Source organism: Erinaceus europaeus, chromosome 10, assembly GCF_950295315.1.
Source record: "Erinaceus europaeus chromosome 10, mEriEur2.1, whole genome shotgun sequence".
NCBI classification, from domain to species: domain Eukaryota; kingdom Metazoa; phylum Chordata; class Mammalia; order Eulipotyphla; family Erinaceidae; genus Erinaceus; species Erinaceus europaeus.
In genome coordinates, this window is record NC_080171.1 from 81,581,316 (window position 1) to 81,653,404 (window position 72,089).

Genomic DNA, 72,089 nt, shown 5'->3' on the forward strand with positions numbered 1-72,089 from the left:
CAAACTATCACTATTTGCTGAATACATGCTATTATACCTAGACAACACCAAAGACTCCACCATAAAACTTCTGGAAACAGTCAATAGATTCAGTAAAGTAGCAGGATACAAAATCTATAAACATAAATATGTAGTAAAAGGGAAATGACAGACTCAATGACATTTACAACAGAACCTAAAAGTTAAAGTATCTTGGAGTGTGTTAAAACTATGGTGGTTATCTTTGGGAAGTGGGAAGGAGGGGATACAGAACTTTGGAGGTGGGTATGGTGTGGAACTATATATTGTAATCTTATAATCTTGTAACATACTATTAATAACAAATAAAAAATTATTTAATAAAGTGAAATATCTTGCAGAGACTCTCACAAAGGAGGTGAAGGACTTTTGCAGAGAAAACTACAGGGAATTATTAAAAGAAATAGAGAAGCACCCACTAAAGTGGAAGAACATTCCTTGTTTGTGTATTAAAGAATAAACATAGTAGGGCACCAAAGTAAAAACCCTGGGTGGAGGGTGAGGGTGGATGTTCAGCTTCATGGGAGGGGGGGATTGGATGGGATACAGTCTTTTGGTGGTGGGAATGGTATTTATGTACACTTCTATTAATTTGTAGTCATATAAATCACTAAGTTATTTGAGAGGGGAAAAACTGATAGAATGTCTCAAACTTTTTAAAGCACAGACTGAGTCTTTTTATTAACATAGGCTGAGTCTTTGATATGTTGACTCTCTTAAAAGCTTAGTCCAGGGAGAACAAAAGCAACCAGTGGCATAGCTATATGCAAATAATATCAAAGGACATAAAATATGGTAATGGTGTATATGATACAGCAAATCCTAACAAAGGAATTTTTCAAAGTTAACCCAATTGCCAAGCAATGTCATTATTCCAATAACTATCTATTGTCTTCTTATACCCTAAGACAACAGGAATCTCCCGCTTCCTCTATAGAGCCTATGTTTCTCCCAATCCTGGAACCTCTAGGGTGGGGCTCACTTCCCTGCATGCTTCTCTCAATTCAGGCCAAATGATATTGCATCCACCAATTCCAACCTAATCAATGCAACAAGTACCATCTCAGCATGCTTCACCTCAGACTGTGTACAAAGACATCAGGCATGGAATGCCAACCTTTCACCCTCATCACTCGGGTAAGACCTCTCCTTTCATGGTATTCTCTAATTTCATTCCAGGAGGTTCACTTCCTAACAGAGTCCCAAAACCTAGATATAGGTCGGGTCCCGTAAGATACAGCATGTATCCATAAATTAGGGCAAAATATATACCTGAAAGCAAAAATACACCATAGTCTGTAGTGAGTCAGTGTCAAGTTCATAATGAAATAGTGTCCACTTAGACTTAGATACCCTCCTTACCTACCTCCTACTACAGTTCTCTCACTCAAAAGCTAACCTTAGCAGATAAGGACTGCAAAAGCTGAATAAAGGCAAGAAACTGGCATACTTTAACGATGACTCTTTAGTCACTATCAGGCCATTCCACCCACTGGGGCCCTAATCGGGAAGTCCTGAGATTCCCAAACAGACTTGATGGGCCTAGACCTCAAATAAATTCCTCTCTCCATTGTTACCGGTCATTTCTATCAGGAACAACAAAATAGACCCCTTTGTGGGCCCCCATAGAACCTTGATGGTAGATAATGGTAGAGAATGTCCCATCCACCAAAGGGAGGATGGACAACGTACTCTATGCTACACCTGAGGAAGATGGGTCGATACTGGGCAGCATGGAATGTTCTTACTCATGACCACAGAATGTGAGCTCAGATCTAGAGGGATGCAGAGGTCACACAGGCTCCTAAGCTAATTATGGGCCCTAGATCACATCAAATTGATGGGGATTACAGTCAATAATCTTTATATACCTTTCCCATATTAGGGAGCTACTGTCTTCCCTGATCCAGCTTTCTGGTTCTTTTTCCAGCCATGGCATCATCTCCCCAGACAATAATTAGGATCCACCTGCATATCAGATTTCAGGCTCAGGCAAAAAAAACAAAAACAAACTAGTATAGCTACAGGCCCTTTGAAATATAACTAAAATATGCCTACTAGCTATCTACAAAATGGAGGACCCCCCAACACTTCATCTGCACTATTCCAGCCTTTAGGTCCATGATTGTTCAACAATTTGTTTGGTTTTGTATGTTAACTCTCTTTTCAGCCACCAGGTTCCAGATGCTACCATGATGCCAACCAGACTTCCCTGACAGACAACCCCACCAATGTATCCTGGAGCTCCGCCTCCCCAGAACCCTTCCCCACCAGGGAAAGAGAGAGGCAGGCTGGGAGTATGGATTGACCTATCAATGCCCATGTTCAGTGGGGCAGCAATTACAGAAGCCAGACCTTCAACCTTCTTCATCCCACAATGATCTTGGGTCCATGCTCCCAGAGGGTTAAAGAATAGGAAAGCTATGTATCAGTGGAGGGGATACAGAGGTCTGGTGGTGGGAATTGTATGAAGCTGTATCCTTCTTATCCTATGAGTTTGTCAATGTTTCCTTTCTATAAATAAAAAATAAAATAAATAAACTTTATTAAAATGGCCATTCTAAAAAAAAAAAAAGGATAAGAAAGAAAAAAACTGCAAGTAAATATTATCTGAACCTAAAGAATGCAGAACTAGTGAGCACAGGCAGCTATAGATATTAAACTTGTATAAAAAAATTTATACTAAACGATTGTTCTATTCATGGTCCTTCGAAGAAAAGACCTAACTAACCATCTCTTACAGAGGGAAAGACACCACAGTACTGAAATTTCTTCCAGTATGGTGGAGGCCAGGCTTGAATTTGTCTATTTGAAACAGAGAGAGAGAGGGAGGGAAAGGGAGAAAGAGAAAGAGAAAGAGAAAGAGAAAGAGAAAGAGCTAGGGCATCACTCTGGCATATGTTGTGCTAGGAATCCAACTCAGGGCTTCATGAAAAGGCAAAGAGTTGACTAGCTGCATTTCTTTTCTTTTTAATAATTTTATTTATTTATTAATGAGAAAGATAAGATGAAAGAGAGAAAGAGCCAGACATCATTTTGGTACATTTGGGGACTGAACTCAGGACCTCATGCTTGAGAGTCCAGTGCTTTATCCACTGTGCCATCTCTTGGATCACACCTAGCTGGATTTCTTTAGCAGATGTTCAGAGAAGCCCCAGCCTGGTTGGCCAGATAGCCCAACGACAGCAGGGAGTATCTCTACTACTCCTACCAAGTGGTATATCACATGCTGAAAAATCATAGATCTTTTGTGTCTTCCCCATTCCCAAGACAGACAACTGGCTTTAGAAATAAGAATGGTACTATAGGGGGATGAGGCTGTGGTACATCTGGTTAAGTGCACACATTACAGTGCACAGGACCCAGGTTCAAGGCCCCGGTGCCCACCTGCAGGGTGAAAGCTTCATGAGTGGTAAAGGTGTCTTCTCTGTCTCTATCCCTCTCCCTTCCCCTCTCAATTTCTCTGTCTTTATCCAGTAATAAATAAATAAAAATATTTTTAAAAAGAATGATACTGTGTTTTAAAAAGAATGTACTGTGCACTGTGACTGTACAACTCTCCCTAACCTTGCATTTTTGCCTTTATAAGCCAGTTTTCCCCTCCCCTTTCTACTCCTGCTTTGGCTCTTGCCCCATAAAAGGGGAAGTGCTACCTACACAGGCATCCAAGCACTTAAAGGCCCAGCCATGTGGTCCTGCTAGCATAATTAATAAATGGTGTTATTCCTCGTACAGCCTGGTGATGCATTTCTGCTGTGGGTAAATATCCCTGCCATTATATTCATGCGTGCAAGTCCTGTACTCTAAACTGAACAACCTCCCTATCACAAGTCATATTTTATTTTCTAACCCCAATATTACTTTATTAAGAAAATGCTGAACTAGGGAAAGAGAGAGCAGACTAGGAGTATGGACCGACCAGTCAACACCCATGTTCAGCGGGTGGAAGCAATTACAGAAGCCAGACCTTCCACCTTCTACAACCCACAGTGACCCTGGGTCCATGCTCCCAGAGGGATAGAGAATGGGAAAGCTATCAGGGGAGGGGGTGGGATATGGAGATTGGGTGGTGGGAATTGTGTGAAATTGTACCCCTCCTACCCTGTGGTTTTGTTAATTAATCCTTTCTTAAATAAAAAAGAAAAAAAAAGAAAATGCTGATTTATAAGATTTTTGTTTTCACAAGGGTAAATTTCCACATTTCCTCTCAGATAGGTAGAAATACATTTTACCTTCAACTGAACCCACATCATTCATATACACACAAATACATATATACATATATATTCATTCTATGAGAAGCATACAATACTTTTATGTATTTGTTTTATCTTAATGAAAGAATGATATAGAGAAAGAGACCAGAGCACTACCCAACTCTGGTTTATGTTGATGGTGGGAGTGGAGATTAAAATTGGGACTTCAGAGCCTCATGCACAGAAGTTATCCCTATAACTATTAGCTGTCTATCCCACTCCAAACCCTCATTTTGTTTTCCATTTTAGGGATTTAAGTCCCCAGCCTTCTATTAGTAATCTTCCATCCCACCTACTGACAGTGATATTTTATACTTATTTCATAGTTGGAGATGTCAAGCTCAGTTTAGTCAAGTGATGTAAGGCATCACAGTTAAAGAACAGTTGAACCAGGGACCAGGTGGTAGCGCATGGGGTTAAGTGCACATAGTGTGAAGCACAAGGACCCCAGCTCAAGCCCCAGCTCCCCACCTGCAAGGGGGTCTCTTCACAAGTGGTCTGAAGCTGTCTTTCTTTCCCCTTCTCTCTCTTCCCCTCCCCTCTCTATTTCTTTCTGTCCTATCCAACAGCAACAGCAAAAGCAACAGCAACAATACAACAATGGGGGGTGGGGATATGGCCTTTAGGAGCAGCAGATTCGTAGTGCAGGCACCCAGCAATAAACCGGGAGGGAAAAAAAAAGAACAATTGAGTCTGAAAGATGATCCAGGTCATATGTCCAGACCAGTATTAATCCTGTGAACCATGCTGTCTCTTACAACTCCAGGGCCCTGTGACCACCCTCCATGACCCTCTCTCTGATGACTTACCTGCTCCCTCCTCCTCTTCTCTTCCAGCCTGCAGCATGTGCTCTGCACTATCTTCACCAGGCCTGGCTTCCAGACAGCTGTGGCCAAGTCCCGTGTAGTTCTTTCAATCTCTGGTTTTCCTCTTCCTCCTGATGACTTTGGATTGTTTACACTCACAGGGGACAGCCCACAAGCATTGGTTCCATCTTCACCTGTGAGTCACTCTTTTCTCTAAAAGGAGTCCAAGTCCACTTGCTGGCCTCTGATGGGTCTTGGGTGAGCCTCCTGTTGTCACCCCTCCTTGAACTTGCCCCTTAAGTGCTGACTGAACTGACAACCTTGACTCACAGCCCTACTTTGACAGGAACCAGGATATCTGAGAAGCCGTATCTGAGATGTATATCCTTCTCTATGTATTCTGAAGCCTTGTAAGAGAGAACCAAAGAACTCTTGCAAAACATTAAAAAAGAAGATATTAACTCAACCGAGAGACAAGTAGGGATGAAGTGTTTGAACATAAATATGAGGAGTCTGAATTCTTAGTCATCTGGATGTCACGGTCAAGTCTTTAATCAGAACCCAGACTTTCCTTGCTAGTGGTGGGCTTGAGCAATTAGTTAACTTCCCTGATCCATGTTTTCCTCATTTTAAAATGAGCACAATGATTTTACCTACTGTATCTGCAGATTAACTAAAACAACACATGTGGAGCCCATAACACAATGCCTGGTGTGTGGTAACAAGATGCAAAAGTTAGAACTGGTTATGATATGGTCAGTCAAATAACAACAAAAAAATGTAAGTGAAAAAAATTCAGTCTGATGTATTACTAGAGAAATTCAAATGTAAGGTACTGGCTTTTCCTATGAGAAAAATGACAAATATGAAAATAATAGTAGTTTTAAAACTGATATTTTAGGGCAGGGGAGATAAGCATAATGGCTATGCAGACTCTCATGCCTGAGGCTCCCAGGTCTCAGGTTCAACACCTTGCACCACCATAAGCCACAGCTGAGCAGTGCTCTGGTTAAAAAAATAAAAATAAAAGATACTCTTAAAAAAAAAGGTGATTGTGTGTGTGTGTGTGTGTGCATGCATGCACATATGCACACAAGCATGGGTTGAGGCAAGTGTATGCTTGGTTCCACTGTTCCTAGTGCACTTGAGAAAGAAAGAATGAGAGAAATAAAAAGAGAGAAAGAGTGGCACTACAGCACCATTCCATTATTCAGAGTTTCTCCTGGCGCCATGCATGGTGCCCCCACGTAGTTCAAGGGAAAAATCTAGGATATCTTAAGTACACAAGTATGAACTTTACCAGGTGAGCTATCTTCCAACTTTAGTTAACTTATTTATTTACTTATTTATTTAATTTATAGACAGAGAGGCAGAGAAAGAGTGAAAGAGGCATAACACTGAAGCTTCCTTTAATGTTGTAGGGGCCAGGCTCAAACCTGGGTCTCACATGTGACAAAAGCAATGAGCTATTTTGCTGGCTCTCTATTTATTTTATAAGAAAGAAAACAGAATATAGCTTATCTCTGACATAAACTCTGGTATAGGAGCTCGAACTTAGAACCTTATGTCTGCAAGTCCTGTACTCTCAGTCACTAAGGTATCTCCTCAGTCTAAAAAAAAAAAAACTAGTATTCTTTGGTATATTGCACCAAAGTAAAAGATTCTGGGGGCCGGGGTTGCTTCAGGTCCTAGAATGTGATGGCAGAAGAGGACCTAGTGGGGGTTGAATTGTTATGTGGAAAACTGAGTTATGTATATACAAATTATTGTATTTTACTGTCAACTGTAATCCATTAACCCCCCAATACAGAAATTAAATTGGGAGTCGGGCGGTAGCACAATGGGTTAAGTGCAGGTGGTGCAAAGCGCAAGAACCAGCATAAGGATCCTGGTTTAAGACCCCGACTCCTCACCTGCAGGAGAGTCACTTCACAAGCGGTGAAGCAGGTCTGCAGGTGTCTATCTTTCTCTATTCCCCTTATTATTATTTTATTTTGTAATTTTTAAGATATTTATTTATTTTCTCATTTGTTGCTCTTGTTTTTCATTGTTGTTGTATTGTTGTTGTTATTGATGTCGCCATTGTTAGATAGGACAGAAAGAAATGTAGAGAGGGCAGAGTGAAGCAGGTCTGCAGATGTCTTTCTCTCCCCCTCTCTGTCTTCCCCTTCTCGCTTTCTCTCTGTCCTAGAATAATAACAACAATAAACGGGCAACAAAAGGAGAGCAGTATTAATAATAAGAGCAGTATTGATAACAGTAATAATAACAATAAACAAGGGCAACAAAAGGAAAAACAACAAAAAAGAAGTTTCCAGGAGCAGTGGATTCTTAGTGCAGGAAACAAGCCCCAGAGATAACCTTGGAGACAACAAAGAAAAAGGACCCATCAACAAATGCACTATGAGAGATGGCTTTCTCTCCTCTCCTCTCCTCTCCCGGATCAACTAGGAATACCAAAGGAGACCACCCGGGACTGAAACAAGACAGGACTAGAATGACCACAGGAACCCAGTAAATCACCGGTGAGTACAAACACGTGTGGCTGGTGACAGAGAGGAGAGAGGAGCCTAAGGAGAGATTAAGTGACTGCTAACTGTTTAGCAGTTTATCAGTTGAGACACCACCTCCAGTCTGCTCCACCAAGAAGGGGGCAGCTTAAGGGAGGAGAGGACTCCCCAGAGACTCACCAAGTGCAACTCTGAGTCTCCATTGCTACTGCCCTCAGAATCTGGAGCAGCTGCAGGGAGGGACACCAGGGAACAGAGATCTAACCAGGAAACTCAGGAGAAGACCTATACCTCGGTGGCATAGCTGAGGGGCTGTGAAAGTCTCTTTGCATAACCACTGGAGTATCTCTGCCACACCCTGCTTTATCTCTTGGTCAGGAGTCAGTGATTAAGCTAAGAAGCCTATTGATAGTTTAAAAGCCCTCAGGCTCCCATAGCCTACAGGGAAGAAAAAAAAAAGAGGCTTTTAAACCACTGAGCTCCAACAAAGGGATTGAAACAACTGTTAATTTCCACCACTGTAAACCCTTTAATTACCTTACTTAGACACAAGTCAATCCAGGAAATAGTGATCAGTAATTTGAAAAGTACTGATAAAGGGAACTCATAACATAATATATAAAATGGTTAAAACAACAAGAAGAAATATTGGAGAATCGAACCAGGACAAGAGCCCAGCTAAAAGTCCTCCAGAGGGTGAAGCACAAAATAACGAGTTCAACATCCAAACATTAGCTAAGGAAATAATAACAGGAGTGAGTAAAGAATTTGAAAAAATTGTAATCAGAAATACAGGAACAACAAATGAGAATATGGGAGAAAATACTAATTATCTCATGGTCATTAGAGAGCTGAAAGCTGAAATCGCTGAGCTAAGAACACAACTAGCTGAACAAGCTAAAACAGTATCAGAGCAGGGCAACAAAATAGATGAACTCCAGAAAGCAGTAGAGGGCGAGAGACTAGAATAAATGAGGCTGAAGACAGAATTGGCAAGATTGAGGATGAATTAGAGACAACTAAAAAAGAAGTAAGAGATCTCAAAAAGAGACTAAGAGATGCTGAAAACAACAACAGAGTCCTATAGGATGACTTCAAAAGAAACAATATACGCATTATTGGCATACCAGAGGAAGAAAGAGAAGGAGAGGAAGAAAGCATTTTCCAGGCCATAATAGCTGAAAACTTCCCTAGTCTAGACAACATCAAAGATATAAAGATTCAAGAAGCCCAGAGGGTCCCAAACAGAATTAAGCCAGACATAAAGACAAGACACATCATACTTAGAATGGAAAGGAATAAGGATAAAGAAAGGATCCTGAAGGCTGCAAGAGAAAAACAAAGACTCACCTACAAAGGAAAACCCATAAGATTAGCAGCAGACTTCTCCATACAAACACTACAGGCCAGAAGAGAATGGCAAGATATCTATCAAGTACTCAATGAGAAAGGCTTTCAGCCAAGAATACTATATCTTGCTAGACTGTCATTCAGACTAGATGGAGGCATCAAAAACTTCTCAGACAAGCAACAGTTGAAGAAATCAACCATCACCAAGCCTGTCCTGAAAGAAGTTCTGAAAGGTCTCCTAAAAACAATCAGACCACCACAAATAGGCCATATATCAAAACACTCTAAAACTCTATAAGAATGGTGTTAAAGTATCTTCAATTTTTGATATCAATAAATGTCAATGGCATGAATTCACTTATTAAAAGACACAGAGTAGGAAGATGGATCAGAAAACACAATCCAACAATATGCTGTCTACAGAAAACCCACCTAACTCAACAAGACAAACACAGACTTAAAGTGAAAGGATGGAAAACTATCATACAAGCCAATGGCCGACAAAAAGGGCAGGAACAACTTCTCATATCTGACATGATAGACTTTAAAACAGATAAGATTAAAAAAGATAGGAATGGACACTACTTAATGCTCAAAGGATCAGTCAATCAAGAGGACTTAACAATTATTAACATCTATGCACCCAATGAGAAGCCATCTAAATACATACATCTACTGAAAGAGCTACAGCAATACATTAACAGCAACACAGTCATAGGAGGGAACTTCAACACCATAGGTTCGAAGGGGTACAACTCCACACAATTCCCACCACCCAATCTCCATATCCCATCCCCTCCCCTGATAGCTTTCCCATTCTCTATCTCCCCGGGAGCATGGACCCAGGGTTGTGGGTTGAAGAAGGTGGAAGGTCTGGCTTCTGTAATTGCTTCCCCGCTGAACATGGGCGTTGACTGGTCGGTCCATATTCCCAGTCTGCCTCTCTCTTTCCCTAGTAGGGTGGGTCTCTGGGGAAGCTGAGCTCCAGGACACATTGGTGGGGTCTTTGGTCCAGGGAAGCCTGGCCGGCATCCTGATGGCATCTGGAACCTGGTGGCTGAAAAAAGACTTAACATACAAAGCCAAACAAATTATTGAGCAATTATGGACCCAAAGGATGGAATAGTGAAGCGGAAGTGTTTGGGGGGTACTCACTGCAAACTCTAGTGTACTTCTGCTTTCAGGTATATATTTTGCACTTGTTTATGGATATGTGTGAACATATGCTCTCTCTCACAGAACCTGGTGTATATCTAGGTTTCGGGACTTTGTTAGAAAGTGATCCACCTGGGATGGAATTAGAGAATGCTATGAAAGGAAAGGTCTCACCCGAGTAATGAAGCTGAAGTGTTGTCATTCCACACCTGAAGTCTCTGGACACAGTCTGAAGTGAAGCATGTTGAGGTAGCAATCGTTGTGTTGATTAGGTTGCGATCGGCTGATGCAATATTATTTGATATGGATTGGGAGAGGCATGCGTGTTGTTAAAATTCGTAGGTTTCAGCTGGCCGGGCTAGCTTCACGGCAGGGTAACAGAGACGACCAGAGACATACGGCTGGGCAGGGCAGCTGTAATTCTTTATTCAGGAACAACGATTCATAAACTAAACCAAACTAATCACCAAACAGAACTCTGCTGTCTCTTTGCGGCGGCGCAAGCACTCTCTCTTACTCTGGAACTCAGGAACCCTCTCCCCAACTCTCGAACCCTGGAACTCTCCCACTTTTGAACCCTCTCTCGGGGTTCCTAGGGGCGGTGCCAAGCGGGCCCGCGAAAACTAACTGGACTGATCCAATTCTCTTGGCGGGGGAGAACTAGAACCCAATGTAAAGCATACAACAATTCCCCCTTTTCTTTTAACTAAATGGCTACAGTATCAAGGGTGTGGGGTGAACAGAAACCTATATCGTACAGGCATTTTTATAAAAAGAAACTGGCACAAACATGGAGAAACATGCAAGCAAGTAACAAGAACCAGTGTGCTGCTAAGGGAAGGCCTGAGGGGGCCATATCTGCCTCTGTGGGCTAAACTTTATCAGCTTAAAAAAAAACATTTCTTGCCTCTGGGGGGCGTACTTTCTTGCCTCTGGGGGGCGTACTTGCCTCGACGGGCATTTGCATGGGGGCTGGGAACGGCCTAGAGTCCCAAAGGCAGCTGGCTGCAATTTACTTACTATGAAACAAAACTTGTTATTAGCATAACCAAAGCACAATCTAATGTTCTAATAGAGAAGGAATTTGAGACTTTTACATATCAACAACGTCTTTTTAACCTTTTGTTATACCCATTCAAGATGGAGTCGTGCGCAGGAAAGGAAACCTCAGGCATGAGAATAATTAGCATAGCCATTGTGCGATCTACCATTTCTAATAGAGAAGGTAATGGAGAGTTTTACATATCAACAAGTCTATTTAACCTTTTGTTTAGATCAACTTAGTTAAAATACATAGATTGTTAACTAATTTTTACCTCAGACTTTAAATGTAAGTTAATTTTATCTTTATGAGAATTACGTTGAAAACCTTTTTCATTTAACTTTGTCTAGTAAGAATTTAGCCTTAAAGTTACTGTTTACCAAACTTTAAACATACACATAAACATGGTCATTAATACACAAGGAGAGAAACCTTTGTTACGAAGACGTCATTTTAAACACGAATTTAAATCTGTACTGTCTTAGTTGTTGGGGGGGGTGCGTTGTCCAGTGGTGGTCTCTTGGGCAGCTTCACTTCTAGGAATTGCAGGTTGCGATCTCTGCACAAATCTCTGCGTACTCCAGCTTGTCTGCCTTCAGACTGGACCGGCGGCTGGAGATCTCGTGTGCCCAGTTTCGGCAGGGAGCCCGGGGGTCCGGGAGGTCCGGGATCATTCCAGAATTTATAGCAAGAGGGCAGGCAGGCCAGTTTTGTAGAAGGTGTGGGCCTAGGTGCCCAGGGGTGGCGGCCATGATAGGCCGCCGCGGCCCTGCCCCATGGTCCTGCCATGTCTACTGCCCTGTTTGCAGTGGCCGAGCAGCGTGGAGGGATCACGCGTCCAGTGCCCTGCGCCACGCGGTGGAGAGCTGGCTCCTGTAGGCTGGCCTGCATGCTGGCATTGGGCTCTTGTGTGGTGGAATCGGGCTCTAGCGTGTTGGCATCGGGCTCCAGCGTGCTGGCATCGGGCTCCAGCGTGCTGGTGTCAGGCTCTTGGGGCTCTTGTGTGCTGGCGTCGGCCTCCTGCAGGCTGCGGGGCTGCGGGGCTGCAGACGCGGTGCGCGGGGTTGTCTGGGCGCAGCCAGCTGGCTGGCTGTTTAACCAGGTGGAAACGGCAGCTCCGTGCCTCGCCTCCCACCCGCTGGCTCTTCCCGCTGGCTGTTCTGAGTTCGCCCGAGTGAGTGGAAACCACAGAGTGGTCCAGAGATAAATGTTCCAGAAACAGCAAAACAGTCTCATGAAGAAAGAGCAGAGGCCTTTGGAGATCTCTTCACAAGCAGAAGAGAAGGCCATAGTGCATAGGTAGCCAAGTTGCCTTTACTTATCTGAGAGATGCGCAGGTCAGATCCACGTGGGCGCCATTTGTTGTTAAAATTTGGGCTGGCTCTAGCTGGCTGGGCTAGCTTCACGGGCGGGTAACAGAGATGTGGAGACAACGGCTGGGCAGGGAAGCTGTATTTCTTTATTCAGGAACAACGATTCATAAACTAAACCAAACTAATCACCAAACAGAACTCTGCTGTCTCTTTGTGGCGGCGCAAGCACTCTCTCTTACTCTGGAACTCAGGAACCCTCTCCCCAACTCTCGAACCCTGGAACTCTCCCACTTTTGAACCCTCTCTCGGGGTCCCTAGGGGCGGGGCCAAGCAGGCCCGCGAAAACTAACTGGACTGATCCAATTCTCTTGGCGGGGGAGAACTAGAACCCAATGTAAAGCATACAACACATGTGGGAAAGTGGGCCCTATCCTAAGGTTCCAGGATTGGGAGAAATATAGGCTCTATAGTGGAGATGTGAGGTTCCTGCTGTCTTAGGGTTCAAAAAGACAATGGATGGTTAATGTTATCATCACATTATTTGGTAATTGGGTTTGAAAAGTCCTTTTGTTAGGGTTTGCTATATAGTACCCAGTGTCTTGTAAATAGCTGTGCCACTGGTTGCCTCTGATCTACTTGGTCTAGGCTTTTGAGAGAGTCCGCATATCAAATACACAACATATATATTAAGAAGACTCAGTCTGTGTTTTAAAAACTTCGAGACATACAATTAATTTTCCCCTCTCATATTAATTAACTAGTGATTTATATGACTATACTTTACTAGGAGTAATAATGAGAGCAATTATGTTGCAGAGGTAACTTTTGGAAAGCCTTTGAGTAACCTAAGGGTAGCAACTGGCTGCCAGTGGAGCTGATCTTGGGACTCATGTGATGAGAGGGTTTGAATTTTCCAGCAAGCACACACATGCACAGCATAAGTATGTATGTACACACACACACACACACTTACACACACAGACACAAATACTGGGAGTGGAGAAGCACTAGAGATTGAATTTGATCAATGGAGGTCAATGTTTTAATTAGCCACACATACATATTTTTTTCCTCCAGGGTTATTGCTGGGGCTTGGTGCCTGCACCACAAATATACCACTCTTGGAGGCCATTTTTCTCATTTTTTTGCTCTTGTTGTTACCCTTGTTGTTGTCATTATTGTTATTTTTGTCATTGCTGTTGTTGTTGTTGGATAGGACAGAGAGAAATGGACAGAGAAGGGGAGACAGAGAAGGGGAGAGAAAGACAGACACCTGTAGACCTGCTTTACCACTTGTGAAGCGACCCCTTTGCCGGTGGGAAGCCTGTGCCTCCAACTGGTATCCTTGCGCTTTACACCATGTGTGCTTAACCCACTGAGCTACCTCCAAGCCTCCTCAGCCATACATATGAAAAGAAGCAACCATTAAAATAATAATTCGAGCCCCCTGCTCCCCACCTGCAGGGGGTTCGCTTCACAGGTGGTGAAGCAGGTCTGCAGGTTTCTTTCTCTTCCCCTCTCTGTCTTACCCTCCTCTCTCCATTTCTTTCTGTCCTATCCAACATCAACAACAACAATAATAACAACAGTGACATGACAATAAACAACAAGGGCAACAAAAAGGAAAAATAAATAAATAAAGATATAATAATAAAATAAAATATTTTTAAAATAATTTCTCTATTAATGAGAAAGATAGGAGGAGAAAGAAAGAACCAGACATCACTCTGGTACATGTGCTGCCGGGGATTGAACTTGGGACCTCATGCTTGAGAATCCAGTGCTTTATCTATTGCACCACCTCCCAGACCACAATAATAAAATAACAGTCCAAAGGAAAAGGTTCAGACAGCTTCTAGGTTGGTGAGAATGCAAAGGTGAAGAATGTAGTACTCCAAGAGGAAATAGAAGCTCCGAGTCAGGGGGCCGGGGGGTAGTGCAGAGGGTTAAGCCCACATGGCGCAAAGCGCAAGAACAGACATAAGGATCCCTGTTCGAGCCCCCAGCTGTAGGGGAGTGGCTTCACAGGCAGTGAAGCAGGTCTGCAGGTGTCTGTCTTTCTCTCTCCTTTCTCTGTCTTCCCCATCTCTCTCCATTTCTCTCTGTCCTATCCAACAATGAGCGACATCAACAATAACAATAATAACCACAACAAGGCTAAAACAAGGGCAACAAAAGGGGGAAAATGGCCTCCAGGAACAGTGGATTCATGGTGCAAAACTGAGCCCCAGCAATAACCCTGGAGGCAGAAGAAGGAGGAGGAGGAGGAGGAGGAGGAGAAGAAGAAGAAGAAGGAGAAGCTCTGAGTCCTTTCCTCATACCCTGTCCTATACATTTCTTCCATCTGACCTTTGCATCTATATCCTTTATAATAAACTGTTATTATAAATGTTTGTCTGATTTTTGTCAGCCATTCTAGTAAATGATAAAACCTAGGGAGGGAGTACTGGGAGCCACCAATTTGTAGTATAATGGTCAGGAGCAGAGGTGACAACATGGACTCAAATATTATTGGTTTTTAAATTAATATTTTATTTATTATTCTCAAAAGTTTTTTTCTTTATTGGGGGATTAATGGTTTACAGTCCACAGTAAAATGCAATAGTTTGTACATGCATAACATTTCCATATAACAATAGAACTCCTACTAGGTCCTCCTCTGCCATCATCTTCCAGGACCTGAACCTTCCCCCCACCCCAGAGTCTTTTACTTTGGTGTAATACACCAACTCCAGTCCAAGTTCTGCACAGTGTTTTCCTTTCTGATCTTGTTTTTCATCTTCTGTCTGTGGGTGAGATCATTCCATAGTCATCCTTTTGTTTCTGACTTATCTCACTTAACATATCTTCAAGTTCCATCCAAGATGGGGTAGATAGGTGAATTCACCATTTTTAATAGCTGAGTAGTATTCCATTGTGTATATATACCACAACTTACTCAGTCACTCATCTGTTGTTGGACATGTGGGTTGCTTCCAGGTTTTGGCTAATACAAATTGTGCTGCTATGAACATAGGTATACACTTATCTTTTGGATGGGTGTGTTGGGTTCCTTAGGATATATCCCCAGGAGAGGAATTGCAGGGTCATAGGGTAGGTCCACTTATAGCTTTGTGAGAGTTCTCCAGACTGCTCTCCATAGGAGTTAGACCAATTGACATTCTCACCAGCAGAGCAGGAGGGTTCCTTTGTCCCCACAACCTCTCCAGCATTGGTTGCTGCTATCTTTTCTGATGTATGACATTCTCGCAGGAGTGAAGTGATATCTCATTGTTGTCTTTATTTGCATTTCTCTGACAATCAATGACTTGGAGCATATTTTCATATGTTTGTTGGTCTTTTGGATCTCTTCTGTGGTGAATATTCTGTTCATATCCTCTCCCCACTTTTGGATGGGGTCATTTGTTTTCTTGTGAGTTTGGTGAGCTCTTTATATATTTTGTTTATTAGCCTCTTGTCTGATGTATGACATATAAAGATCTCCCATTCTATAAGGGGTCTCTTTGGGTGGTAGTTTCTTTTGCTGTGCAGCTTTTTAATTTGATGTAGTCCCATTGGTTTATTTTTTATTTAGTCTTTGTAATTGTATTTTTATCATTGAAGATGTCTTTAAAATTTAGACAGAAAAGAGTTCTGCCAATATTTTCCTCTAGGTATTTGACAGTTTCTGGTCTAACATCCAAGTCCTTGATCCATTTGACTTACTTTTGTGTTTGGTTAAATATAGTGATTTAGTTAGATTCTTTTGAATGTTTCAACACAATTTTTCCAACACCATTTGTTGAAGAGTCTGTTCTTTCCTCATCGAATAGTCTGGGCACCTTTGTCAAAGATTATATGTCCATAAGTGTGTGAATATTTTATTTACTTACTAATGAGAAATATAGGAAGAAAGAGAAGCACATGTTCTGCCAGAACTGAACTCTGAAACTCATGCTTGAGAGTCCAATGCTTTATCCACTGCACTACCTCCCAGTCCTGACAACAGAGACTCAAGATTGGTCTATGTTGGAGGTCAGTCTAGCAGGACCTAATTCATAGCATGCAAGATCCAGTGCTATTTTTCAGGCAGAGTCAGAATTGAGTTAAACTGTAGGGTACACAGCTCAACTGATTTTGGAGAAATGTGTGCTAGTGTGAAAAAAAAAAAAAAGCACATCAGAAATTAGTGTTAGAGGGAGTCGGGCTGTAGTGCAGCGGGTTAAGCACAGGTGACGCAAAGCACAAGGACCGGCATAAGGATCCTGGTTTGAACCCTGGCTCCCCACCTGCAGGGGAGTCGCTTCACAGGTGGTGAAGCAGGTCTGCAGGTGTCTATCTTTCTCTCCTCCTCTCTGTCGTCCCCTCCTCTCTCCATTTCTCTCTGTCCTATCCAACAACGACAACAACAATAATAACTACAACAATAAAACAACAAGGGCAACAAAAGGGAATTTTAAAAAAATTTTAATTTAATAAGAAATTAGTGTTATAATTAGACTATCCATCTGCTTTTTGAGTGACAATGTTTATCATAGCTTTATTTCAACCACAAATGATTGTCAAGAAGATAAAAGGTCAATGATAGCACATCAGTTATGTGAGAAACAATCTGTTTGCTTATTTGTAGGCAGTGCCAGGGAGGGAGCCCAGGCCCTCACGCTGACTCAATTCCAAGCTCCTAAAATGGTGTTGTAGGTGAATTATTACTGAATTGTGAGAATGATCACAACATACTATAAATGAAGAAGGGGAAACAGTTTATAAAATAGTACATTTAGGGGGTCGGGCGGTGGCGCAGTGGGTTAAGCGCATGTGGCGCAAAGCTCAGGGACCGGCGTAAGGATCCCGGTTCGAGCCCCCGGCTCCCCACCTGCAGGGGAGTCGCTTCACAGGCGGTGAAGCAGGTCTGCAGGTGTCTATCTTTCTCTCCCCTTCTCTGTCTTCCCCTCCTCTCTCCATTTCTCTCTGTCCTATCCAACAACGAATTGCGTCAACAAGGGCAATAATAATAACCACAACGAAGCTACAACAAGGGCAACAAAAGGGGGGGAAAATGGCCTCCAGGAGCGGTGGATTCATGGTGCAGGCACCGAGCCCAGCAATAACCCTGGAGGAGGAAAAAAAAAAATAGTATATTTAACGAGGTAGATTTGTAAAATAAAATTATAAGTCAAAATGTTACTGTAGTTTTGTCTGGATAACGGCTTACTGGTATTTTCATTCACACACACACATACACATACATACTTCACTTGAAAAGCTAGTCTGAGTTTTCTGCAGCCAGAAAAATCTAAAACATAAAAAAAGCAGAGGAGGCAGGTAAGTAATCCATCAGGGCATGACAAGCATTGCTATAAAAATAAGCCGTGACTTAGGTCCACCTGCATATTAGCTGTCAGGCTCAGGCAAAAACTAATAAAGTCATGGGCTCCTTGGAATATACCTAGAGTAGACCTACTAGCTTTTTCCAAAACAGAGACCTCAAATCTTCATCTATAATATTCTTGTCTCTAGGTTCATGATTAGTCAACAATTTATTCTGCTTTACATGTTAACTCTTTTTTCAGCCACCAGGTTGGCATGATGCCAACCTGACTTCCCTGGGCAGATGTCCCCACCAATGTGTCCTGGAGCCCCACCTCCCCAGACCCCTATCCCAGTAGGAAAAGAGAGAGACAGACTGGGAGTATGGATCAACTTGCCAACTCCCATGTTCAGTGGGGAAGCAATTGCAGAAGACAGACCTTCCACCTTCTGAACCCCATAATGACCCTGAGTCCATACTTCCAGAGGGATAAAGAATAGGAAAGCTATCAGGGGAGGGGATGGGATACAGGGTTCTGGTGGTGGGAATTGTGTGGAATTGCACCCCTCTCATCCTATGGTCTTGTCAGTATTTCCATTTTATAAATAAAAATTTTTTTTAAATCCACAACCCTTCTCTGGGTCACTAATTGTTGAGTGAGCAAATATACTATCCCAGTGTCTCTGGGTGGTCAAGTCTAAGGAGTTCTTTGCAAACAGTGGAAATTTTTCTGAAGATATAACCAGGAGAGACAGTGAGGTATCTCAGGAATTTGAGACTTGAACTAATTTTAGTTTCTGCTTGGGGGTGGAGGTCAGCCAGCTGGAAAAGTACCTCATGTAAGCAGTACCTAGGAACTGGCTGAGCAAAGAGTCATGCGGTTTGCTGGAGCCTGGCCAAGGCCTAAAGTGAAGGTGCAGGGGCAGGAAGAACCCATCTGGGGAGGAAGAAGGCAATGGATGATCAGTGGAGGGTGGAGATAAGGCAATGAGATGGTAGGTTTTGATAAGGTGATGCTTATCAAAGAGTGTCTAGCAAGCCCTCTCCCCACCCCTTGCCAGAGCAGGGAGCAGGGCAGATACTCCTGTGAGTAATCATGTAGTCATCATAGGGACCCTGCCTTCAGCCTATCCTCAGGCTGGGACAGTCTCAGGAGCATAAGTATTCTGGGGAATTCTTAGTAATACAGACACTCAGGTCACTCCTAAGCTCCTTTGCATTTTTTACAAGGCCCCACAAGATGCTGACAAAAATAGATGGATAGTGCACTGCTTTGCCTTGTGCAAGACCCAGGACCCAGCCAGCCAAATCATCACTGCACCAGAGGCAGCTTCAGTGCTATGGTTTCAGTCTCTCTCTCTCTGTCTCACTCTATCTGAAAAAAAAAAAAGTCTTCCCAGAGTGGTGAAACCTTAGTGATTATCAAAAATGAATGAATTAATGGTGACAAGATTACAAAGAGATTAAAAAATATATTAATGAACAGTGTATAGTAGAAAAAAAATCCAATGATATGCTCCTTGATTCATCCTGATTACATTCTTCTTCAAGTTTGTAAGCCTTCTTGAAGATCTGACGATATCCTACCAAAGGCTGGAAGGAGGCCTGGCAGTGGCACACCTAGTTGAGAGCACTGAGAGCATGTGTTACAATGCTTAAGGATCCAAGTTCAAATCCTGGTCCCCACCTGTAGAAGGGAAGCTTCATGTGTGCTGTAACAGTGCTGCAGGTGCCTGTCTTCCTCTTCTCTCTCAATTTCCCTTTCTCTATCCAATAAATGAATAAATACATTTTTTTTAAAAAATGAGTCTTTAACCAAGAAAAAAAAAAGGAATGAATTAAGAAGGATAAAGAATCCTAACCTAGGGATGTACATCCCCCTGCTTCTGCTTTATGCAGCACCTAAGCTTGTTTTATTTATTTATTTATTTAATTTACTTTTATTATCATTATTTATTGGATAGAGACAGCCAGAAATCTAGATGGAAGGGGGAGGTAGAGAAAGAGAGAGACAGGGAGACACCTGCAGCATTGCTTCACCAATTGTGAGGCTTTCCCTCAACAGGGACTTGAACCTAGGTCCTTGTGCACTGTAATGTGTGTGCTCAACCAGGTGCACCACCACCTGACCCCCTAATCTTGTTTTAGAGTGTCAGGATTGCCGGTCCTAGTTCAGGGTGCCAGTTGCCGGTCTAGCTTCGTGGGCGGAAGACAGACAACCAGGGACTCATGGCTGAGCTGGGAAGCAGTATCTCATTTATTAATTAGATATATCGCCTTTTATGCATCTCTTCACTGGAAGTGACAAGGGAAAGTAAATGACTAGGAGAGGGGGCAGAGCAAAAAAAGAGTGCAAACAGAACATAGAAAGCTTCCATCTAACCAGTGGGGATTACACCAATACCCTGCAAGCAGGGCGGGATCCAGGTAAAACAGTGATTATGTAAATAGACCACATCGTAAGTAATACAAGCAAACCTAATGTCATGATCAAAACAAAAGGTCTTATAAGCAGAATTTAGAAGCATACCAACATTTTCCCTTTTCTTTTTAACTAATGGCCAAAGCATTAGGAGTGTGGGGTGAACAGAAACCTATATTGTACAGGCATTTTCAAAAGAACTGGCAGAAGACATGGAGGAACAAGTAAGAGAGCAGCAAGAACCAGTGTGATACCAAGGGGAGGCTTGAAGGAGCGTTTCCTGCCTCAAAGGGCAGTGTCTAGCAGGCGAAAGGGCATTACTTGCTTCTGGGGGCATCTCTTGCCTCTGGGGATGTTTCATGCCTCAAAGGGCGTTTCCTGCCTCTGTGGGCAGGACCTAGTAAAGAGGGGGGGTTTCTTGCCTCTGGGGGTGAGCGTGCAGGTGAGGGGGCATGGCCTAGAGTCCCCAAGGCTGCTGGCTGCAAAGTCCATGGACTGCTGCAGTCAGTCTTTGAGAAACCCACCAGCATAAAGGGAAACTGATGTAAAGTTGTGTAAAGTGTCCAAGAGGTATACCAGTAAGTCTGATGGAAGTGTCAGTCCAAAGCAGATGACCACGGAAGAAATGCCAGGGGATAAAACACTGCACATCTATCTCTTTGGGGAAGGTCAACCACTGAAATGGTGTTTATGTACACACCTATTAAATTGTAGTAATATAAATCTCTATTTAATTAATATGAGGGGGAAAATTGATTGTATGTCTAACAAAGGGACTTTTCAAAGCTAACCCAATAACCAAATAATGTGATAACAGTAACTATCCATTGTCTTCTCGAACCCTAAGACAGCAGGAACCTCACATCTCCACTATAGAGCCTAATCTTCCCCCAGTCCTGGGACCCTACGGTAGAGCCCACTTTCCTGTATGCTTCTCCCAATTCTTATCAAATAATATTGCATCCGCTGATCGCAACCTAATCAACACGAGTGCCACCCCAGCATGCTTCACTTCACTGTGTCCAGAGACTTCAGGTGTGGAACGACAACCCTTCAGCTTCATCATTCGAGTGAGGCCTTTCCTTTCACAGTATTCTCTAATTCCACCCCAGGTGGTTCACTTCCTAACAAAGTCCCAAAACCTAGATATAGACCAGGTTCCAGGAGATTGAGCATATGTTCACAGGTATCCATAAACTAGGGCAAATATATGCCTGAAAGAAGTAGTACACTGGAGTTTTCAGTGAGTACCCCCCAACACTTTATCTCCACTATTCCATCCTTTGGGTCCATGATTCTTCAACAATTTCTTTGGCTTTGTATGTTAACTCTCTTTTCAGCCACCAGGTTCCAGATGCCATCAGGATGCCGGCCAGGCTTCCCTGGACTGAAGACCAATGCATCCTGGAGCTCAGCTTCCCCAGAGACTTACCCTTCTAGGGAAAGAGAGAGGCAGACTGGGAGTATGGATCGATCAGTCAACACCCATGTTCAGTGGGGAAGCAATTACAGGATCCCTTCACAAACCCATAGGACAAAAGTGACTACAATGCTGTGCTCCAATCCATAGGGAACTGGTTGGAGATACTTTTTGTCCATGATTTTTATCCTAGACTACTTATTCCATAGATGATAAGACCTCCTACCTGCCCAGCTCTTCTCATTCTTCGTGCCTACCTCCACCCTGCTATCTCTTTGAAAGCAGAGGGTTTTGATGGGAAGAAATGGCCTGCATGTCTACAAACCTGTGCTCCTATTCAGAATCTGCTGCATACTGTGTGAACTTTGCAAGTGACTCCTCTGCAGTACAGGAAGGAAGTGCTCTGTGCTGGGGCTGGGGGCCCCCAGGCAGCATCACAAGAAGGCATCACACCACTCCCAGAGGCAGCCTAAGCAGTCCAGGGACTGCTTGGCATTGGCACCGCACATGTCCTTCAGCCACTCCTGGAAGAGGTCTTCGTCATTCTTCAGCACCAGGAACTGGCCAAGGGCCTTGTCAAAGCCCCATTCCTCCAGTTTCTTGCCCAGGATTTCACCGATCCCAGCCAGGCTGCCCACCGGCTTCTCCCCCATGGACTCCGCCACAAAGTCTCGGTGCTTCTGGGATGTTGTCATTGTGCTCAGGCTTCACCAGCAGCTCTGCTCCACCTAATGGCTCCTCCCACCAGCCGGCTGCTCCCTCACTATCCAATTTTCAGTGGGCAAATTATATTTTTACACATACCATACAGCAATGGGAAGTAATGATATTAACAGCATGCACAATTATGATTCAGTCTCATAAACACTGAGAAAAAGATACCTGACCAAAAATTAAATTGCGTACTTGTTACACAGAAATCTACTAATAATTTAGGCCTTTACAGTAAGCCATTCCAAAACCTAAGTGTTTGAAAATAATTCATTATTTCTCATGATTATGTAAGACAGTTGAGCAGCTTTTTTTCTAATTTCCTCTCAGTTGGAAATTTGACTAGACTGGAAGGTCCCAGGTGAACTTATCTGATATTTTTTGGTGGTTCTTGGTTTTCCTTCTGTGGCTTAGGTCATCTCCCTTGCAAGGAGATCCCAGAGTAGCATTCTAGAATGGTGTCCACTCCTCTGCATTTGTTGGTCAAATCAACTCAAAAGACCAGTGCAAATTTGAGCAGAGAGGAGAAACTGACCTTACTTCTTGATAAGTCCTACTGCAAAGAGTTCTAAATTCAAGGGTGGGAGAAATGGGTGGCCACATTTCTCATCTACCATAACGACAGATTTACATAAAGCACTGATAAAACCAATTCATATTTTTGTTGTTGTTTTAATATTTATTCATTCCCTTTTGTTGCCCTTGTTTTATTGTAGTTATTATTGATGTCATCATTGTTGGATAGTACAGAGAGAAATAGAGAGAGGAGGGGAAGACAGAGAGGGGGAGAGAAACATAGACACCTACAGACCTACTTCACCACTTGTGAAGCAACTCCCCTGCAGGTGGGGACCCAGATCCTAACGCCAGTCCTTGTGCTTTGTGCCACTAACCCGCTGCGCTACTGCCGGACTCCCCAATTCGTGTTTTTACTAATTCCTTCACAGACAGAACTGGAGGGGTAGATAAAAGTTAGGAGACTGTGTTCAGTCTGTGTACTGCAATGAGCAATAAACTTAAGATGCCTGAAACTGTTTATAACTGTTTTACATAAATCACAAGTTTAAAGATAAGCAGTGGCTTAAAGAATGAAGGTCAGTTCTTTCTCAGGTCACAGTCCAGCTGGTCTGACTAATGGAGCAGCTCAGCTCATCAAGGTTACTCAGGGCCCCAAATTCCTTCTCTTTAGTTGTTCCATCATTATGTCCTCAACAGAAGTTGCTACTGGAAACCTGCATTGCAGCTAGTGAAGGGACCCGAAGGGACAATACTGAACTAACACATTAAAAACGTAGGAGTTAGATACAATACTTCCCCTCATAGTCCATTGACAAGAACTGACTTTCACATCTGTGCCTTGATGGAAATATGATCCTAGTTGGGCAGACTGTGCCAAGAAGTGCCAGTTTCAACTGGCAGTCAGTTCTGTTCTTCAATAATTACACTTACCAAAGGCATTAAAAAATGTTCAGTTTCTTTTCCTAGGTGTTAAAAATTAAAAACACCAAAAGAAATTGAGTTCTATACTTGTAATTCCCATGTCAAATTGCAAACGAAAGCCATTAATAATTATCACTCATCTTCCTTAAATAAATGGCTGGTCCTCTGTATTCAGGGAATCCACATCCATGTATTCAACCAAGCATTAATTAGGTGAGTCCTAACTAATGAGACCTATGCTGAAACATACATAGTCACTATTTCCTAAACAATATAGTGTAAAAATATTTACATTGCATTTGACATTATAAGTAATCACATTATTATCTAAAATATATAACAAGATTATAAGTATTTGATCTTATATAATTCAAAGTTTATAAGAAAAACAAAAATAAACTTTGAAAAAAGATTTTCATTTATTTTGGGTAGAGGCAGAGATTGAGAAGGGATATTAAAAAGGGGAGAGAAGAGTGGTAGTAGATAGCATAATGGTTATGCAAACAGATTCTCATGCCTGAGGTTCCAAGGTTCCAGGTTCAATCCCCAGCACCAAGGCTGAGCAGTGTACTCTGGTTAATAATAATGAGGGAGAGAGAGAGAGAGATCTATAGCATTGTTTCACCACTCATGAAGCTTCCCCTATGCAGGTGGGGACTAGAGGCTTGAACTCAGGTCCTTGCACACTGTAATAGTACACTCAACCAGGAGCACCACCACAGGGCTCCAAAAGCAAACTTACAGAGAACAGATTTGTGGTCACCAGAGGCAAGAGAAATGGGAGGGTGAAATGGGCAAAGGGGTTGAATTATGGTGATGAATGGAAAATGAATTTTTGGTGATGATCATGATGTAGTATATAAACATGCTGAACATCTGATCTATTTATTTGCCACTGGGGCATCACTCCCAGCAGTCCCCACCACCACTTCCTTTCAATTACAGGTAGAAACAGAGAGGGAAAGGGCCAGTCAAATAGCTCACTTGGTCAAATAGGCGCCTACAACCCACCACATTGAAGGAAGCTCTGGTGCTATTATCTCTTTCATTTTCTCTTTGCCTTTCTGCCTTTTTGTTGCTATCTAAAAATAAATAAATAAGTTAAAAGAAGGAGGAGGAGGGGGAGTAGGAAAAAAGGAGGAGGAGGAGGGTCAGGGGTAGATAGCATAATGGGTATGCAAACAGACTTTCATGTCTGAGGCTTCAAAGTCCCAGGTTTTATCCCCTACACCACCATATGCCAGAGCTGATCAGCGCTCTGGTAAAAAATAAATGAATAAATAAAATGGAGAAGAAGAAGAAAAGAAGAAGAAGAAGAAGAAGAAGAAGAAGAAGAAGAAGAAGAAGAAGAAGAAGAAGAAGAAGAAGAAGAAGAAGAAGACGGAGGGGGAGGGGGAGGAGGGAAGGGGAAGGGGAAGGGGAAGAGAAAAAGGGAAAAGAAACAGGAGAGCAGGAAGAGGGGTAAAAGGAGACACCACAGCACTGCTTCACCACTTCTCCTTGTGCATAGTGCTCCCTCTAGTGACTGAGGCTTAAACCTAGGGGAAGTGTGCTATATCCCAGCCCCTAGGGATTGAATTTGGGATCTCACGTCTACAAGTCCACCAGTTCACAGACTACTATACATCTGAATCTTATACAATGTTATAAACCAAAATTAATGCAACAAAAATTTAACTAAAATAAAATCATAGCAGTTGCTAAGACATGAGACAATGTTCATAGGTGATATATAAATGTTATGTATTTATTGAACTAATTTATATAAGGTCCTTGAGAATTTGCAGATTTTGGTATCAACAGGGTCCTGGAACCAATCCCAGGACAAAAATCAAGGGGCAACTAGAAGGAGGTGGTAGTGGGGGGGGGCAGCTATATATGAAAGTTGTAAATACATAAGTAAACACATAACTTTCTTTAAATTTCCAAGCATATCTTATAGACTTTTGGGGAAGAAAATCAACTATCTCTGGGGAATTCCTTTATATGATTTTTAAAATATATTTATTTATTCCCTTTTGTTGCCCTTGCTGCTTTTTATTATTGTAGTTATTATTGTTGTCGTTGTTGTTGGATAGGACAGAGAAATGGAGAGAGGAGGGAAAGACAGAGAGGGGGAGAGAAAGAAAAACACTTGCAGACCTGCTTCACCGCTTGTGAAGTGACTCCCCTGCATGTGGGGAGCCAGGGGCTCGAACCGGGATCCTTACGCCTGTCCTTGAGGCTTGCGCTACCTGTGCTTAACCCACTGCACTACTGCCCGACTCCCCTTTATATGATTTTTTAAATTAATTTTTACCAGAGACTGTTCAGTTTTGCCTTATGGTGGTGCTGGAGGGTTGAACCCGGGACCTTTGGTGCCTCAAGCATAAAGCCTTTTCCAAAACCACTCCATTATCTCCCCAACCCTCCTTTATATGATTTTAAAAGGGAAGTCTCTACAGTGTTCAATAAGCAAATAAATGCATTTTGGTAGCCTGGAAAGGTATTTTAGGTGTTGAGAACACCTCATTGGGGCATGCAAAATGAAAATACCCTACAAAATATTCGTATCTATATGTATCCTATTTAAGCTGCACAGGTAAGGAATTAAACAATTTTTTAAAGTTAAAAAAATTTTTTTTCTATTTACTTATTTTCCCTTTTGTTGCCCTTGTTGTTTATCATTGTTGTTATTGCTGTCATTATTGTTGGATAGGACAGAGAGAAATGGAGAGAGGAGTGGAAGACAGTGAGAGGGAGAGAAAGATAGACACCTGCAGACCTGCTTCACCACCTGTGAAGCGATTCCCCTGCAGGTGGGGAGCCAGGGGCTTGAACTGGGATCCTTAAGCTGGTCCTTGTGCTTTGCGCCACCTGCGCTTAACCTGCTGTGCTACGCCTGACTCCCATGTTTATTTTAACGAAAGAGAGAGACCAGAGTACTGCTCAACTCTGGCTTATAGTGGTGCTAGGGATTGAACATGGAACCTCAGAGCTTGTGAATGGTCACAGCAGAACACAGGCATAAAAGTTTTTTGCATAATTATGCTATCTTCCCAGGCCAGATAAGGAATTTTTTTACATCAAGCACATGTGCTTAAGGAAACAATTTTATTGATAAATACCTTCCTTTTAGCAAAGTCATTTCAACTCATCTTCCCTAGGACCCTCTCCCAGCATATTATTTTGATTATCTGATTTACTGCCTGTCTCCTCTCTAGAATGAAGAGAGTTATAGTATCTATAGTACATCAGTATACCCTAGGATTTTCCCTGAGATCACTGTGTTCTGCTGTGACCATTCACAAGAGTTTATATAAAACAAAATAAGAAAATATACAAATGAAGACTTTTTAGCCTTAATCTCAAAACTTCTCCATTTTCTTTGCTTTTGCAATATTTTATTTTATTTTTGCCCCCAGGGTTTTTGCTGGGCCTCGGTGCCAGCACTACAAATCCACTGCTCCTGGAGGCTATTTTTCCCATTTTGTTGCTCTTGTCGTTGCCCTTGTTGTGGTTTATTGTTATAGCTGTTGTTGTTGGATAGGACAGAGAGGAATTGAGAGAGGAGGGGAAGACAGAAAGGGGGAGAGAAAGATAGACATCTGCAAACCTGCTTCACTACTTGCTAAGCGACCCACCTGTAGGTGGGGAGCTGGGTACTCAAACGGGATCCTTATGCCATCCTTGTGCTTTGCACCATGTGTGCTTAACCCGCTGGGTTACCGCCCAGCCCCCTCTTTTGCTTTATACTTGCACAATTACACTACTCTTGGTGGTCTCCCCCTTTTAATTATGGAGGAGAGAGGCAGAGAGAGGAGAGATACCACAGAAGTGCTCCAGTGCTCATAAAGTTTCCCCAGGGCATGATGCTCCCATGTGGTGCCAGGGGCTTGAGTCTGGATCCTTTCACATTTGATTAAGTACATGCTTTACCAGGTGAACAATCTCCCAGTTCTTCCATTTTCTTCTCTATGGAATAGTCTTGATGGCTCCTATAATTCTGGGCAAAGCCCTGAGGTTGTTAGCCTTGCCATTAATAGAGAAAGCGCCAAGCACAGGTAGGGCTTAGCCACCTCCCACTCTTGTGATTTTGTGTAGAAACCAAGGTTCTTTGCTTTCTAGCTCTCACTTTAATTCTTCACATGGTGGGAAATGTATTCTTCCTGGAGCTTATTCTCAAGTCTACAGTCCAGGGTGGGGGAAATAGCATAATAGTTATGCAGACTCTCATGCCTGAGGCTCCAAAGTCCCAGGTTCAACCCCCTGCACCACCATAAGCCAGAGCTGATCAGTGCTCTGGTGTTTCTCTCTGTGTGTGTCTCTCTCTGCATATCTCTAAAAAATAAAATGAATTTCATATATATAGTCTTCAAGTCTACAGTCCATTTCTTCTGTGGAGCTGCACTATTCTTTTCTATCTCAATAATTTTGAGGCAGCCAAAACAGAATTTCTCTCCATTCCTCCACTTTCCCTTTTCCTATCTTTCACACATTTTTATCACCCCAACCATAATAATGATATCCAAATTTTGTCTTTACTAGAGACTTTGTAAACACAAGTTTATCCAGCCCAATTACAGGCAAGACAAATGCAGCATCTTAAAATGGTCTCACCAATAACACTTTGATCATCTAACCCAAGTCACCTCCTTGCCTGGTTTTATCTTCACTATATTCAGTGGTCACTTCATAGTACCGCACTCCAGACTTTTCCCATGGATTTCATGATTTCTCCAAGTTTTTGCCACAGCAAATGTGGGCCTTTACCTTGGGATCCTGAGTCTTAACAGTATTGCTACTTCCACAGGTTGCTTCCCCTCCCCTTTTCCAGAATTGCTTTTTCCTTGGGATGGCATCTTCAAGACTTCTAACTTTCACAGACTAATACCTGTCATTCTTATACCTACATCATCATTTTGAACCATAAAATTTACTTTTGAAGAGCAGTTGCAAAAGCTCACTTAACTGCATTTGGAGTTAATCTAGAGTGAGAATTTTATGCTTAGTCCATGTTTCAAAATTCTATACCTGATTTTGTACTATGTATGCTTAACCCGGTGCTCCACTGCACAATCCCTGCACCTGATTTTGAACCACTGCAATAAAAACTGACTTCTAATACTGAGATACCTTCTAAGCAGACCTAATTGAAGAATATCACCCACAATATCTCCCCACAAGATAATATGGAAAAGCACACAGTCATGCTGAGGAGGATCCATAGTTTGCTATTGTCTAAGGAATATCTCTTGGGCTCAGAATGTTGCCACTTCCTGCAGCTCCAGCCCTTGGCTGTGGTCCACTCTGAGTAAGTGAATACCTCTGTTGAAACTTGCACACAGTAAGGAGAGGATATCACCAACAGCTAGGGAAGTCAAAGGTCCTGATCCATCAAGAGACAAGGTGAAAAGGCAAGCTGAGGGAGGAAGGAGAGACCAGCAGGTTAAACCAGGACATTGTTTGAGAAAGACATATAAACAAAACATTTGCTGTAGGTATTTACCCAGCTGAGGGAGGCATCACCACATGTCGTAGAGCAATGTAAAAAAAAATCAGGAGTGTCAGTAATTGGATGAATTCCAAGATAGCAAGAGAATGGCAGATGGTCAAACAGGTTATACAATACCTAGTAGTACATTCAGATCATTGGGGTCTCACCTAGAAGGCCATTTTAGGTGTGTGTGTATGTGTGTATGTGTGTGTACAACTAGTTGTAAAGAACAAAATTTGCATTCCTGAGGCCTTAAATTAGATCCCCAGCACCAAATATGCCATAGTTGAGAAGTGTTCTGGCCTTTCTCTTATGAAAAAAAAAAATACAGTGGACTGTAAAGGATAAAATGTTACTTCCAAAAAAGGGGGGAGGGCAGAGGTAGGGAGAATCTGTCAAGGGGCAGTCTAGGGGCTTCAGCTAACCCCCTCTCCCTTTATTTGCATTTCACAGACTGCATTTGTCCTTCTTCTTCTTATTATTATTATTGTTATATTTTTTAATTGGCTAGGGCAGAAAGAAATTGAGAGGGAGGGGAGAGGTAGAGAGGGAGGGGATGGGCAGTAGTACACATGGGAAAGCATATGTTATAGTGTACAATGTGCAAGGGCCTGGGTTCAAGCTCCCAGTTCCACCTGCAGGGGGAAAGCTTCATGAGTGGTAAAGCAGTGCTGCAGGTGTCTCTCTGTTGCTCTCCCTCTCTATCTTTCTCTCTTTTTTTAAAAAAAATTATCTTTATTTATTTATTGGATAGAGACAGTCATAAATCAAGAGGAAGGGGGAGACAGAGAGGGAAAGAGACAGAAAGACACCTGCAACCCTGCTTCACCATTCGCAAAGCTTTCCCCCTGCAGGTGGGGGATGGGGGCTCGAACCTGGGTCCTTGTGCATTGCAACATGTGCACTCAACCAGATGCACCAACACCTGGCCCCTATCTCTCTCTTTAAAAAAAAATATTTATCTTCCCTGATGTAGCTTTCTGGTCCTTTTTCCAGCCATGACATCATCTCCCCAGACAATAACTTGGATCTACCTGCATATCAGATGTCAGGGTCAGGAAAAAAAAAAAAAAAAACTGGTATAGTCATGGGCCCTTTGGAATATAACTAAAATAGGCCTACTATCTACCCCCAAATCTTCATCTGAACTATTCCAGCCTTTAGGTTCATGATTAGTCAGCAATTTGTTTGTATTGATATGTTAACTCTTTTTTCAGTCACCAGGTTCTAGAAGCTAACATGATGCTAACCGGACTTCCCTGGGCAGACAACCTCACCAATGTATCCTGGAGACCTGCTTCCCCAGAGCCCCGCCCCACTAGGGAAAGAGAGAGGCAGGCTGGGAGTATGGATTGACCTGTCAACAGCGGGGAAGCAATTGCAGAAGCCAGACCTTCCACCTTCTTCACCTCATAATGACCTTGGGTCCATACTCCCAGAGGGATAAACAATAGGAAAGCTATCAGGGGAGGGAATGGGATACAGAGTTTTGATGGTGGGAACTGTGTGGAGTTGTACCTCTCTTATCCTGTGGTTTTTATCAGTGCTTCCTTTTTATAAACAAAATTTAAAAAATATTTATTGGATAGAGACAGAGAAATTAAGGAGACAGAGTGACAGAGAGATACCTGCAGCACTGCTTCACCACTCCTGGAGCTTCTGCCTTGCAGATGAAGAGTGGGGGCTTAAACACAGGTCCTTGTGCATGCTAACATGTGAGCTCAACTGGGTCCACCAGTGCTTGCCCCCCTCACAGACTACATTTTTAACAACAGTAAGACACATCCCTCTTGGGTAGGGTGGCACTTTCAGATGTTATTGTCCCTGACCACAAATCTGTGAACACTGACTCTAAAGTATCTGCTTTCCTTATTACTTAAAACAGTTACACCTGGACATGTAGAAAAGGCAGCTACAGGTGGGGGATGGCAGAGTTGCCCTTACTGTGAAAGCCTGGCTTATGTGCCTCAGACTATGACCGCCAATTAAAGTGGACATAGTTTCCTGAGGGGACATCCTACCTCCCTTACTGGGAAGCAAATTTCTGTAAAACTATTGTTAGGGGTATGGGCCAGCTTGAGGGTCTCTAAATTAATAGTTTTCCTGTTGTGGCAGAATTTTGTATCTAAGACAGAAGAGCATAGAGGATGCAATGTGCCATGTTGGATTCTGGCAAATCAGCTTTCTGATAAGAGGAAACCCAGCAATCTTTATTCATAGCATTTGCCAATATTTATTGTGTAAGTACTCTTACTATGACCCAGCACACCACTTCATAAAGGACCCTACGGAGTTGTGTTCCCTAAAACATATTTTTAAAATATTTTATTTATTTATTTGATAGAGACAGACAGAAATCAAGATAAGGAGGAGAAGATAGAGAGGGAGTGAGAAAGACATCTGCAAAGCTTTCTCCCTGCAGGTGAGGACTGAGAGTTAGAACCCAGTTCCTTGAGCACTCAACCAGGTGAGTCACCACCTGGGCCCTCCCTACAACATCTTTTTACCTCGTGCTTTGAAGGGTCATGATCTCACTATAATCTCAAACCTTTGTTGCATGTTAAAATAAGATGAAGTCTTTATGTCACTATCCTTTCTCCACCTCACCCTCAAATGGGGCTAATTTTAGACCCTGACAAATGAACATATATATAGTTATTGCCACCAGAGTTGTTCCAGGTGCTCAGTGTCGACACCACTCTACAACTCCCAGAAGCCATTCTTTTTTTTTTTTTTCCAGAGAGAGAAGTAGCAATACATAAGAGAGAAGAAACACCACAACATCTCCACACTCCCTTTTGAAGCTTCCTCCCTAAAGGTGCTCCTATGTGATGGACTGCGGCTCAAACCAGGGTCTGTTGTTCATTACGCCAGGTCTGCTGCATTGCTTGATGTTGTGGTCTATTTACATAATCACTGTTTTGCCTGAGACCTGCCCTGCCTGCAGGGTATTGGTTTAATATGCACTGGTTAGATGGAAGCTTGCTACCTTCACGATCTGCCTGCAGGGTTTTGGTTTAATCCCCACTGGCTAGATGGAAGCTTTCTATGTTCTGTTCATGCTCTTTTTTTTCTCTGCCCCCTCTCCTAGTTATTTCAAGGGTCCTCATGCCTGGTGACGTGTGCACTCTATTGATGAGCCGCCTGCTGGCCCATGAAAAGTGGATTTTAAAGTGTTAATTTTTGTTGGGGCCAGGTGGCGGCGTACCTGATTGAGTGCACGTTACAATGCGCAAGGACCCAGGTTCGAGTCCCCAGTCCCCACTTGCAGAGGGAAAGCTTCAGGAGTGGTGAAGCAGTGCTGCAGGTGTCTCTCTGTCTCTCTTCCTCTCTATCTACCCCCTTCCCTCTTGATTTCTGGCTGTCTCTATCCAATAAATAAAGAAAGATTTTAAAAAGTATTAACTGTTGTTATTTTATCCAAAAAGCCCAAGTTGAAACCTTATGAGCAATATCAGGCAGAATAATATAAGAGCCAAATACATTGAGCTCTCTGGAATGAATCTGTATAACATGGTGACAGCTTCTAGCCAGTTACTGAACAAAGACATTATCTCTTGTGTTATATTTTAATGACTGGAAAGTGCTAGGATATAGGTGACTTTATCTGTTGAGAAATGGAAAGAAAAAGTTTTAAGGAAATCTCTAGGACTTCATGTATTTTTTTTCCAAAGAACTGTACATTTCCGGATTATGTTAGTGTGGGTGATTGAACCTGAGACTTCAGAGCCTCCATAACAACTTCAGTATTTTTTTTTTTTTTTTTTGCTTCCAGGGTTGTTGCTGGGTCTCAGTGCCTATACTATGAATCCATTGCTACAACAGACCTTTTTTTTTATTATTGGATAGAACAGAGAGAAATTGAGAGAGGAGGAGGAAACAGAAAGGGAGAAAGAGAGAGACACCTGCAGACCTGCTTCACTGCTTGTGAAGTGACCCCTTCATGTAGGGAGCTGGGGACAACTTCATGTATTTTTTAGGAGGACTAACAATAGGGTTTGTTTCTAACAATATGCTTCTTACCTCCATTATCTTGGCTCCAAACCTTCACCTTGCAATCATGTGATGAGGTAGCAATTGCAGGCACCAAGGACAACACTCTTGGTAGAAAGACACAGGATGCAACGGTCTGGAAATGCCCCTTATATTCACATATTCTGTTCCGTGTTTGCCTCAGGTCCCACAACTACAAAGTAATGACATGGACCAACTCACACATCTATATTTCTCAAGCTCCATGCATACATCATGCTTTGGTACCCATCTCTCCACCCTCTCCTGATCCATTTATTCCCTCCAATATGGCTACTCAAGTAGCCCTTGTCCTTATTTTCACACTATGCATTCTCACAACAAACCATCTATCCATTCAATGACTATCCTCTTTATCTCAAACAACCCTGGTGAACAACCCTTGCCTTCCTTAGTGTTAGAGACAGTATTGAGTTGCTTTATTTTTCTAATTAATTTTTTTGTATTTATTTATTTTCCCTTTTCTTGCCCTTTCTTTTTATTGTTGTTGTAGTTATTACTGTTGTTGTTATTGATGTCGTCTTTGTTAGATAGGACAGAGAAAAATGGAGAGAGGAGGGGAGAGAGGAGGAGAGAAAGATAAGACACCTACAGACCTGCTTCACCATCTGTAAAGCAAGCCCCCTACAGGTGGGGAGCCGGGGGTTTGAACCGGTATCCTTACCCCGTTCCTTGCGCTTAGCGCCACGTGCTGCGCCTGACTCCAGAGTTCCCTTATTTTTATGATAGCTTAAGAGTGGCCTTATGTCAGCCTCCTGGCACCTATGGGTCTATATAAGTTTCTTGGTAGCACCTTCTCTTTTTGTCCTGATGCTAAAAAGCTTTTCTTTTAAACATCCTGTTCTGCAGCCTCTTTGGCTGTACCTTCTCAAAAGTATGGATGCAGACATTTTGACAGAATGCCTAGATGCTGAACCTTGGTACATGAAGACTAGCATCTACTAGACTGTCAGAAGTCAATGACATATTTTTGTATAGAAATACATAAGAGGGAGTCTGGTGGTTGCGCAGAGGGTTAAGTGCACGTGGCGCGAAGTGAGAGGACTGGCTTAAGGATCCCGATTCGAGCCCCCCCGGCTCCCTACCTGCAGGGGAGTCGCTTCACAGGCGGTGAAGCAGGTCTGCAGGTGTCTATCTTTCTCTCCCCCTCTCTGTCTTCCCCTCATCTCTACATTTCTCTCTGTACTATCTAACAAGAACGACACCAATAACTACAACAATAAAAAACAAGGGCGACAAAAGGAAAAATAAAGAAATAAATAATTTAAAAAAAAAGAAAACTACATCATGACTTTTCTAACAGCCCAACACGAGAGGCTTGTTTTGTATTTAGCACCTCCCTAACTTCACTCATTACCATCTTTTTTTCTATGACCACTTCAGAGAGTCCTAGGCTAATTATTTTTTCATTAATTATTTTAAAAATACTTATTCATTAATTTGTTTATTAGAGAGGTAGAAAGGGAAAGGAAGAGAAAGGAACATCAGTCTGGCATATATGATTCTGGGGATCAAACTTGAGACCACATGCTTACCCATTTTGCCACATTCCAGGCTACTTAAAAAAATAAGATTTTATATTTTATTATTGAGAGATTGTGAGAAGACAAAACTGTACTCTGGCATTACAGTGCCAGGGATCGAACTTAGGAACTCATGCTTGCAAGTTTACTGTGTTACCTCCTCACATATCCTGACACATATATTTGTGACCAGGGTTCTTACTGAAGTTTCAAGCCTGCATGACTCCATTGCTCCTGATGAACTTTTTTTTTAATATAGAATATGAGAGATAGCAAGACAGAAAGAGAAGAAGAGATACCAAATCACTACTCCACCACTTGTAAAGCTTCCCCTGTGCAGATATTCTGTGATGGCCAGGGTCTAAATGGTAAAGTATGCCCTCTAGCAGGCAGGCTATCTTTTGGCATATTATCATTTTAAGTATTTTATTTATTTGTTTGTTTGTTTGTTTATCTGGGCTAGACACACAAATTGAAAGGGGAGGGAGAGAGAAAAAGATACCTGTAGCACTGTTTCACTGCCTGTATAGCTTCCCCCATGCAGGTGGGAACCATGGGTTTGAACACGGGTCCTTGCATACTAAAATATGTGCACTCTACCAAGTATGCTACCACCTGGCCCTTATTATAATAATTATTTTTTTAAATGAAACATTAGTGTGGTCCAAGAGGTGGAGTGGTGGATAGAGCCCTGGAATTAAATGGAACAGCAGGGAATGAACTAAGGTCTTTTCACATCTGTGATACCAAAGTGGAACTTTTTCATTTTTTATTTAAAGAGAGACACAGGGGGCTGGTGCAGTGGTGCACCTGGTTGAGCACACATGTTACAATGCACAAGGACTCAAGTTTGAGCCCTTGGTCCCAATCTACAAGGGGAAAGTTTTGCACGTGGTGAAGCAGTGTTGCAGGTATCTCTCTGTCTTTCTTCCTCTCTACCTCTCCTACCCTCTCAATTTCTCAGTCTCTAGCCCAGATAAATATAGATAATAAGAAAATATTTTAATAAGAGAGACACTGGAGGGGGGATACAATCTAGTATTGCTCTACCATCCATGGATCTCCTCTAGTGTTATCCATAGTGTTACCAGGTAGTGCTGGGGCTAGAACCAAAGATCTCATGTAATATAAAGCATGTGCTCTACTGAGTGAGCTACCTCCATAAATGTATGCATTATATACATATATATTGTTATATGTATATAATATATATGTATATAATATATATATTATATACATATATATTCAGCTAGGATATATATATATTTACAGCTAGGATCTTATGCATATATGATTTTACTGTTGCTAGGTCAACTTTTTCACCAGAGCCCTCCAATGCCATGGCACTCCCATGTGATGCCAGGGTTTAAACCCAGGTCATACAAATGCAAGGTATACACCCTACCACATAAATTATGTTCTATTGTGTAATAAACATTTATTGAAAGAAGCATCTGGAATACTCTTGGAACAAAGCAAGCCTGAGGACTTAGGAGAGCCTACTTGAATAGGCATAAGAACAAAGTAATTGCTTTATTAACAAGTCATTTGGACCACACACAGTTTCTCACCGTGGCTTCACAGCCTTCTCCTCCAAAGCCATTGCTGCAGGAAATACACTTCTGTCCATCTTCACTGACCTCACAGTAGGTCTGAATATGATGCTTTGCAGGAAATACATGAGCTACCTGTAGCCCTCGACTGTCCCATAATCTGAAAGAAATTATATCAAAAAGTGAGTCTGATGTAAATGTGTCTGAAATACACCTAGAAAAAATCCACTAATCTAAAGGTCTTGACTCTTTGCTGCTTTGTCCAGTCAGAAATAAATGTCAGAATCTACCTAAAAACAGATGCATGAACCAGATCAGCTTCAGACCACCAAGCTGGCAGGAAATAGCCAAACTGAATGACAGCTGAGTTCTATTTTGAGATCTAGTTAATAGGAATTTAGACCTAGCATCTTGACTGTACCTGTAAATTTGTTAATTGGGTTCACGGGGATACTGCTTTCAGTGGACAAGAGTATATTTCTGTAGCTGTGGTTTAAACTTTTTTTTTTTTTTTTTTTTGTCTCCAAGGGGCTGGATGCCTGCGCTAGGAATCCACGGCTCCTGGAGGCTATTTTTTCCCTTTGGTTGCCCTTGTTGTTTATCATTGTTGTTGTTGTTGGATAGGGCAGAGACAAATCCAGAGAGATGGGAAAGACAGAGAGGGGAGAGAGAGACACCTGCAAACCTGATTCACTGCCTATGAAATGAGCCCCCTGCAGGTGGGAAGCCTGGGGCTCGAAATTGGTATCCTTGAGCTGGGTCCTTGCGTTTTGCGCCATGTGTGCTTAACTCACTGTGCAACCGCCCAGCCCCCTGTTTAAAATTTTTTTTAAAGGTATTATGACATAGGAAAGAAGTCATTATCCCAAAATAAAACTAAAGAAGGTTTACAGGCTTTGGTCAACCAAGGCCAGGGGGGTCCACAAGGTAGTTGTAACTTGTATCACTGTTACCACTTTACCTCATTCTTCCTACTTCTTTTTTTTTATTATTTTTTTTTATTTAAGAAAGGATTACTTAACAAAACCATAGGGTAGGAGGGGTACAACTCCACACAATTCCCACCGCCCAATCTCCATATCCCACCCCCTCCCCAGTAGCTTCCCCATTCTCTATCCTGCTGGGAGCATGGACTCAGGGTCATTGTGGGTTGCAGAAGGTAGAAGGTCTGGCTTCCGTAATTGCTTCCCCGCTGAACATGGGCGTTGACTGGTCGGTCCATACTCCCAGTCTGCCTCTCTCTTTCCCTAGTAGGGTGTGTCTCTGGGGAAGCTGAGCTCCAAGACACATTGGTGGGGTCTTCAATCCAGGGAAGCCTGGCTAGCATCCTGATGGCATCTGGAACCTGGTGACTGAAAAGAGAGTTAACATACAAAGCCAAACAAATTGTTGAGCAATCATGGACCCAAAGCTTGGAATAGTGGAGAGGAAGTGTTAGGGAGGGTACTCACTGCAAACTCTAGTATACTTCTGCTTTCTTACTTTGGTGCCATACTCCAAACTCAGTCAATTTCTGCTTTGTGTTTCTACTTCTTTTTTTTTTTTTTTTACATGCATAACATTCCCCAGATTCCCATTTAACAATACAACCTCCACTATTTCATTCATCATTTTTCATGGACCTGTATTCTCCCCACCCACCCACCCACCCCAGAGTCTTTTACTTTGGTGTAATACTCCAATTCCATTTCAGGTTCGACTTGTGTTTTCTTTTCTAATCTTGTTTTTCAACTTCGGCCTGAGAGTGAGATCATCCCATATTCATCCTTCTGTTTCTGGCTTATTTCACTCAACATGATTTTTTCAAGGTCCATCCAAGATCGGCTGAAAACAGTGAAGTCACCATTTTTTATAGCTGAGTAGTATTCCATTGTGTATATAGACCACAACTTGCTCAGCCACTCATCTGTTGTTGGACACCTGGGTTGCTTCCAGGTTTTGGCTATTACAAATTATGCTGCCAAGAACATATGTGTACACAGATCTTTTTGGATGTATGTGTTGGGTTCCTTAGGATATATCCCCTGGAGAGGAATTGCAGGGTCATAGGGTAGGTCCATTTCTAGCCTTCTGAGAGTTCTCCAGAATGTTCTCCACAGAGATTGGACCAATTGACATTCCCACCAGCAGTGCAGTTCCTTTGACCCCACACCCTCTCCAGCATTTGCTGCTGTTACCTTTTCTGATGTGTGACATTCTCACAGGAGTGAAGTGATATCTCATTGTAGTCTTGATTTGCATTTCTCTGACAATTAGAGACTTGGAGCATTTTTTCATGTGTTTCTCGGCCTTTTGGATCTCTTCTGTGGTGAATATTCTGTCCAAGTCCTCCCCCCATTTTTGGATGGGGTTATTTGTTGTCTTGTTGAGTCTGGCAAGCTCTTTATATATGTTGGTTATTAAACTCTTATCTGATATATGGCATGTAAAGATCTTCTCCCATTCTGTGAGGGGTCTCTTGATTTGGGTAGTGGTTTCTTTTGCTGTCAAGAAGCTTTTTAATTTGATGTAGTCCCATAGGTTTATACTTGCCTTAGTCTTCCTTGTAATTGGATTCGTTTCATTGAAAATGTCTTTAAAATTTATGCGGAAAAAAGTTCTGCCAATATTTTCCTCTAAGTATCTGATAGTTTCTGGTCTAACATCCAAGTCCTTGATCCACTTGGAATTTACTTTTGTATTTGGTGAAATACAGTGATTCAGTTTCATTCTTCTGCATGTTTCAACCCATTGTTTCCAACACCATTTGTTGAAGAGACTCTGCTTTCCCCATGTAATAGTCTGGGCCCCTTTGTCAAAGATTAGATGTCCATAGGTGTGGGGCCTCATTTCTGGGCTCTCAATTCTATTCCACTGGTCAGTGTGTCTGTTCATGTTCCAGTACCAAGCAGTTTTGATGACAATGGCTCTATAATACAGTTTGAGATCTGGAAGTGTGATGCCTCCGGTTCTGTTCTTTTTTCTCAAGATTGTTTTGGCAATTCTAGGTCTTTTCTGGTTCCAGATAAACATTTGTAGCATTTTTTCTATTCTCCTAAAAAATGTGCTTGGGATCTTGATGGGGATAGCATTAAATCTGTAGATGGCTCTGGGTAATAGATTCATTTTGATGATGTTAATTCTTCCAACCCATGAACATGTAATATCTTTCCACTTCTTTGTGTCTTTTTCAATTTCTTTGAGTAGTGACTCATAATTTTCAGTATACAAGTCTTTCACTTCTTTGGTTAGGTTTCCTCCTAGATATTTTATTGTTTTTGTTGCTATAGAAAAAGGAACTGATTTCTGGATTCCAATTTCTTCTAACTTAGTGTTTGCATAGAGGAATGCCACTGACTTTTGAATGTTAATTTTATAGCCTGACACATTACTGTATTGCCTGATGATTTCCAAAAGCTTCTTGCTGGATCCCTTAGGTTTTTCCATGTATACTATTGTGTCATCTGCAAATAAGGAGAGTTTGACTTCTTCTCTTCCAATCTGTATGCGTTTAATTCCTTGCTCCTGCCTGATTGCTATGGCAAGAACTTCCAACACTATGTTGAATAGTAATGGTGATAGTGGGCAGCCCTGTCTAGTATCTGATCTGAGTGGAAATGCTTCCAGTTTTTCACCGTTGAATATGATGTTGGCTGTAGGTTTGCTATATATAGACTCCACTATCTTCAGGAATTTTCCATCTATTCCCATTTTTTGTAGTGTTTTAATCATAAAGGGATGTTGTATTTTGTCAAAGGCTTTCTCTGCATCTATTGATATGACCATGTGGTTTTTGGTCTTGCTTTTGTTGATGTGGTGGATCACATTGATTGATTTACGTATATTAAACCAACCTTGCATGCCTGGGATAAACCCCACTTGGTCATGATGAACAATCTTTTTGATATATTGCTGTATCCGGTTGGCTAGAATTTTGTTCAATATTTTCACATCTATGTTCATCAGAGATATTGGTCTGTAGTTTTCTTTTCTTGTTGTGTCCCTGTCTGCTTTTGGTATCAGGGTGATGTTGGCTTCATAGAAGCTGGCAGGGAGTATTCCAGTGTCTTCAATCTTCTGGAAGACTTTTAAAAGTAGAGGTATTAGTTGTTCTTTGAAAGTTTTGTAGAATTCATTTGTAAAACCATCTGGTCCAGGACTTTTATTTTTGGGAAGATTTTTGATAACTGTTTCAATTTCATTAGCTGTGATGGGCCTGTTCATGTTATCCACTTCCTCTTTACTTAGTTTTGGAAGTTGGTAGGTATCTAGGAAATCATCCATTTCTTCCAGGTTCTCTAGCTTGGTGGCATATAGTTGTTCATAGAAGCCTCGCATGATATGTTGAATTTCTGCAGTGTCTGTTGTGATTTCTCCTCTTTCATTTACTATCCGATTTATTTGGGTCTTCTCCCTTTTTTGTTTTGTGAGTCTGGCTAAAGGTTTGTCGATTTTGTTTACTCTTTCGAAGAACCAACATTTACTTTCATTGATTTTTGTTTGGTTTTCCTATTCTCAATGTTATTTATTTCTGCCCTAACTTTAGTAATTTCTGTCCTTCTGGTTGCTTTAGGATTCCTTTGTTGTTCTTCTTCTAGGTCTTTGAGATGTGCAATCAGGCTGTTTATTTGTGCCTTTTCTTGTTTCCTAATGTGTGCTTGTATAGCTATGAACTTCCCTCTTAGGACTGCTTTAGCTGTGTCCCAAATATTTTGATAGCTTGTGTCTTAATTTTCATTGAACTCTCGAAACATATTGATTTCTTCCTTGATTTCCTCTTTGACCCAGAAGTTGTTAAGAAGTGTACTGTTGAGCTTCCACATTTTGGGACTGTTACTAATCTTTTGTTGATTGTTAAGTGTTAGTTTAATTCCACTGTGGTCTGAGAAGATGCTTGGGATGATTTCAATGCTCTTGAATTGGCTGATGCTGTCTTTGTGGCCTAACATATGGTCTATCCTTGAGAATGATCCATGTGGATTTGAGTAAAATGTGTATTCCAGTTTCTTGGGATGAATGACTCTGAAAATGTCCAATAGTTCTAGTTTATCTATCTCTTCATTTAGCTCCCTTATGTCTTTACTGATTTTCTTCCTGGATGATCTGTCAAGTTGAGATAGTGGGGTGTTGAAGTCCCCTACTATGATTGTGTTACTGTTAATATATTGCTGTAGCTCTTTCAGTAGAAGTTTGATGTATTTAGATGGCTTCTCATTGGGTGCACAGATATTAATAATTGTTAAGTCCTCTTGATTGACTGATCCTCTGAGCATTAAGTAGTGTCCATTCCTATCTTTTTTAATCTTATCTATTTTAAAGTCTATCATGTCAGATATGAGAATAGCTGTTCCTGCCCTTTGTTGTGGGCCATTGGCTTGAATGATAGTTTTCCATCCTTTCACTTTATTTATTTTTTTTTTTTACTTTATTTTATTTTATTTTTTATTTTAGGAGGGGTACAACTCCACACAATTCCCACCGCCCAATCTCCATATCCCACCCCCTCCCCCGATAGCTTTCCCATTCTCTATCCCTCTGGGAGCATGGACCCAGGGTCATTGAGGGTTGCAGAAGGTAGAAGGTCTGGCTTCTGTAATTGCTTCCTCGCTGAACATGGGCGTTGACTGGTCGGTCCATACTCCCAGTCTGCCTCTCTCTTTCCCTAGTAGGATGGGTCTCTGGGGAAGCTGAGCTCCAGGACACATTGGTGGTGTCTTCAATCCAGGGAAGTCTGGCCGGCATCCTGATGACACCTGGAACCTGGTGACTAAAAAGAGAGTTAACATACAAAGCCAAACAAATTGTTGAGCAATCATGGACCCAAAGCTTGGAAAAGTGGATAGGAAGTGTTAGGGAGGTACTCACTGCAAACTCTAGTATACTTCTGCTTTCTTACTTTGGTGCCATACTCCAAACTCAATTTCTGCTTTGCGTTTCTACTTTTTTTTTTTTTTTTTACATGCATAACATTCCCCAGATTCCCATTTAGCAATACAACCCCCACTATTTCATTCATCATTTTTCATGGACCTGTATTCTCCCCACCCACCCACCCACCCCAGAGTCTTTTACTTTGGTGTAATACTCCAATTCCATTTCAGGTTCGACTTGTGTTTTCTTTTCTAATCTTGTTTTTCAACTTCGGCCTGAGAGTGAGATCATCCCGTATTCATCCTTCTGTTTCTGACTTATTTCACTCAACATGATTTTTTCAAGGTCCATCCAAGATCGGCTGAAAACAGTGAAGTCACCATTTTTTACAGCTGAGTAGTATTCCATTGTGTATATATACCACAACTTGCTCAGCCACTCATCTGTTGTTGGACACCTGGGTTGCTTCCAGGTTTTGGCTATTACAAATTGTGCTGCCAAGAACATATGTGTACACAGATCTTTTTGGATGGATGTGTTGGGTTCCTTAGGATATATCCCCAGGAGGGGAATTGCAGGGTCATAGGGTAGGTCCATTTCTAGCCTTCTGAGAGTTCTCCAGACTGTTCTCCACAGAGGTTGGACCAATTGACATTCCCACCAGCAGTGTAGGAGGGTTCCTTTGACCCCACACCCTCTCCAGCATTTGCTGCTGTTACCTTTTCTGATGTGTGACATTCTCACAGGAGTGAAGTGATATCTCATTGTTGTCTTGATTTGCATTTCTCTGACAATGAGAGACTTGGAGCATTTTTTCATGTGTTTCTCGGCCTTTTGGATCTCTTCTGTGGTGAATATTCTGTCCAATTCCTCCCCCCATTTTTGGATGGGGTTATTTGTTGTCTTGTTGTTGAGTCTGGTAAGCTCTTTATATATGTTGGTTATTAAACTCTTATCTGATGTATGGCATGTAAAGATCTTCTCCCATTCTGTGAGGGGTCTCTTGATTTGGGTAGTGGTTTCTTTTGCTGTGAAGAAGCTTTTTAATTTGATGTAGTCCCATAGGTTTATACTTGCCTTAGCCTTCCTTGTAATTGGATTCGTTTCATTGAAAATGTCTTTAAAATTTATGCGGAAAAAAGTTCTTCCAATATTTTCCTCTAAGTATCTGATAGTTTCTGGTCTAACATCCAAGTCCTTGATCCACTTGGAATTTACTTTTGTATTTGGTGAAATACAGTGATTCAGCTTCATTCTTCTGCATGTTTCAACCCATTGTTTCCAACACCATTTGTTGAAGAGACTCTGCTTTCCCCATGTAATAGTCTGGGCCCCTTTGTCAAAGATTAGATGTCCATAGGTGTGGGGCCTCATTTCTGGGCTCTCAATTCTATTCCACTGGTCAGTGTGTCTGTTCATGTTCCAGTACCAAGCAGTTTTGATGACAATGGCCCTATAATATAGTTTGAGATCTGGCAGTGTGATGCCTCCGGTTCTGTTCTTTTTTCTCAAGATTGTTTTGGCAATTCTAGGTCTTTTCTGGTTCCAGATAAACATTTGTAGCATTTGTTCTATTCTCCTAAAAAATGTGCTTGGGATCTTGATGGGGATAGCATTAAATTTGTAGATGGCTCTGGGTAATATATTCATTTTGATGATGTTAATTCTTCCAACCCATGAGCATGGAATATCTTTCCACTTCTTTGTGTCTTTTTCAATTTCTTTGAGTAGTGACTCATAATTTTCAGTATACAAGTCTTTCACTTCTTTGGTTAGGTTTATTCCTAGATATTTTATTGTTTTTGTTGCTATAGAAAAAGGAACTGATTTCTGGATTTCAATTTCTTCTAACTTAGTGTTTGCATAGAGGAATGCCACTGACTTTTGAATGTTAATTTTATAACCTGACACATTACTGTATTGCCTGATGATTTCCAAAAGCTTCTTGCTAGATTCCTTAGGTTTTTCCATGTATACTATCATGTCATCTGCAAATAAGGAGAGTTTGACTTCTTCTCTTCCAATCTGTATTCCTTTAATTCCTTGCTCCTGCCTGATTGCTATGGCAAGAACTTCCAACACTATGTTGAATAGTAATGGTGATAGTGGGCAGCCCTGTCTAGTACCTGATCTGAGGGGAAATGCTTCCAGTTTTTCACCATTGAGTATGATGTTGGCTGTAGGTTTGCTATATATAGACTCCACTATCTTCAGGAATTTTCCATCTATTCCCATTTTTTGTAGTGTTTTGATCATAAAGGGATGTTGTATTTTGTCAAAGGCTTTCTCTGCATCTATTGATATGACCATGTGGTTTTTGGTCTTGCTTTTGTTGATGTGGTGGATCACATTGATTGATTTACGTATATTAAACCAACCTTGCATGCCTGGGATAAACCCCACTTGGTCATGATGAACAATCTTTTTGATATATTGCTGTATCCGGTTGGCTAGAATTTTGTTCAATATTTTCACATCTATGTTCATCAGAGATATTGGTCTGTAGTTTTCTTTTCTTGTTGTGTCCCTGTCTGCTTTTGGTATCAGGGTGATGTTGGCTTCATAGAAGCTGGCAGGGAGTATTCCAGTGTCTTCAATCTTCTGGAAGACTTTTAAAAGTAGAGGTATTAGTTGTTCTTTGAAAGTTTTGTAGAATTCATTTGTAAAACCATCTGGTCCAGGACTTTTATTTTTGGGAAGATTTTTGATAACTGTTTCAATTTCATTAGCTGTGATGGGCCTGTTCATGTTATCCACTTCCTCTTTACTTAGTTTTGGAAGTTGGTAGGTATCTAGGAAATCATCCATTTCTTCCAGGTTCTCTAGCTTGGTGGCATATAGTTGTTCATAGAAGCCTCGCATGATATGTTGAATTTCTGCAGTGTCTGTTGTGATTTCTCCTCTTTCATTTACTATCCGATTTATTTGGGTCTTCTCCCTTTTTTGTTTTGTGAGTCTGGCTAAAGGTTTGTCGATTTTGTTTACTCTTTCGAAGAACCAACATTTACTTTCATTGATTTTTGTTTGGTTTTCCTATTCTCAATGTTATTTATTTCTGCCCTAACTTTAGTAATTTCTGTCCTTCTGGTTGCTTTAGGATTCCTTTGTTGTTCTTCTTCTAGGTCTTTGAGATGTGCAATCAGGCTGTTTATTTGTGCCTTTTCTTGTTTCCTAATGTGTGCTTGTATAGCTATGAACTTCCCTCTTAGGACTGCTTTAGCTGTGTCCCAAATATTTTGATAGCTTGTGTCTTAATTTTCATTGAACTCTCGAAACATATTGATTTCTTCCTTGATTTCCTCTTTGACCCAGAAGTTGTTAAGAAGTGTACTGTTGAGCTTCCACATTTTGGGACTGTTACTAATCTTTTGTTGATTGTTAAGTGTTAGTTTAATTCCACTGTGGTCTGAGAAGATGCTTGGGATGATTTCAATGCTCTTGAATTGGCTGATGCTGTCTTTGTGGCCTAACATATGGTCTATCCTTGAGAATGATCCATGTGGATTTGAGTAAAATGTGTATTCCAGTTTCTTGGGATGAATGACTCTGAAAATGTCCAATAGTTCTAGTTTATCTATCTCTTCATTTAGCTCCCTTATGTCTTTACTGATTTTCTTCCTGGATGATCTGTCAAGTTGAGATAGTGGGGTGTTGAAGTCCCCTACTATGATTGTGTTACTGTTAATATATTGCTGTAGCTCTTTCAGTAGAAGTTTGATGTATTTAGATGGCTTCTCATTGGGTGCACAGATATTAATAATTGTTAAGTCCTCTTGATTGACTGATCCTCTGAGCATTAAGTAGTGTCCATTCCTATCTTTTTTAATCTTATCTATTTTAAAGTCTATCATGTCAGATATGAGAATAGCTGTTCCTGCCCTTTGTTGTGGGCCATTGGCTTGAATGATAGTTTTCCATCCTTTCACTTTAAGTCTGTGTTTGTCTTGTTGTGTTAGGTGACTTTCCTGTAGACAACATATTGTTGGGTTGTGTTTTCTGATCCATCTTCCTACTCTGTGTCTTTTAATAGGTGAATTCAGGCCATTGACATTTATTGATATCAAAGATTGAAGATATTTTAACGCCATTCTTGTAGAGTTTTAGAGTGTTTTGATATATGTCCTATTTGTGGTGGTCTGGTTGTTTACAGGAGACCTTTCAGAACTTCTTTCAGGGCAGGCTTGGTGATGGTTGCTTCCTTCAACTGTTGCTTGTCTGAGAAGGTTTTGATGCTTCCATCTAGTCTGAATGACAATCTAGCAGGATATAGTATTCTTGGCTGAAAGCCTTTCTCATTGAGCACTCAATAAATATCTTGCCATTCTCTTCTGGCCTGTAGTGTTTGTATGGAGAAGTCTCCTGCTAATCTTATGGGTTTTCCTTTGTAGGTGACTCTTTGTTTTTCTCTTGCAGCCTTGAGGATCCTTTCTTTATCCTTATTCCTTTCCATTCTAAGTATGACATGTCTTGGTGTCTTTAGGTCTGGGTTAATTCTCTTTGGGACCCTCTGGGCTTCTTGAATCTTTATGTCTTTGGTGTTGTCTAGACTAGAGAAATTTTCAGCTATTATGGCCTGGAGAATGCTTTCTTCCTCTCCTTCTCTTTCTTCCTCTGGTAAGCCAATAATGCGTATATTGTTTCTTTTGAAGTCATCCCATAGGACTCTGTTGTTGTTTTCAGCATCTCTTAATCTCTTTTTGAGATCTCTTACTTCTTTTTCAGTTGTCTCTAATTCATCCTCAATCTTGCTAATTCTGTCCTCAGCCTCATAGATTCTATTCTCTCTGCCCTCTACTGCTTTCTGGAGTTCATCTATTTTGTTGCCCTGTCTGATACTGTTTTAGCTTGTTCAGCTAGTTGCCTTCTTAGCTCAGAGATTTCAGCTTTCAGCTCTCTAATAACCATGAGATTATTAGAATTTTCTTCCATATTCTCATTTGTTGTTCCTGCATTTCTGATTACAATTTTTTCAAATTCTTTACTCACTCCTGTTATTATTTCCTTAGCTAATGTTTAGATGTTGAACTCGTTGTTTTGTGCTTCACCTTCTGGAGGACTTTTAGCTGGACTCTTGTCCTGGTTCTAGTCTCCAATATTTTTTCTTGTTGTTTTAACCATTTTATATATTATGTTATGAGTTCCCTTTATCAGTACTTTTCAAATTATTGATCACTATTGCCTGGATTGACTTGTGTCTAAGTAATTTAATTAAAGGGTTTACCGTGGTGGAAGTTAACAGTTTTTTTTCAATCCCTGAGTTGGAGCTCAGTGGTGTAAAAGCCTCTTTTTTTTCTTCCCTATAGGCTATGGGTGCCTGAGGGCTTTTAAACTATCAATAGGCTTCTTCGCTTAATCACTGACTCCTGACCAAGAGATAAAGCAGGGTGTGGCAGAGATAATCCAGTGGTTATGCAAAGAGACTTTCACAGCCCCTCAGCTATGCCAAGGAGGTATAGGTCTTCTCCTGAGTTTCCCAGTTAGATCTCTGTACCCTGGTGTCCCTCCCTGTTGCTGCTCCAGATTCTGAGGGTAGTAGCAATGGAGACTCAGAGTTGCACTTGGTGAGTCTCTGGGGAGTCCTTTCCTCCCTTCAGCTGTCCCCTTGTTGTGGAGCAGACTGGAGGTGGTGTCTCCACTGATAAACTGCTGAATGTTAGCAGTCACTTAATCTCTCCTTAGGCCCCTCTCTCCTGTCACCAGGCACGCGTGTTTGTACTCACGGGTGATTTACTGGGTTCCTGTGGTCATTCTAGTCCTGTCTTGTTTCGGTCTGGGTGGTCTCCTTTGGTATTCCTAGTTGATTCGGGAGAGGAAAGGAGAGGAGAGGAGAGAAAGTGATCTGCTGCTTGTAGCTCCGCCTCCGGAAGTCGAATCCTCTTCCTACTTCTTAGGAGAATCTCTTCTAAGACCTAAAGTTTCTAGTCTAATAACAATTCACTTTATTTGAGTCTCTTCATGGATCCTAGCCCTATTCCATAAAGAGTACTTCACTTGAGAGCTGGATGGTTGAAAATAGCAGGAGCCAAGCAAGGGTAACTGCAGAGCCAGGCGGCTTGAAGAGGTAGAAGGTGCAAGTGACTGTGAAGTCAATTAAACACATTCACACAGGGGACAGGAAGAGTCAGCTGTTTTGATACCATCCAAAACAAGAGCTTTTACCAGGCCTGAATGGGCACTCAATCTCTACCCAAGTGATCTACGGGGCCAAATCAGAAAGGTCCCATTTTATAGCAAAGGGCAGAGGGCAGAGGGCAGAGGGCAGAGAGCAGATATAGAGAAGCAGAGTGGGAATGGAGTCATGTAAACATGGGAGCCACAAACCTTCACCAGAAACACCTTCACTTCTGCTCAATAAGCCCACCTGATGGTTTTATCTTCAGATGCTTGTAGTATGTATGGTTCCCTGGGGACCCAACATAGGTGAGTGACCTGGAAGAAGTAAAGTTTTCAACTCTTCTCCATACCATGTCATTCCTCTGCTATAATTTCTGTAAATTATGCTGAATAACATCTCTGCACTAATTTTCAAGGATGTTGAACTATTAGACTGACTTCAAGAAATCATATTTTTGTAGATACCCATAAGACTGCTCTACTAGGGAGTCGGGCGGTAGTGCAGTGAGTTAAGCGCAGGTGGGGCAAAGCACAAGGACCAGCGTAAGGATCCTAGTTCGAGCCCCCAGCTCCCCACCTGAAGGGGAGTTGCTTCACAAGTAGTGAAGCAGGTCTGTAGGTGTCTATCTTTTTCTCCCTCCGTTCCCCTCCTCTCTCCATTTCTCTCTGTCTTGTCCAACAACAATGACATCAATAACAACAATAATAACTACAACAATAAAACAACAAGGACAGCAAAAGGGAATAAATAAATATTTTTTAAAAATTAAAAAAAAAAAAAAAAGACAGCTCTACTAGCATCTCCTAGTAGAGCAGCAGCAATGGTAGCAGCTGGGCCAAATGAGTTCCAAAATGCACGTGGACACTCCCAGGGTGCCCGAAGCCCAAACATGTGCTAGAAAACTGCTAGTTGGCAGCAGCTAAAGAGAGCAGCCCTTGAAAGGACCACTGAAACATAAATCTAAGGCATCATATGGTTCACAAAAATAATTCTTGCTTCTCTTTATCCCTACAGTCTGCTGCTGGAGCCCTCTGCTGGGTAGGGATGAAAAAGGCTTTCAAAAATTGAAAGGTGGTTTCTCTTCTAGCACACTCAAAAACACAGAGGTTAAAAACAAATACATCTTGCCATTGATAGATGTCTTCAAAATTAGAAAAGATGTCTGACATCTGATAACCACTGAAAAACATGGAAAATAGGTTATGAATTTTCCAACAACCCAATTATCTACTGCATCAGGCAATATAATTTACAATGAAAAATAGAGACCCTATATAACTTTCTTAGTAACACAGCTAAAAAAAAGGTTGGGGGATTTGAATCCAGGTATGAGTGATACCCAAAGACTATGGAGTTCAGACACCAGAAAGCAAATGTCTTTATAAGCAGAGCACATTGCAAATAAAACAAAGGGTCTTGCTTATTCCTCTTTATCATGTTATGTATAGAGAATGCACAGTAAATATAAGCTATGAATTCCAAGACAGGTCACTTGTCTTGTTTCTAGTGTGGCTGGGCAGAGTGTCTGGCACACATGAAATAAGGAATATAGTAGTTTCCCCTCATATGACCTTTTGATTTTCCCAACCATGGTTGAAAATTATTACATGACAGCTGGGAATATAGCATAGTGGTTATGCAAAAGACACTCATGCCTGAGGCTCTGAAGTCACAGGTTCAGTCCTCAGCCCCATCATAAGCCACAGGCTCTGGTGTCTCTCTATCTCTCCCTCTCCCTCTCCCTTTCATTAGAAAATAAAATAAAGGGAGTTGGGCGGTAGCACAGCAAGTTAAGCGCACGTGGTGCGAAGCGCAAGAGCTGGCTTAAGGATCCTGGTTCAAGTCCCCGGCTCCCCACCTGCCTAGGGAGTCACTTTACAGGCAGTGAAGCAGGTCTGCAGATGTCTGTCTTTCTATCTTTCTCTCCCCCTCTGTCTTCCCCTCCTCTCTCCATTTCTCTCTGTCCTATCTAACAATGACGACATCAATAACAACAATAATAAGTACAACAATAAAAACAAGGGCAACAAAAGGGAAAATAAATAAATATAAAAAATTTAAAAAAAGAAAATAAAATAAAGGGGCTGGGTGGTGGTACAGCCGGTTAAGTGCAAGACCCAGGTTCAAGTCCATGCTCTCCACCTTCAGAGGGAATGCTTCACAAAAGGCGAAGCAGATCTATCTCCCCCTCCTCTCTCAATTTCTCTCTGTCCTATCAATTAAAAAATGGAAAAAATAGCCACCAGGAGCAGTGGATTTGTAGTGCCAGCACCAAACCCCAGCAATAACCCTGGAAGCAAAATAAATAAATAAATAATTGAAAAATAAATAAAATACTCAAAAAATATTACATGCAATATTTTGATAGATGTCACATTTGCATAACTTTTTATAACTAACTAGTCTATATTATTAGCTATTGTTGATACTGTTCCCAACTCACAAATTAAACTTTACAACAGGTTTGTAATATAAAAGAAAAACATAATCTATGTATGGTTCAGCGCTATCCACAGTTTCAGATATCCATTGGATATGTCTTGGAACATATCCCCCACATCTGAGGGGACTGTTATAGTTACATTTTGGAGGAATAAATAAGAAAAACATTTGTAATACAGATTAGTGGAATTCTCTGCAGCGGAAGACCTTAAGAAGAGAGCTAATCTAATAACCTTGAAAGAACCATGGTCTGAAAGGAGGAATGAGCAAGCCTCTACTGCCTGTGGTGAAAGGTTTGTGTGTGGGGAGATGTCCTGAATTCTCTTCTAGGCCCTTTCCTTCACTCCCTCCTCCCTTGTTTCCCTACCAAGTTCCTGGAGATTGAAGCTCTCTCCATGCACTGTCCAGTTCTTATATCCCACAGAAGCAGTGTATTGTCCCGAGAGCCAGAACACAGTTGTGACGAGTCTTGGGAAACAATGGCAAGAAAATGGTCCATGAGATGGGGTTCAGAGCAGGCTTTACAGAAAGAACAGCAGCTGTGGGAGGGGTCTGCTTTGATTTACCTGGACTTACAGCCAATCCAGTGACCACCATGGCATGGCCAGAGAACTTCTGCTGTGGTTGTGAGGAGCCATACAAGTCCCACATCAAGACCATCCTGTCACGAGAGGCGCTGAAGAATTGGTTTGATTTCTGAGCACAGGCTATCTGCTCAAGAAAAACAAAAAATTCTTGTGTGCTTGCTTGACTGGATTTCTACATAGGGAAAAAGGCCTGGGAATAGTGTATTAGGTGAATTGTTTTAGTTGGTTCAGGACACACTCTATCTGGCATGTGAATATCACAGGCTGTGCTACAGGCTGTGCTACCTCAAAAGGGAGAACACTGTAAACTGGTATTCTCTCTCTTTTCTTCTTTTTTTTTTTCTTTCTTTCTCCCCCCCCCCCCCAGCACTGCTCAGCTCTGGTTTATGGTGGTGTGGGGGGATTGAACCTGGGACTTTGAAGCCTCAGGCTTGAGAGTCTCTTTGCATAACCATTATGCTATCTACCCTCTGCCCTAAGCTGGTATTTTCTATCAATATTTTCAGAGACTCAATCTACTCTGCAATCTATTTAACGAATTCACTTTTGTTTAACTGTTATTGACCTTTTTTTTTTTAACTTAAAAAATTTTTTTCAGGGGTCAGGTGGTGGTGAACCCTGTTGAATGCACAAAGAACATGAGTTGGAGCCTCCCTCCCCACCTACGGGAGGACATTTCATAAGCAATGAAGCAGGTCTACAAGCATCTATCTCTTTCCCCTTCTACTTCCCCTCCCTCTCAATTTCTCTCTGTCTTATCAAATAAAATGGGGGGTGGGGTGGCCACCAGGAGTAGTGAATTTGTATTGCTGGCACCGAGCCCCAGCAATAACCTGATGGCAATAAAAATAAATACTTTTTTTTTTCAACTATGGTCAATAGGACAGTTCACCTGGTCAGTCTTCTGGCTTGTCATGTATGTGACCCAGGTTTGAGCATGGACCCATTCTGCACTAGAAGAAGCTTTGATTTTATGTTATCTTTCCCTCTATCTCTCTCTAGCTGAAAAAAAAAAAATCAACCCAGAGAAGTGAGGTCCCAGAAACAACAGCAACAAAAAATTTCTCAACCATATTAAAAGGTTATTTTTTTTTCCCAACTATATTAGAAGGTTCTTAAGTATAATGATTTTTGTCATTTTTCTAGCTAGTAAATATATAATGAGCCTCCTCTACATGTCCCTGTTAAATTAGGACAAGCCAGGGACAGTTATTCTTGGTTGTTCTCTACTTAGCACCTGAGCTATTAAGAGCTTAATAACAAAATAAAAACTGTGCCTAATGTACCTATAACAATAGCTAAGTGAATGGTTTGTTCTATTTTTCCTAAAGTAGGACTTTAACTACTTTGAAAAAAAAAAACATTATTTTTTTCCCCTTAGGACTGAATATTCAGTCACTTCTGCCTAGAGCTATTCAATATCCCTTTATTCAGTTCCAAATTCTCTCTGGGATAGTGAACATCTGACATTTACCTTGGTGATTTCACGTTCGTGTCCTGTGAACCTTCTCACCACATTTCCAGTTTTCCAATTATAGGCCACAACTGTCTGTGGAGAGTCATTTGAATGTATTAATTTAACTGTACTTTCACTTACAATAAGCCTTTACTTTATTCTCTACCTAGTTTCTTATACTTGGTCATGAATTGTGTAAATAAAATTCTGTTTATATTGTGTCCTCTTTATGTCCCCCTACTTTTCTTTCCTCCTGATTGTTGCTATTTCTCTCTCCAATCACTGAGGCACTCCTCTGAATCTTAATTTTAGGTTTAAATGACACTTCCCAAGGGGAACAGACTCAGGATGAGGCTCTGGTTACAGATGTAGAAGAATTCTACATGGAAGTATATTTTCATTCTTCCTAACTGGATAGTATTCTTGTTATTGCTTGTTTGTTAATTTACCCCATCTTAATTTTAGATACAGTTTCATAGTCTTAAAGGCATTAAGATTATTGTGAAATAGATTATACTTTTAAAAAATACTTTTTTTGTTGTTGTTTGTTTTTTGGCCTCCAAGGTTATTGCTGGGGCTCGGTGCTTGCACCACAAATCCACTGCTCCTAGAGGCTTTTTTTCCCCCCTTTTTGTTGTCATTGTTTTTTCTATCATTGTTGTAGTTATTATTATTATTGTTGTTGTTATTGTATAGGACAGAGAGAAATGGAGAGAGGAAGGGAAGAAAGAAAGGGAGAGAAAGGCAGAAACCTGCAGACCTGCTTCATCGCCTCTGAAATGACTCCCCTGCAGGTGGGGAGCCGGGGCTCTAAGCCGGATCTTTGCACAGGTCCTTGGGTTTTGTGCCACGTGCGCTTAACCCACTGCGTTACCTCCCAACCCCCCCCCCCAAATATATATATATATTTCTTTCTTTGCCTCCAGGGTTATTGCTGGGGCTCGGTGCCTGCACTATGAAGCCATTTTTTCCCTTTTGTTGCCTTGTTGTTTATCGTTGTAATTGTTATTATTGTTGTTATTGCTTTCGTTGCTGGATAGTACAGAGAGAATTCGAGAGAGGAAGGGAAGACAGAGAGGGGGAGAGAAAGGCAGACACTTGCAGACATGCTTCAACGTCTGTGAAGTGACCCCCTGCAGGTGGGGGGAGCCGGGGGCTCGAACCCAGTTTCTTTTTTTTTAAACTCATTTTATTTTTATTTATTTATTCCCTTTTGTTGCCCTTGTTGTTTTATTGTTGTCATAGTTGTTGGATAGGACAGAGAGAAATAGAGAGAGGAGGGGGAAGACAGAGAGGGGAGAGAAAGATAGACACCTGCAGACCTGCTTCACCACCTGTGAAGCGACTCCCCTGCAGGTGGGGAGCCAGGGGCTCGAACTGGAATCCTTACGCCAGTCCTGGTGCTTTGCGCCACGTGCGCTTAATCCACTGCGCCACCGCCCCACCCCCTTCAAACCCGGTTTCTTACACGGTCTGTGTGCTTCTCGCCATTTGCGCTTAACTTGCTGCGCTACCACCCGGCCCCCCAAAAATATTTTTTTAATTTTTTTATATTTATTTATTTTCCCTTTTGTTGCCCTTGTTGTTGTTAATGTTATTGTTGCCATTGCCATTGTTGTTGGATAGGATAGAGAGAAATGGAGAGAGAAGTGGAAGACAGAGGGGAAGAAACAGACAGACACCTACAGACCTGCTTCACCGCCTGGCCTTCTTAAATTATATTTTAAAAAATTATTTATTTGTTGGATAGAGACAGCAGAAATCAAGAGGGAAGGGGGAGATAGGAGGGAGACAGAAATACCTACAGACCTGCTTTGTGAAGCTTTCCCCCTGTAGATGGGGACTGGGGGCTTGAACCTGGGTCCTTGTCCATTATAACATGTGTGTTCAACCAGGTGCGCCATTGGCCCCCAGCTGTTTCTTTTTATCATTAAAAAAAAAACGAGGGTGGGGGCCTAGCTGTAGCGCAGTAGGCTAAGCATATATGGCATGAAGTGCAAGGACGAGGCCCTGCCTCCCCACCTACAGGGGAGTCACTTCTCAGGCGGTGAAGCAAGTCTGCAGGTGTCTTTCTCTCTGCCTGTCTTCCCCTTCTCTCTCCAATTCTCCCTGTCCTATCCAACAATGATGACATCAATAACTACAATAGTAACTACTACAACAATAAAAACAAAGGCAAAAAAAGGGAAAATAAATAAACAAAAATCTTTTTTTTTTTCTTCCTCCAGGGTTATTGCTGGGCTCGGTGCCTGCACCATGAATCCACCGCTCCTGGAGGCCATTTTTCCTCCTTTTTGTTGCCCTAGTTGTTGCAGCCTCGTTGCGGTTATTATTGCCATTGTTGACGTTGCTTTGTTGTTGGATAGGACAGAGAGAAATGGAGAGAGGAGGGGAAGACAGAGAGAGAGGGGAGAGAAAGATAGACACCTGCAGACCTGCTTCACCACCCGTGAAGCGACTTCCCTGCAGGTGGGGAGCCGGGGGCTCGAACCGGGATCCTTACGCCGGTCCCTGCGCTTTGCGCCACGTGCGCTTAACCCACTGCGCCACCGCCCGACTCCCACAAAAATCTTTTAAAAAGTACTTTTTAAAAACTTTATCTATAATCCCAGGTCCCAGAAAGAATTGTTGCTAAAATTTTCTTTCTATCCTTTTTCCAGGTATATACACTTTGGTGTTATTTCATAAGCATTTCCCACTCTAAGCATGATTCCAAAAGCATTCTCTTGCTCAATCTCCACAGTTTACTGCTAGAAAGTAAGGAGTATGTTAATATTTGACATAACTAAATTCTAGTTTCTTTTTTTTTTTAATATTTACTTTCCCTTTTGTTGCTCATGTTTTTTTTTTTTATTGTTGTTGTTATTGATGTTGTCACTGTTGGATAGGACAGAGAGAAATGGAGAGAGGAGGGCAAGACAGAGACAGGGAGAGAAAGATAGACACCTGCAGACCTGCTTCACCGCTTGTGAAGCGACTCCCCTGCAGGTGAGGAGCCGGGGCTCGAACCAGGATCCTTAGGCTGGTCCTTGTGCTTTGCACCACCTGTGCTTAACTCGTTGCTCTACCGCCCAACTCCCCTAAATTCTAGTTTCTTAATCTGCAAAACAGAGAGGACAGCTCTTACCTTCTTTATACCTCACAGGCAATAATCATATAAATAAAATTTCACACATCTAAGAACCCAACAATTTCAAGACAAAATCCCATCAATTAAATTATACTGTGCTTTATCATAAAATTTTTATACAACCTGATTTCAAAGTAATCAAAATATAAAAAACATGTATCTTAGAATCAGTGAAATATTTGAAGATTCTAATGGACTACTAAAAAAGAAAGACATGGGGCTGGGTGGTGGTGCACCTGCTCAAGTCCACACACTACTGTGTCCAAGGACCCAGGTTCAAGCCCCTGGTCCCCACCTGCAGGGGGGAAGCTTCACAAGTGGTGGATCAGGAGTGAAGGTGTCTCTCTGTCTCTTTTACTCTCTATTACCCCTTCCCTCTCAATTTCTGGCTGTCTCTACCCAATAAGTAAAGATAATTTAAAAAATTTTGTTTAAAAAGAGAGAAACATTATTTATTATAAAAGAATCAACATTGTTGTTACCAATAGCATGTGAGTGTTACAACAAATCCAAATATGAAGAAAAGAAAGTAACCAGATCCAAAGTGACAATGTGAGGATGGACAAAAACACTGAATGAAGGAGTCATGATGCACATGGATGCAGACAATTGGGGAAAACAGTATCACAAAGAAGGAGACTAGAGGGCCTCTTTTGCTGACAACTCAGGTGGATTGATTGAAATAGTGATAACCGTCATTATAAACAACCTGGGATGCATTGGGTCGACCTTCTCGTGGTGCATCCCGTGAGTACCCATTCATTGAGGAAACTGACGATCCTTCCTAGCCGACTGAATCCACATGGATCCCAGTCACTTTCAAAGCCAGCAACAAGCAGCTCCTGACAGCTTTCAACCTGACGCTGTTGACTGGCTACGGAAGAAGGGCAAACGCTAGAAGAAGAATAAACAACCTGTGGATGAGCTAGCATAGTGTTAAGGATATTACCAACCTGTGAAGTTAGCACTATTATGTCTATTTAACAGAGAAGGTAACTGAAGTGCAAGAAAAATCTAAAACTTGCCCAAGGTAATAGGAAGTGGCAGAATAGAAATTTATACCCGGTCTTTCTAATTTCCAAGCCCACTGTTTTTATGCTATTCAGTACTGCTGCCAGAAATGCAAAACTTTTACTCCCTTTCAAAGTACCTTCCCTTCCCTGTAATAAACTGGTTCTCTGGGAAGCACTCCAAACTCCACCTTATCTTTTCCTCCGGAGACACAAAGATCTGAATTCAGAGCAGCAACAGCAGAGACAGAATTCACGTGAGCTGGACTGTACTCTTGAAAAGCTTTAGTTTGAATCTTCTCTTCTATAATTCCATCAGGCCTGCTAAAAAAAAGGGTGGAAAATGAGAGGCCCAATGACACAGGATTAAGAAAGGGGTGGTTACAGCAACAATTCAGGCCAGGCTGAGGGGACAGATGGAAAAGGAGTAGACAAAGACCTCACTAGCATTGCCAGAAATAGTGCCCGAGTCAGAAAATGCTCAGAATAACTGAATGATGACAATCTGATAAATGATAATCCTTGAGCCAGGATTCATAGGATTTTTGCTCATAATATAAATTATTTAATTCTTGGTGTTTTGCACCAAAGTAAAAGATTCTGGAGTGGGAGGGAGGGTTCAGGTCCTCGAACATGATAGCAGACTTAGAGGGGGGTTGAATTGTTATGTGGAAAACTGAGAAATGTTGCACATGTACAAACTACAGTATTTTACTGTCGACTGTAAAGCATTAATCCCCCCAGTAAAGAAAAAATAAAGGTTAATTTTTTTCCAAAGCCATAGGACCTCTGGGTGTCTACAGATACTAATAATAATCTAACATATACATATCATATATTACCAACACCCTTCCCCCCCAAAAAAAAAAAAACCTAACCAAACAAATATCAGACTAAACTGATTCTTTTCCAGGGAAGGTCATCAATGCCCGTTCCTTTTTTAGTGGAGAATTTTAATAGGATATGAAAAGACTTGGGAGCTGAAGGCTGAATTGGTACCTGTATTTATAAGTGCTGTGTTTGAGTTTGCTTTGCAGTTTCCCCATCACAGGATGAATCCACACAAAGCCTTCTGAGGTAGAGCTTGTTTAGATGGCATCTGAGTAGGAGCATCCCTTTGTGGCTGCTGGATGTTGTATTCTCTGTTTAGTAAAAGGAAGAATAAAAACTGTTAACCTTTTCAAGCAAAATAACAGTAATATGGTTATGTTTTTTCTCTTTTCTCTCTTTCTGTTTCTTTCTTTCTTTATAGAAATCGAGAACAATTTAGAGGGAAGGGGCAGACATAGAGGAGAAGAGAGAGACACCTGAAGCACTGCTTCACTGCTAATGAAGCTTTCTCTTTACAGGTAGCGATCAGGGACTCAAACCCAAGTCCTTGCACATAGTAACATATTGCACTTTACCAGATATGCCACAGCCCAGCTTCTGGTTATATTTAAAATAAATTCCTCTTTTTTTTTATTGAACTCCTGTAATTTCCCCATTTAATAATAATATTATTATTATAATTATTATTATGCTCTTTCTTCTTTATACTCCCAGAGGGTTAAAGAATAGGAAAGCTATCAAGGGAGGGGATGGGATATGGAGTTCTGGTAGTGGGAACTGTGTGGATTTGTACCCCTCTTACCCTATGGTTTTGTCAGTGTTTCCTTTTTTATAAATAAATTTTAAAAATTCATTTTTTTTTTAAATTTTATTTTATTTATTCCCTTTTGTTGCCCTTGTTGTTTTATTGTTGTAGTTATTATTGTTGTTGTCATTGTTGGATAGGACAGAGAGAAATGGAGAGAGGAGGGGAAGACAGAGAGGGGGAGAGAAAGATAGACACCTGCAGACCTGCTTCACCGCCTGTGAAGGGACTCCCCTGCAGGTGGGGAGCCGGGGTTCGAACCGGGATCCTTATGCCGGTCCTTGTGCTTTGCGCCACCTGCGCTTAACCCACTGCGCTACAGCCCGACTCCCAAAAATTCATTTTTTGAAACAGATTAATTGTATACATTTGCTTTTCCTCCATCTCTGGATTAGCCTTACATCTCTAGGATTACATTTCCCCAATAACCAAAAACTATGATTAGATTCCTCAATAAGTTATACATGGAACTACCAATGATCCAGTAATTCACACACACACACACACATTTGATTTATTTATTGAATAGAAACAGAAAAATTGAAAGGGAAGGGGAAGGTTGGGAGGGGGAGAGACTGAGAGATACCTACAGTGCTGCTTCACCACTCTTGAAGCTTTTCACCTGCGGTGGAGCCTTGTAAACTATAATGTATGCACTTCACAAGGTGAGCCATCACCTGGCCTCTGATATAGCAATTCTAATCCTATTTTAATCATAGCCAAAATAACTGAAAATCAATGGCAGTATGTCCACAGTAGACAAAAAGTAGAAACAACATAGGTATCAGAGATACAACTCACTAGATAGGGTACCTGCTTTTCCATGCATATGGCCTAGCCCCAACATCACATAGGAATGCTATACTTTGGGGACTGGGGGAAACTCCAGTGCTGTGACATCTACCTCTCCTTCTGATTCTATATTTAAATTAAAAAGTTGACTCAGGTGCAATGAAATCACACATGCATGAGGTGCTGGTTCTAAAGACAAAAAAGAAAAGAGAAAGTAAATTACAATTAGTAGAAATGAATAAACAAAATGGTAGTGTGTCTATACAATGAAATATATATAATTCAACCAAAATGGAGGCATGAGTTAATGGTAGATAGTATAATATGAATAAATCCTGAAAACATATTAAGTGAATGATGTCAGACACAAGAGGCCACATATTGTATGATTTCATTTATATGAAATGTTCTGAGTTGGCAAATCTATACAGGCAGAGAGAAAATTACCGATTGCCAGGCACTGGGAGAGTATAGAGAAGATACTTAATAGAGTGAAAATATTCTGGAACTAGGTAGTGGTGATAGTTGCATAAAACTGTCTATGTACCAAATATTACTAATGATAAAATTTTGTTATGCATGTCCAACCACCATGAAATAAATACTAAAAATGTATATTTAGCTGTCTCTCTTCCTGAATGAAAAAGTTGCCAAGAATTGTGGCCAAGACTTCATACAAAAAAACCACAGTTTGAAAAAGAAAAATCTTAATTTTGATTTTTCCTCCCAAGTTTTTAGAGACTGGAGCTGGGTAGTGGCACACTAGGTTGAGCACAAATTCCTAGTCATGAAGCAGAAGGAATGCTTCATGAGTGGTGAAGCAGTGCTTCAGGTCCCTCTCTCTCTCTCTCTTTTTTAAAAAATATTTATTTATTTATTCACTCCCTTTTGTTACCCTTGTTGTTTTTACTGTTGTTGTTACTGATGTCATCGTTGTTGGATAGGACAGAGAGAAATGGAGAGAGGAGGGGAAGACAGAGCGAGGGAGAGAAAGATAGACACCTGCAGACCTGCTTCACTGCTTGTGAAGCGACTCCCCTGCAGGTGGGGAGCTGGGGGCTCAAACCGGGATTCTTACACCAATCCTTGCGCTTCATGCCATGTACACTTAACCTGCTGTACTACCGCCTGACTCCGTCATTTTTTTAATTTTTAACTATAGATCTGATTTATGGTGATGCTGGGGATTGAACCTAGAAACTTGGAGCCTCAGGCATAACAGCCTTTTCATAATTAGGCTATCATCACAGCCCCCAACCCCAGTATTTTTTTATAACCCTCTAAACAACTAATACATATATTTTAAGTTTGTAGATGTCTTAATAAAGTTTAAATGTAAAAGGGAGTCCTAAGGTTAAGAAGTTTAAGGACCACTGCCCTACAGCTTAAATAATATCAATAATGGATGATAAGGTAGAATAGGGGACCAGGCGGGTTGCACTGGATCGACCTTCCCGTGGTGCATCCCGTGAGTACCCATTCATTGGGGAAACTGACGATCCTTCCTAGCCGACTGAATCCACATGGATCCCAGTCACTTTCAAAGCCAGCAACAAGCAGCTCCTGACAGCTTTCAAGCTGTAGGTCCTGCTCTTCGGGTCCTCCAACTTAATGTTGAGGGGCTGTCCTTTGCCAAACGCGTTCTTATTGGTCAACTGGCGATACAGCATCAGGCAGATGTTATCTGCCTACAAGAAACACATATAGCAGTCGATGAAGCTGCTCGATTCACCATCAGTGGATTCGATTTAATATGCTATAATCTCCATCCTAAACATGGCCGAGCCATCTACGCCAAATCGTGTCTTGCGGACGTTTACCACACGGCCTCTTCGACCTTCTACGACTCCATTACTATTGGAACTATTCAGCTCGTCAACGTATATAAGCCTCCCAGTGCCTCATGGGATAATGAGGTCCTGCCTAGCCCGAATCACCCAGTCGTTTACGTTGGAGACTTTAATAGTCATCACCAAGATTGGGGATATTCCTCCACTCGTGCTGATGGCTCTATCTTAGCCGACTGGGCTTCAGCGAATGACCTCTCCCTATTATACGATCCCAAACAGCCAGGCTCTTTTCACAGTGCTAGACGGAATAAAGACTTGTCACCCGACCTGTGCTGGATTAGCACAGTCAACGGCCAAGCCTTTCCCACTACGAGACAAGTTCTCAAGATCTTCCCGCACAGTCATCACCGCCCAGCTATCATCCACATTGGTCTCCAGCTCCCACTGATTCTGTGCTCGGAGAAACTAAGATGGAACTTTAGGAAAGCAAACTGGCGTCTGTTCGGTGATCTTACCAACAAATCTATTCCTGCAATTCCAATTAACTCTATCCCCTCTGAAGATTCCTACAGGCGCTTCCGCCAAGCCATCTTCAAAGCAGCTTCCCAAGCCATTCCTCGTGGGAGATGTGCTAACTATACACCTTGTCTTGATGCTGAATGCGAGCAACTACTAAAGCAGTATGATGAGTCGGGCGACCCAGATGTGGCTGACCAACCATCTCATTGCCTCCCTGGATGCAGCACGCCAAGCCCGCTGGCAACAACTCACGGAAAGTCTGAACTTCACCCACTCAAGTAGGAAGGCCTGGAAGCTTCTTCACAGACTGGGTGCCGGTAGCCAACCCCCTCCCATCTCCCATCCTCCCGTATCTCTAAACTCAGTGGCCAGTCACCTAACTCAAGTTGGACGTGCTAAGATCGACCCAGTCTGGAAAAGAGAAATTTCCCATGAGTGGTCATCCCACTTCCGGTTATCTTGTCCATCTCCAAAACTCTCTCCCTTTACACTGTCTGAACTGGAAGACACTTTGAAGAGGGTTAAACCGGGAACAGCTGCTGGCTATGATAACATCACCCCAGAACTCATTTTTAACCTGGGTCCTGCAGCAAAGAAGTGGCTCGCTTCATTCCTGTCCCACATCTTGGAATCTGAGTCTATGCCCAAAGTTTGGCGTCGTGCGAAGATTATAGCAGTTTTGAAACCAAAGAAAGACCCAACACTGGCCGCCAGCTATAGACCAATTTCTCTCCTCTCCGTGTGTTACAAACTCCTTGAGAGGCTGCTTCTGTCCCGTATTTCTCATCTTACAGAGAAATTCCTATCACCCGCCCAAGCTGGTTTCCGCCCAGGAAGATCTACCTGCGAACAAGCCCTGGCCCTCTCAACTTACATTGAAAATGGATTCCAGAAGAATTTAAAGACGGGTGCTGTCTTTGTTGATCTCACAGCAGCCTATGACACGGTCTGGCACCGTGGTCTCCTGGTCAAGATCTCAAGATGCCTGCCTCCATGGGTGGCCAACACTATATCGTTTCTTCTCCAAAACAGAAGATTCCGGGTGCATCTGGGTGACAAGTCTAGCAGACGGAGACTTGTCTCAAGTGGCTTCCCCCAGGGCTCTGTTCTGGCTCCTACGCTTTTTAATATCTACATCAATGACCTCCCGGAAACTTCTTCAAGGAAGTTCATCTACGCCGATGACATCTGCTGTGCAACTCAGGCATCCAAGTTTGACATCCTCGAGGAAACACTCATGAAAGACATGTCTCTGATATCTGATTACTGTAAAAAATGGTGACTAATCCCTAGCACTGCTAAAACGGTATCATCTGTTCTCCATCTATACCATGCCTCGGCCTCGCGTGAGCTTAATGTGCAGCTTCACAGTACGAGAATCCAGCATGAAGCCCAGCCAGTCTATCTTGGCGTTACTCTCGATCGCACTCTGTCATTTCACAAACATCTCATAAAAACTGCAGCAAAGGTGGGCGCGAGGAATAACATCGTTGCAAGACTGGCCAGCTCCTCATGGGGCGCGAGCGCTTCCACACTACGATCATCATCTCTGGCATTATGCTATTCCACTGCAGAATACTGTGCCCCAGTATGGTTCCGTAGCCCCCATGTCCACTTGGTCGATTCCAAATTATATTCCTCCATGAGGATAATTTCTGGAACCATCCATCCCACCCCGGTTCCATGGCTGCCAGTTCTTAGCAACATCGCCCCTCCAGATATTCGTCGGGATGCGGCATCATCTAAGTTCATTTCCCACGTCTACGCTCGACTGGACCTGCCAATATACGCGGATATCTTCGCCTACCCTGTCCAACGCTTGACGTCTCGTCACCCAATCTGGTCCCCTATGCCTACACTGAACTTCTCTGTTCCAGACTTTTGGAAACAGAGTTGGCAGTCAGCTGAGGTAAAGAACAAACACCTCATCACAGACCCCTGCAAGCGTCAACCCGGCTTTGACCTAGCACGTTATGACTGGGCCCTCCTCAATCGCTATCGAACAGGCCATGGCCAGTGTGCTGCTATGTTCCATCGCTGGGGAGCCAGAGACGACCCGAATTGCCCCTGCGGCTACAGACAGACTATGACCCACATAGTCAACGACTGCCACCTCTCCAGATTCAAAGGAGGTCTCGAAACTTTACATCAGGCTCAACCTGACGCTGTTGACTGGCTACGGAAGAAGGGCAAATGCTAGAAGAAAAAAAAAGGGGACCAGGCGGTAGTGCCCTAGGCTAAGCACATATAGTAGGAAGAGCAAGGACCCGCACAAGGATCCAGGTTTGAGCCCCTGTCCCCCACCTGGAGAGGGGTCACCTCATAAGTGGAAAAGCAGGTCTGCAGGTGTCTATCTTTCTCTCCCCTTCTCTATCTTCCCCTCCTCTCTGTCTGTCCTATCCTATTAAAAAAAAAAAAATGGTTGCAAGGTGCAGTGGATTCATAGTGCAGGCACCTAGCCTCAGCAATTACGCTGGAGGTATCATTATCATCATCATAATAATAATAACTTAAAATAAAACAATTAAATGTCTTCCAGGTTTATTTCCATCATCTCTAACAACTAACAAGACTAAAGAGAAAGTGAATTACTTCAGACTGAAGTACACAGATACCGAGCCTAAGATGTCAACCTCCCAACTCCTCAAATCTGGGGAGATCTTTCCTAACACATGGGACTACCTGGTTCCAATTTAGATGACACATCATCTCACAAAGTTACAGATATTAGATAGAGGCTAGGGTTTAGGGTACTGGGTACAGGTGTACATGTATCCATAAGCAAGGGGCAGTTATATAACTCAAGGTAAAAGTGCTTAATAGCCCTCTGTAATAAGACTTAGACCTAATTAGCCTGTAATCCTAATAAAGTGCCTAAAGAAGGTATCATAAGTTCCCTAAAAGATCAGACTTAGACCAAATTAGCTTGGCAGTTTAGCAGAAAGGCCCAAAGAAAACAGATCTCAAAAACTTAATTCTGGTTGGGAACAACAAATGACACTCAACACGTAAACAAGTGGGAGAAAATATAACTAAGGTCATCAGATAAAGAGAGGACTATAAAAGTCTCACTTAAAATGGCCTTTTTGGTCAATATCACACCATTATTGGGGCCCTAGTCGGGAATCCTTGGATTCCCAAACATGATGGGCCTAAACCTCTAATGGATCCCTCTCTCCACCATCAATGGTCACTTCCATCAGGATGGATGTACAAACCATTGCATTTTACTGTTAACTGTAAACCATTAATCTCCCAGTAAAGAATTTAAAAAAATAACATCATCATAAGCACTTTTTTTTTTCTTTTTAACCAGAGCACTGTTCAGCTCTGGCTTATGGTGGTGCGGGGGATTGAACCTGAGACTCTGGAGCCTCAGGCATAAGAGTCTGTTTGCATAACCATTATGCTATCTACCCTCCCTATCATAAGCACTCTTAAGAGTTTTCCCAGGTGGTCCGGGAGGTGGCACAGTGATAAAGCTCTGGACTCTCAAGCATGAGGTCCCGAGTTTGATCCCCGGCAGCACATGTGCCAGAGTGATGTCTGGTTCTTTCTCTCTCCTCCTATCTTTCTCATAAGTAAATAAATAAAATATTTTTAAAATAAAAGTGTTCCCAGGATCTTGCCCTCATCACAAAGCAGAAATGGTAGGGACTGCCCTGCCACTTGAGGAAGACTGGTCCTAAAATAAGTGCAGCCTGCAATGTTCCCAGCTATACCCATGAACTGTGAGCTCAGACCAATAGGGACTCAGAGGTTACACAGGCTCCCATGCTAAATATAAATATATCTATGTGCCCTGGATCAGGTGGATGAGGTAAACAGTTAATTTTATTCATAAATTTCTTTCTAGAATGGAGCTACTCTCTGCCCATATCCAACTTTCTAGTCTTTCTTTTTTTTTTCCAACTCCAGGGTTATTGCTGGGACTTGTTCCTGCACTACAAATTCACCACTCCTGGAGGCCATTTTTTCCCATCTTGTTGCCTTTGTTGTTGTTGTCATAGTTGTTGTTATTGTTACTATTGCTATTGTTGGATAGGACAAAGAGAAATTGAGAAATTGAAATATGAGAAGGCAGAGAGGGGGAGAGAAAGACAGATACCTGCAGACCTGCTTCACTTGTTGTGAAGCGACCCCCCTGCAGGTGGGGAGTCGGGGTCTCAAACAGGTTCCTTACAGGGTCCTTGAGCCTTGCACCATGTGCACTTAACTTGCTGCACTACCACCTGGCTCCCCCTGCCCTTTTCTCTACTCTGACATCATCTTCTCAGACAATATTTTTGTCCAACTTCATAAAAGTCATGGGCCCCTAGAATGGACTACCCTAAGATCCCTATTCTCACCTGCTTTGTTCCTACTTTGTGTTCCCTGTTCATTAATCATTTTGTCTTCCTTTGTATCTTGCTGCCTTTCAGATAGCAAGCTGCAGACACTATCATGATCCCATCCTGACTTCCCTGGGCAGACAAACTCAACAATGTGTCTTGGAACCTCATCTCTCCAGAGCCCTACCCACCTTGGGATAGATAAAAACAGGCTTGGGGTATGGATCAACCTGCCAACACTAATATCCAGTGGAGAAGCAGTTACAGAAGCCAGAACTCCTACCTTCTGCACCTTAAAAACAATTTTGATCCATACTCCCAATGGGGAGAAGTGGACTCTGAACTCCCAATTCTATCAGGAACCAGAGAGAGAAGTGGAAAAAGGAGGAACATTTGGATGGAATAATAGGTGTATGTGTGACTTGGAAAGAAAAAGAAGATGGAACCCTTAAAAAAAAAAAAAGGCCAAATATATACAGATAGCTGTAGAAATAATAGTTGACCCGGGGCCGGAAGTAATGCACCTGGTTCAGCGCACATGTTACAATGAGCAAGGACCCAGGTTTAAGCCCCCAGTCCCCACCTGCAGGGGGAAAGCTTCAGAAGTGGTGAAGCAGGGCTTCAGGTGTCTCTCTGTCTCTCACCCTCCCTATTCCTCCCTTCCTTCTTGATTTCTGACTGTCACTATCCAATAAACAAATAAAGATAATAAAATTTTTTTAAAAAGAAAAGAAATAATAGTTGACCCATATCAGCAACCTTGGGAGAAATGCTGTAGCTTACACTGGAGGGATTGGTGGTCCAGGACTCTGGTGATGGGAAAGGTGTGGAGTTGTACCCATTATCTTGTAATTTTGTAAATTAATATTAAATCACTAATAAAAAAAGAGAAAGTGAAGTATGCATTCAAAGATGTTTATCCATTTACTCATTTAAGAAACATATTCAAGGGAGTCAGGCGGTAGCGTAGCGGGTTAAACGCAAAGACCAGAGTAAGGATCCCGGTTCAAGCCTCCAGTCCTCACCTGCAGGGGAGTCACTTCACAGGCGGTAAAGCAGGTCTGCAAGTGTCTTTTTCTCTTCCTCTCTGTCTTCCCCTCCTCTCTCCATTTCTCTCTGTCCTATCTAATAATGACGACATCAATAACAACAACAATAAAAAACAAGGACAACAAAAGGGAAAATAAATAAATGTTTAAAAATTTTTAATAAAAAAAGAAACATTCACTCATTTAAGAAACATATCCAGTCTGTAGCACACTGGATTAAGCTTACATAGTACGAAGTACAAGGATCCTGGTTGGAGCCCTCCAGCTCCCTGTCTGCAGGGGGGGGTTGCTTCACAAGTGGTGAAGCAGATCTATAGGTGTCTTTCTCTCCCCCTCTCAGTCTTTCCCTCCTCTCGTCCTATCCAACAATAACAACAACAGCAATACCAACAACAAAAAATGGAAAAAGATGGCCACCAGGAGCTGAGAATTCATGGTTATCACTGAGGCCCAGTGATAACCCTGGAGACAAAAAAGAAGAAAAGAAAAGAAACACATCCTAAGCTCCTGATTTGTACCAGTTCAATACCTGTTTCCACTGAAAAAAACAAAACCTGTAAGATGTAGTCACGGCAAATGCCTGGTGGGGCCAAAAGTATCTGACTAGGAACTAATCTCAGCTGATCTGGATTAGGCTTCCTCTGCAACCAGCTGTTCTGTGAGGCTCCAGAGGGGGGAGGGAAATAATTAGGGAGGTGAGAATACACTCTCCCCATCTGCTGGTATTCTGCTTTAAAAGTTCCAAGATTAATTTCTTATGAGCATGACCAAACTAGTTGTAGAAATAGCTGTCTATAGGAAGAATAGCAGCTTCTTCTTCTAGCGTTTGCCCTTCTTCCGTAGCCAGTCAACAGCGTCAGGTTGAGCTTGATGTAAAGTTTCGAGACCTCCTTTGAATCTGGAGAGGTGGCAGTCGTTGACTATGTGGGTCATAGTCTGTCTAGAGCCGCAGGGGCAGTTCGGGTTGTCTCTGGCTTCCCAGCGATGGAACATAGCGGCACACTGGCCATGGCCTGTTCGATAGCGATTGAGGAGGGCCCAGTCATAACGTGCTAGGTCAAAGCCGGGTTGACGCTTGCAGGGGTCTGTGATGAGGTGTTTGTTCTTTACCTCAGCTGACTGCCAACTCTGTTTCCAAAAGTCTGGAACAGAGAAGTTCAGTGTAGGCATAGGGGACCAGATTGGGTGACGAGACGTCAAGCGTTGGACAGGGTGGGCGAAGATATCCGCGTATATTGGCAGGTCCAGTCGAGCGTAGACGTGGGAAATGAACTTAGATGATGCCGCATCCCGACGAATATCTGGAGGGGCGATGTTGCTAAGAACTGGCAGCCATGGAACCGGGGTGGGATGGATGGTTCCAGAAATTATCCTCATGGAGGAATATAATTTGGAATCGACCAAGTGGACATGGGGGCTACGGAACCATACTGGGGCACAGTATTCTGCAGTGGAATAGCATAATGCCAGAGATGATGATCGTAGTGTGGAAGCGCTCGTGCCCCATGAGGAGCTGGCCAGTCTTGCAACGATGTTATTCCTCGCGCCCACCTTTGCTGCTAAACTCTTTAAGTATTCCATCATCATTAAAAAGTAGAATTTTCAGGCAGGGGAGATAGCATAGTGGTTATGCAAAATATTTTCATACCAGAGGCTCTAAAGTCCCAGATTCAATTCCCTGCACTATCATAAGCAACAACTAAGCAGTACTCTGGTCTCTCTCTTGCCTCCTATATCCCTCTTCCTCCCTCTCCTCCTGTCCCTCTCCCTCTCCTTTCCCCTGTCTAACCCCCTTTCTCAGTCTTTCTCTCTGTATCTCTATCTCTCATTAAAATAAATATATAATTAAAAAAGAGTTTAATAGAATAATTTCAGCCTGCATTTTGGGAAGTTTCCAGAATTTACAGAGTGGCACCAGAGCTATAGTCCCAGCTCTGCTTCATCCCACTGGGTATTCTTGAGTTCCTCCATTCTCCACCCTGCACTTTAGCCTTCCCATCTCTAAGAAAGAATGCCAGATTAAGTGATTTTTCAGTGGATTTCATGCTTTTTAAAAAGAAGAACTCAGTGATATCATCTTTACTTCCTTCAAGTGGCTAGCAGTGAGACAAAAACATCTGCTGTGAAGTATTGAGTCTAAAGTCCCTTCCAGTTCAGATATTCTAGTATTCTCTATGAATAAAGAATAAAGTGTGTCAACAGAAGATATCCCAGCATAGTTTTCAAAAAATCTGGATGTTGTATTGTCCACAGATAAAAGTTGGAGGGCTTCCTGCCATTTTCAATATTATCAAATCAAGGACAGATGCCAACCATAGATCTGGGTCACTGGGAATCACATATGCTATAAATAGACTGGCTTTGCTTAAACCTGATTGGATCTTTGCTGGACTCTTCATCTGAAAAGCATTCTGAGTCATTCTATGCAAAAGGTAGCTTTTAGAATTATTACCCCTAAATCAATAGGATCTTCTTGGTGAGCTGCCTTATTCAGTGGTATGTCTATCCTTTGAAAAACTGTTGAGATAGTCACTTCCTAATCTCTGTAATTACTAAAAAGGTACTTAAGTTAATCACTACTTTTTCTAAGCCTATGTTGAACTGCATGGATATTTACAAGGTTAAATAAGAACCTGGCTTAATTTAAAATAATTTTTAAAGTGGAGTTTTCCCTTACAAAGAAATAGCCTACAAAATTCCAAAATTACATAACTTAATACAGTTCTAACAATTAGAAAAGCAACACTATTCTATTCTGAGATTCACTGCCCACCCAAGCATCTAAGGCTTTATATTTATTAACTCATTTAATTTGCTCCACATACCCTTGAGACAGGCAATGCTACAACTCTCATTTTTCAGATGAGCAGAGAGAGGCACAGAGGTGTTATATACTTTGCCCAAGGTTGCAAATAAGTGACAGAGCTGAAACTTAAATCAAAGTAGTTTGACGCTAGAGACCTTGCTCTTAATTATCAAACTATACCACATATCTATAAAAAATAGTATGTATAAAGTCCTCAGTTCAGTCTGGAAAACCATTAATAAGGTAGTGTACCTGGTTAAGTGCACATATTATAGTGCACAAGGACCTGGGTTCAAGACCCCGGTCCCCACCTGCAGGGGAAAGCTTCATGAGTGGCAAAGCAGAGCTGAAGGTCTTTCCCTCTATCTTTCCCTCCCCTCTCAATTTCTCTCTGTCCCTATTCAATAATTAATCAATTAATTTAAAAAAGATTAGAAAACCATTAATAATACTAGCATAGTATTAACACTGGCATAGCTAGTAGCATGGTTGCTAGATTAACTGTGGTAGCAAAACTAAAATTAGCAATTTGACACTCATTAATAACCACACTTACTACATGTTTTTAAACATGCATTAATATCAGGGTCCAGGTGTGGTGTACCCAGTAGAGCACACACATCTACCATGTGAGAGGAACTGGGTTCAAGATCCCAGTTCCTACAATGCAGTAGTGCTGCAGGTGTCTCTCCTCTCTCCCTTCCCCCATGCCTCTCTTTGTTGACTGACCTCTATCAAAAGGAAAAGGGAAAAATGGAATGGTGGCATTGTACAGGTATCAAACCCCAACAATAGCTATTGGGCAAAAATTATATCCACAACATATATACAAATGGTTAAGAGTCTGAAAAATATTATTTCTTCAAGCCAGAGTGATTGTTCAAACTAAGAATTCACTATTTTATATAGTATACAGCAAGGCAACTTAAAATCTCTAGAACAAACAACAACAAAGGCAACAACAAGGGCAACAAAATGAAAAAAATGGCCTCTAGGAGCAGTGGATTCATAGTGCAGGCACTGAGCCCCAGTGATAACCCTGGAGGAAAAAAAAATCTCTAGAACAAAGTCATGTGCTTAGGGGCTGGTTAAGTGCACATAGTACAAAATATAAGGACCCGTCCAAGGATCCTGGTTTGAGTCCCTGGCTCCCCACCTGCTGGGGGTGGGGCTCCCTTCACAAGCAGAGAAGTGGGTCTGCAGGTGTCTGTCTCTTCCCCTATCTTCCCCTGCCCTCTCAATTTCTCTGTTCTATCCACAATCCACAACCACAGCTATAACAACAATGATAATAAGGGCAACAAATGGGAAAAAATGGCCTCCAGGAGTTGTGGATTCATAGTGCAGGCACTGAGCCCCAGCAATAACACTGGAGGCAAAAAAAAAAAAAAAAAAAAAGGAGTCGGGCGGCAGTGCAGCGGAAGGATCTGGGTTACAGCCCCAATCTCCCCACTTGCAGGGGAGTCGCTTCACAAGCGATGAAACAGGTCTGCGGGTGTCTTTCTCTCCCCTTCTTTGTCTTCCCTTCCTCTCTCCATTTCTTTCTGTCTTATCCAATGACAACAATAATAACTACAACAATAAAACAACAAGGGCAACAAAAGGGAATAAATAAATAAATAAATAAGGAAAAACTTGCCTCCAGGAGCAGTGAATTCACAGTGCAGGCACCTAGCTCAAGTAATAACCCCAAAGGCAAAAATAAATAAATAAATAAATAAATAAACAAAGTATATGTGCTTAAATAATGTCCATGTTGTTGTCATTTATTATATGTAGACTAATCTAAGGAGTGGAAATATTATTCAGTTATCCTCCACTGTTTGTCTTATGAATATATACCATATGGAGCTGGGTGGCAGCACACCTAGTTAAGCACACATGTTACACATGCAAGGATCAAGGTTCAAGCCTTTAGTCCCCACCAGGGGGGGAATGTAGTGCTGCGGGTATCTCTGTCTCTTTCTCCCTCTCTATCTATCCCCTCAATTTCTCTCTGCCCTATCAAATACAAAATTAAATAAGTAAAACAAATCTTTAAAATAAATAAGTAAAGGGTGGGGGTAGATAGCATAATACTTATGCAAAGATACTCTTGTGCCTGAGGCTCCAAAGTCCCAGGTTCAATCCCCTGTACCACCATAAGCCGGAGCTGAGCAGTGCTCTGGTAAAAATAAATAAATAAATAAACAAACATGTAATGTACTTGCAAGGAGAGTATCTTATGTCTTTTTCTTTTCTGTATCTGCTCTTTAAGCGCAG

At 41.9% G+C, this 72,089-nt stretch overlaps 2 protein-coding genes across 2 annotated transcripts; both read right to left on the bottom strand.

Annotated features, from left to right (window-relative positions):
- Nucleotides 1–21,989: 21,989 nt before the first annotated feature.
- On the bottom strand, nucleotides 21,990–22,357 carry LOC103116796 (barrier-to-autointegration factor-like). The gene has a single exon (XM_060198958.1). The coding sequence runs from the start codon at nucleotides 22,272–22,274 to the stop codon at nucleotides 22,014–22,016; it is 261 nt and encodes an 86-aa protein (XP_060054941.1). The 5' UTR covers nucleotides 22,275–22,357; the 3' UTR covers nucleotides 21,990–22,013.
- Nucleotides 22,358–28,920: 6,563 nt separating this feature from the next.
- Nucleotides 28,921–58,040, bottom strand: WDR31 (WD repeat domain 31). The gene is given in 10 exon segments (XM_060199994.1): nucleotides 28,921–29,131; nucleotides 33,230–33,392; nucleotides 36,333–36,474; nucleotides 48,526–48,593; nucleotides 51,089–51,189; nucleotides 51,288–51,432; nucleotides 52,783–52,857; nucleotides 57,096–57,225; nucleotides 57,904–57,964; nucleotides 57,967–58,040. Coding segments are annotated over 10 exon segments (1,083 nt in total). The 5' UTR covers nucleotides 58,004–58,040; the 3' UTR covers nucleotides 28,921–28,970.
- Between the last annotated feature and the right edge of the window lie 14,049 nt (nucleotides 58,041–72,089).

Bases quoted from the DNA above. Each gene is read 5' to 3' on its own strand.
- LOC103116796 (XM_060198958.1), bottom strand. From the start codon at position 22,274: ATGACAACATCCCAGAAGCACCGAGACTTTGTGGCGGAGTCCATGGGG.